This window comes from Bufo bufo, chromosome 2, assembly GCF_905171765.1.
Source record: "Bufo bufo chromosome 2, aBufBuf1.1, whole genome shotgun sequence".
In the NCBI taxonomy this organism is placed as follows: Eukaryota; Metazoa; Chordata; class Amphibia; order Anura; family Bufonidae; genus Bufo; species Bufo bufo.
In genome coordinates, this window is record NC_053390.1 from 174,368,400 (window position 1) to 174,440,488 (window position 72,089).

Consider the following 72,089-nt stretch of genomic DNA (forward strand, 5'->3'; position numbering starts at 1 on the left):
TTTCTGTATGTTGAATGAATAATTTTTGGGGCCTGTACTCCACTGGCCTGAAGTAAAATTGTTGTCCAATGACCGTCTAATATACCTCCAGCCACATAATCACTTGATGTTATCTATACGTTGAATGCCTAATGTTTGAGGCCTATACTCCACTGGCCTGAAGTAAAATTGATATCCAATGACTGTATTATACCTAAGCCACATAATCACTTGATTTTTTCTGTCCGGTGAATGAATAATTTTTGGGGCCTGTAATCTAACTGGCCAACAGTAAAATTGTTATACGGTGACCTCCTAATGTATCTCCTGCCACATTATCAAATGTTCTTTCCGGTACAGTGCATGAATAATTTCTGGGGCCTGTAGTCCACTGGCCTGCAGTAAAATTGATATCTAATGACCGTCTAATATTCCTCCAGCCACATAAATACTTGATGTTTTTTGTCCGGTGAATGGCTAATGTTTGGGGCAGTACTCCACTGGCCTGAAGTAAAATTGATATCCAATGACCATCTAATATACCTCCAGCCACATAATCACTTGATCTTTTCTGTCTCACCTCTATAATACAATATAAAATGTGGGCTACAGTATGCAGACACTGAAGAAGAGGTTCGTAACCTCAAAGCGCGTATGGCAATTCAACAATACAAGACTCTGTGGATATACACCATTTAAAAGAAACAACGCGCTGGAATATCTAGAAAGGTGACGTATTCAATCATGTGGGACGCCACGTAAGATGCCACCAAACACGTGACCCATAGTGATGAGCGGGGGGTGCCATATTCAATTTCGCGATATTTCGATTGAATATTCGTCTTATATTCGTCGAAATCGAATATTCGTCATTATGCTATTTATCGCGAATAATATGCGATTTAATTAATCGCGCTTTGCGATTTTGTGTATTTTACAAATATTCGCCATATTGCTATATATTCTTGTTTTAGAATATGACGAATATGACGAATATTCTAAAAAACAAAGTTATAGCAATATAGCGAATATTCGCAAAATACAATACACATACAGACTGCAATTTCACTAATGTAGTGCTATAATCTTTTTTTTTTTTGTCTAATTCTTTTTGTCTCTTTCTGAATCAAAAAGAAAAAAAAGATTATAGCACTACATTAGTGAAATTTCAGTCTATATGTGTAATTTATGAATATTAGCTATGATTGCTAAATATTCTTGTCTTACAATATGATGAATATTCTAAAAAACGAATATATAGCATTATATATCATATATTCGTTTTTTTTTTTTTTTCCCCCAATTAGTACAGTTATTGCCCTTCGGCATACTCCTCCCCGACAAGCGTCCCTGTCACCATGGGAATGCCTGGTGGTTAGAATATAGCATTGGACCTGGGTTTTCACGATCTAACTCAGATCCGATGGTATATTCTAACCACCAGGCATTCCGATGGTGATGGGGACGCTTAAAGTTAGAATATACCGCCAGGCGCTGTGATCCGCGCAATTAACCCCTCAGGTGTGGGTTAATTGTGCGGATCACAGTGCCCTGTGCGCCCACCTCCCCAGTATTAAAATAATTGGTGGCCAGTGCACCCCCCCTCCCCAGTATTAAAATAATTGGTGGCCAGTGCGCCCTAACCCCCCCTCCCCTCCAGTATTAAAATCATTGGTGGCAGTGGCCACAGGGTCCCCCTCCCCCCCTGGCAGTGGCCACAGGGTCCCCCTTCCCCCCGTCATTGGTGGCTGCAGGCAGTTCTGATCGAGTCCCAGCGTAATGGCCGGGCTTCGATCGGTTACCATGGCAGCCAGAACGCTACTGAAGTCCTGGCTGCCATGGTTAGCTAATCACTCAGCAGCATTTACTTACCTGCGGGGCTCTCCTCCTTCTGAGAACTCACAGGTCTATGCGGCGCATTGCTGAAGGCATATGCGGCACATAGACCTGTGAGTTCTCAGAAGGAGGAGAGCCCCGCAGGTAAGTAAATGCTGCTGAGTAAAACTGCCTGGTGCCACCAATGACGGGGGGAGGAAGGAGGACCCTGTGGCCACTGCCAGGGGGGGAGGGGGACCCTGTGGCCACTGCCACCAATGATTTTAATACTGGGGGGGAGGGGGGGTTAGGGCGCACTGGCCACCAATGATTTTAATACTGGGGAGAGGGGGCACTGGCCACCAATTATTTTAATACTGGGGAGGTGAGGGGGAGGGCGCACAGGGTGCTGTGATCAGCGCAATTAACCTGCACCTGAGGGGTTAATTGCGTGGATCACAGCGCCCTGGCGGTATATTCTAACTTAGATCGTGAAAACTCAGATCCGATGGTATATTCTAACCACCAGGCGTTCCCATGGTGACAGGGACGCTTGTCGGGGAGGAGTATGCCGAAGGGCAATAACTGCACTAATTGGAGGGGGGGGGGAGAATATTCTATAAAACAATTATATGTGATATAGTGCTATATATTTGTTTTTTTTAGAATATTCGTCAATGCCGAATATTCTAAAAAACTAATATATTCGATATAGTGCTATATATTAGTTTTTTTGAATATAAAATATTCGTAATTTTTGGCCCACAAGCATTTTAAGCAAGAAGGAATCATGTGTTCAGATGGAGAAAATGACGAATATTCGATATAACGAATATATAGCACTATATTCGCAAATTATCGAAGTTGTGATATTCGCGATTAATATTCGCTATGCGAATATTCGCGCTCAACACTAGTGACCCATACCCGAAGTTTTCCGACCAAGACGATACACGCTAATCCAGCGTGTGTCTACACCTGTTGATTGGCACCTTTGCCGCAGAGGGAAGTTACGCTGCCTCAGCGCGCTGTCTGTATACACAACAAAACAGCCACTTTTGGGTGGTGAAGATACGGTAAAAAGACTGCTTACCTACATATATACTTGCCTGCTATTTCTCCCCTCCAGATGCCATATAAATGGTTATTTTCTGGAACAAGTAAAGTGGTCACATTTACATCTGCAAAAACTTTGACATATATGAGATTATATATTTGGAGGACTAAGTCACTCTGCTCTCAAAAACAATATTAATTATTTATTAATTATTTTGGACTATCCATTGATCACCATCCGGTCACAATACTACTATATGAAAGTTATATGACTACATACTGTGTATATTTTTATGATATTTATTTATATTTTTTATGCTATTGTTTTTATACTTTTTATCATTAAATTTAGACCTATTTGATACAGCCCCCTATGGTCTGAGTGCCCGTCTTAATACTTTCATTTAACGTACTCTGGTTATTGGGGTAAACCTATGTACGTGAGCACCTGACTTCATTTAGTCTGGAGGTGAGCCGCCTGATTATTTATTCTACATGTTTTTAATCCAATTTAATATTTTTAGTTCTTTTAAATATATGTATTTGACATGTATTTGTACTGGCCTGAAGTAAAATTGATATCCAAGGACCGTCTAATATACCTCCAGCCACATAATTAATTGTCCTTTTCTGTACATTGAATTAATAATTTTTGGGGCCTGTACTCCAGTGGTCTAAAATAAAAAAAATTCTAGGCTCCAGCAGGGCACATTTTTGGCAGTTTCCCTTTAAGACGCATTACATTGGCCCCTGATTAACCCCTTAAGGACCCAGGACGTACCGGTACGTCCTGTGTAGTTTTCATCACTGCCGCACGGCCGGCAGTGATCGGAACAGGGTGCCTGTTGAAATTATTCAGCAGGCACCCTGTGACAATGCCTAGGGGGGTCCTGTGACCCCCCGCATTGCCGATCAATTCAGACCTGCGGTTTTTAGCGCTTATGCAAGTTTCGGATCCCTGCGGTCCGTGACCGCAGGGATCAGAAACCTCAAAGTGCCCATATTTTTGAAAGTTAACCCCCCCTGCAGCCCTCTGTGTTTTTGTTCCTGCGGGCGCAGCGGGGGGGAGGATTGCGGGTGGTTCGGGAGGCGGGCGGGAGGCGTGCGGCAGTGTGGGGGCAGGTGCGCGATCTTCCGTCCGCCCCCCCGTTTATTTTCAGGATGGCCGAGCGGTTGAATCAGAGTGTCAGCTCATTGCTGACACTCCGATTCAAACAGCTGACATCTGTGCAGATGTCCACCGTTTTAACCCCTTCCATGCCTCGGTCCGTAGGGACAGATGTATGGAAGAGGTGAAGAGGGAGGGAGCTCCCTCCCTCTCCCATCGGGGGGCTGCTGTGCCTTTGCAGCCCCCGGACAGGAAGGGGTGACAGAGGGAGGGAGCCCTCCTCCCTCCCCTTCCCCGTCTGCTCAGTTGTGGCAGACGGGGAAGGTTCCCATGGCAACATGATGCCTTCTCAGGCATCCTGCTGTCCATGGTGCTGAACAGATCTGTGCTAAAGGCAGAGATCTGTTCAGACAAAGTGTGAGTAAAATACAGTAGAGTACACTATATAGTAGGGGTGCACCGAAATTTCGGCAGCCGAAAATATCGGCCGAAAATGCACCTAATCCACTTCGGCCGATATTGTTACATATCGGCCGAAAATATGGGGTGTGGGATTTGTCACCCACCATCTGCGGGCGGGCGCCGGGCGGGCGGTTTACTTTGTCACTGCATCTTTATTTTACCTTACAATCGTGAGGCTCCAGTAACTAACAACTCTGCAGGCAGAGCGGAGGGCGGCGTAACGTCACTTACTCACGTGACGCGCCTGCTCCGCCTCCTTCATTCATAAAGTGGGCGGAGCAGGTGCGTCACGTGAGTAAGTGACGTTACGCCGCCCTCCGCTCTGCCTGCAGAGTTGTTAGTTACTGGAGCCTCACGATTGTAAGGTAAAATAAAGATGCAGTGAGTGATGCTGTGAGCAGCAGGGCCGGGGCTGTTATGGGTAGGGGGATCGGTCTATGGCACTGCTATGGGGAGGGGGGATCTGTGCACTGTTATGGGGAAAGGGATCTGTGCACTGTTATGGGGAGGGGGGATCTGTGCACTGCTATGGGGAGGGGGGATCTGTGCACTGCTATGGGGAGGGGGGATCTGTGCACTGTTATGGGGAAAGGGATCTGTGCACTGTTATGGGGAAAGGGATCTGTGCACTGTTATGCCCATAACAGTGCACAGATCCCCCTCTCCATAACAGCGCCACCCACAGATCCCCCTCTCCATAACAGCGCCACCCACAGATCCCCCTCTCCATAACAGCGCCACCCACAGATCCCCCTCTCCATAACAGCGCCACCCACAGATCCCCCTCTCCATAACAGCGCCACCCACAGATTACCCTCTCTATAACAGCGCCACCCACAGATCCCCCTCTCCATAACAGCGCCACCCACAGATCCCCCTCTCCATAACAGCGCCACCCACAGATCCCCTCTTCATAACAGCGCCACCCACAGATCCCCCTCTCCATAACAGCGCCACCCACAGATCCCCCTCTCCATAACAGCGCCACCCACAGATCCCCCTCTCCATAACAGCGCCACCCACAGATCCCCCTCTCCATAACAGCGCCACCCACAGATCCCCCTCTCCATAACAGCGCCACCCACAGATCCCCCTCTCCATAACAGCGCCACCCACAGATCCCCCTCTCCATAACAGCGCCACCCACAGATCCCCCTCTCCATAACAGCGCCACCCACAGATCCCCCTCTCCATAACAGCGCCACCCACAGATCCCCCTCTCCATAACAGCGCCACCCACAGATCCCCCTCTCCATAACGGCGCCACCCACAGATCCCCCTCTCCATAACGGCGCCACCCACAGATCCCCCTCTCCATAACAGCGCCACCCACAGATCCCCCTCTCCATAACAGCGCCACCCACAGATCCCCCTCTCCATAACAGCGCCACCCACAGATCCCCCTCTCCATAACAGCGCCACCCACAGATCCCCCTCTCCATAACAGCGCCACCCACAGATCCCCCTCTCCATAACAGCGCCACCCACAGATCCCCCTCTCCATAACAGCGCCACCCACAGATCCCCCTCTCCATAACAGCGCCACCCACAGATCCCCCTCTCCATAACAGCGCCACCCACAGATGAATTTCATTCATGAAAAAGAATTATTAATAAAATCATAAAAAAAAAAGTATTTTAAAAGTATTTGGGCAAAAAGGCAGTTTCGGTTTCGGTTTTCGGTCAAGGGCATCCTGAATTTTCGGTTTCGGTTTCGGACCAGAATTTTCATTTCGGTGCACCCCTACTATATAGTATACTGTACTGTATTATACAGACATCAAACCCACTGGATCTTCAAGAACCAAGTGGGTCTGGGTAAAAAAAAAAAAAAAAAAACATTTATCCCTGATTAAAAAAATAAAAAATAAAATTCCCTACACATGTTATATATCACCGTGTCCGTAACGACCCGATATATAAAACAGTCATGTTACATTGCCCGCACGGTGAACGCCATAAAAAATAAAAATAAGATGAAATTGAAATTTTGCTCACCTTACTTCCAAAAAAAGGTAATAAAAGTGATCAAAAAAGTCGTATGTTCGCCAAAATAGTACCATTCAAACCGTCGTCTCATCCCGCAAAAAAACTATGGCTCTCAGACTATGGAGAGACACTAAAACAAGTTTTTTTGGTTTAAAAAATGATATTATTGTGTAAAACCTTAATAAATAAAAAAAGGTACAGATATTAGGTATTGCCGTGTCTGTAAGAACCTGCTCCATAAAAATATCACATGATCTAACCCCTCAGGTGAACAACGTAAAAATAAAAAATTCAAATGGTGTAAAAAAAGCCATCATTTTGTCACCTTACTGCCAAAAAAAGGTAATAAAAGTGATCAAAAAAGTCGTATGTACCCCAACATCATACCATTAAAACAGTCATCTCATCCTGCAAAAAATGAGACCCTAACTAAGACAATCACCCAAAAAATTCAAAAACTATGGCTCTCAGACTATGGAGACACTATTTTTTGTGTTTCAAAAATGATATTATTGTGTAAAACTTAAATAAATTTAAAAAAGTAAACATATTAGGTATCCCTGCATCCATAACAACCTGCTCTATAAAAATAGTACATGATCTAGTCTGTCAGATGAACGTTGTAAATAATAAAATATAAAAACTGTGCCAAAACAGGTATTTTTTGGCAAATTTTCCATTTTAATCCATTTTTTCCCATAACAAAGCAAGGGTTAACAGCCAAACAAAACTCAATATTTATTGCCCTGATTCTTTAGTTTACAGAAACACCCCATATGTGGTCGTAAACCTCTGTACGGGCACACAGCAGGGCGCAGAAGGAAAGGAATGCAATATGGATTTTGGAAGGCAGTTTTTGCTGGACTTGTTTTTTTACACCATGTCCCATTTGAAGCCCCCCTGATGCACCCCTAGAGTAGAAACTCCAAAAAGTTACCCATTAAGAAACTACACCCCTCAAGGTATTCAAAACTGATTTTACAAACTTTGTTAACCCTTTAAGTGTTCCACAAGTGTCAATGGCAAATGGAGATGTTTTGTTACTTTGCTTCACAAAAAGTGTAATATAGAGCAACCAAAAGTCATATGTACCCTAAAATAGTACCAAAAAAACTGCCACCTTATCCTGTAGTTTCCAAAATGGGGTCACGTTTTTGGAGTTTCTACTCTAGGGGTGCATCAGGGGGCTTCAAATGGGACATGGTGTATATAAACCAGTCCAGCGAAATCTGCCTTCCAAAAACCACACGGCGTTCCATTCCCTCTACGCCCTGACGTGGGGCAGTAGAGTGGTGTATGACCACATATCGGGTGTTTCTGTAAACCGAAGAGTCAGGGCAATAAATATAGAGTTTTGTTTGGCTGTTAACCCTTGCTTTGTTAGTGGAATTTTTTTTTATTAAAATGGAAAATTTGGCAAAAAATTTAAATTCGGAAATTTCATCTCCATTTGCCATCAACTCTTGGGGAACACCTAAAGGGTTAATACTGTTTGTAAAATCAGTTTTGAATACCTTGAGGGGTGTAGTTTCTAGAATGGGGTCACTTTTGGGTGGTTACTATTATGTAAGCCTCACAAAGTGACTTCAGACCTGAACTTCTAAGCCTTGTAACATCCCCAAAAAATAAAATGGCATTCCCAAAATGATGCAAACATGAAGTAGACATATGGGAAATGTAAACTAATGGCTATTTTTGGAGGTATTACTATGTATTATAGAAGTAGAGAAATTGAAACTTGGAAATTTGCAAATTTTTCCAAAATTTGGGTAAATTTGGTATTTTTTCATAAATAAAAATGATTTTTTTTTTACTCCATTTTACCAGTGTTATGAAGTACAATATGTGACAAAAAAACAGTCTCAGAATGGCTTGGATAAGTAAAAGCGTTTTAAAGTTATCACCACATAAAGTGACACTGTTCAGATTTGCAAAAAATGGCCAAGTCCTTAAGGTGAAATAAGGTTAAGGGGTTAAAATACATATTTTTTGTGTGAATTTTTGCCATTGATCCCCCTCTGGTATATCACTGTTGTGGGACGATTTGTGCACTTCTAGTAAATATTTGGTGGCTGCAAATATGACCTGATAGTTTTTTAGGTTCGCCTGCCTTTAAAGTGAATGGGGCCCTCCGCGAACTTGTGCATCGTCCCGGCCAATGTTCTTCCATTGCTATTTCAGAACAGCTGGAGTGCCAGAAATTGCTGACCCATGTTGTAGGCCATCAATACTGATCATAGGCTCTAATCTCCAGGTCCCCCACCAATCATCACAGTAAAAGAAGATCCAGGTTCTTGCAAGTCCTGCACCCATTTCTTGTTTACTCAGACACAATGGCTCCTCCATAAGACGGCTGTACCAAACACTGCAACTTGTCCTGTTTAAGTGAAAGAGATACAGCCATATGTACATGGAGAAAGTGGAAGAAGAACTTATAAGGGAGCCATGGCTTCCTCAGTGTGATGATCAGTTGGTGCACTGGATCCCCACTAATCAGACATTTGTGGCTGAAGTTCCAGCTGAATTTGATATGTTAGGGCTGTATTAGACCTGCAGATGAGGCTGATGATTGTCGGGAAGGAAGCTATTACATGCAGTGATCTCCTTCACTGGGAGGAGTGATTGCTAATGCCATAGCTCGTCCCCATACAAAATTATTATTTGCCGCCAGCAAAGCATGATTAGATGGCACAATCTGACGCCGGCAAATAATTCTTTTTTTTTGCCTCCATGAAAAAGCCTTTATGGAGGCAGGAAGATGATAAGTTGAAGGACACAGCAATGTAGAAGAAGCAGGAGAAGCTGGAGATGTTGTTTGTAGTCCAATGTAACACCAAGGATAACACAGTGATAACTCTCTTAGTACAGAAAGTAGATGTTAGCTGCAGTCCTATGTAACACCATAGATAACACAGTGATAACTCTCTGAGTACAGACAATGTAGTAGATGTCACCAGCAGTCCTACAAAACACCACAGATAACACAGTGATAACTCTCTGAGTACAGATAGTAGATTTTATCTGCAGTACTATGTAACACCACAGATAACACAGTGATAACTCTCCGACTACAGATAATGTAATACATGTTAACTGCAGTACATAGCTTAGAATCATGACAAGGTCCTTCTGAGTTCGGACGCTTACTAGCGCAGCATTGGACACTGGAGTCTGCTCTGTATACTAATGCTACTTTTCTAGGGACCAATGGTATAAGTGCTGGCCGGGCCTGGTTCCCCTACTGCAGCTGGTGGCGGGCCATAAAAGTAAATAAATCAATTAGTCCTCCTCCTGCTCTAGTGGCCCCTGCCCCCTGCTATTACAGGTCCCGTAGCAGCCTTTATGGCAGTAGTTTTGCTTTGGTAGTGATGAGCAGCAGGGGCAATATTCGAATTCGCAATATTTCGCGAATATTTTGTAGAATATTCGTCATATATTCAAGAATTTGAGAATTCAAGATTATATTCTTGATTATGAAAATCAGCAATGTATTATTTGCGTAATGCGGGCAAAATACCAGCGTGGGTCACTTATGCTACATTTTTCAAGCTGGTATAAGTTTCCTGAGACTGGAGAAAATGGTTGACACATCAGAACAATACAATAGCTTTATATGCAGATAGAGTGCTCCAATATATTTGCGCTTGCGAATTTACGGCAATTAATGATGCTCATATTTTTTTGCAATACCTGCAACTTGTATAGTAAGGGGCAGGCAACTTTTCTATTGGTTGCTAGGGATGTTGCTAAGCTGTGACAAAGCCTTCTCATTGGCCCACAAGCTATAAGAAGGGAGGGATAATCACCTGATGTGTACTGTGTTAAAAAAAAAATATATATTCGTCATTACAAATATATAGCACTATATTCTAAATATTCACGAATTCTCGAAGTTCCGATATTCGCGATAAAAATTTGCTTTTCATATATTCGCGCTCAACACTATGCTTTGGATTTCATATTATGGAGTGTAAGCTATGATTCATTAATAACTACATGCAATGAAACCCAATGCAACCTATTGTGCACAGTGACTCATTTAGTGGAAACTGAAAATCTGTGCTCCACCTAGTGGTTATCCTTTGTACTTTTACTTACATTTCAAATTTTTTCTGTGCTGAAAGCTTTGGAGTGCGGGTCAATCTACACAGGCAGTGACTAATCAGTAAACAATGTCTAATGCTTGTACCATTGTATATTAAATAAATGATACAGTACTCATCTCGTTCATAATGTCACATACTTCAGAGCTGAAATCGTCCATGTCTCTAAAACAGTTTTTTTTCAACAAAGGATTACTGAACTCATCAAAGTAAGCATGCTAGTAGAAACTTCAATGCAATTTGGGTTTCAAAGGGAAAGATGTGTAATATATTGATTTATTCTCCTCATTCAAGGTCGAACCATGGGAACATGCCAGTATGCCTCCAGCTGAAAATACATTTCGAAGTGCGAGAGTCAGTAAATGTAATCATATACAGTATGTTATTCTACAAACAAGAAAAATATTTGGAATTACATCTTTGACCTGAGAAAGAAGTAAGACATTCAAACAATTTGGTTACGGCTGAATAACCGCCTCTGCATGTTTCATCCTTAAATTCTGGGGAATTCAGAGTGTCCTTCAAACATACCTGACCCAAGACACATCAGATATCTTCTGAGTAGATTCCTCTTAGGAAAGCTTAGAGAAAGATGTAAAATTATATTTATCTATGTTTTCATGATCATTGTGTAAAAAAAACAAGTTTTTGTGTTCATATTTGTCATTAGAATGGCACGTGCATTATTTTCTTATATCTAACTACTTAACGTATAGCATGGTAACAGTTTTACTTAACCCTATTTGTTAGTGAAGACCAAATACATTGCTAGGGTCTCAAAAGATCCGGGGCCCAAGCCCCAATGAATATGGCCCAATTCTCTAAGTCGACCTTCCCCCCACACATCGCATTTTGCTGTACTTGCTATAGAGCAGCACATAACTCTCACATCCAGGGCCTTCCAGGTGATATCTCCTCCGATGTAAATCTTCTCTGTCATCATCTTCTCCATTCGGTCTGGACAACTTCTTTCAGCCGTGCCTCATCCCTGCAGAGTTTGACATACAGACATCTTAGCTTCCTCACAACTTGTGTAGGAAGGAGGGGTTTGGGTTCCTGGAGAACTGGGCCAACTTCTCTGTCAGCTACAGGCTCTATCGTAGGGATGGGCTGCACCTCAATGGGGAAGGGGCAGCTGTGTTGGGGGGAAAGATGGCTAGAAAGTTGGAGGAGTGTTTAAACTAGGGACGGGTAATTACATTATAGGATGGGAAGATAGTGCAGATAGAGACCGGGGGCAAGGTAGTTGGACTGAGGGAGGAATGGAGGGACTAGAACAGTTCAGAAGGAAAGGTGTAGGGTAAAAAATATACATAAACCTCTTAATTGTATGTATACTAATGCTAGAAGCCTGACTAATAAAACTGGGGAACTGGAATTAGTGATGTTTGAAGAGGACTATGACATAGTGGAATAACTGAGACATGGCTGGATGATAGCTATGACTGGGCAGTTAATGTACAAGGTTACAGTCTGTTTAGAAAGGATCGTCAAAACCAGAGAGGACGAGGGGTCTGCCTTTATGTAAAGTCCTGTCTAAAGCCTACAGTCCGAGAAGATATAAGTGAGGGACATGAACATGTGGAGTTACGGTGGGTAGAAATACATGGAGGCAAAAATAATAATAAATTACTAATAGGAGTTTATTATAAACCACCTAATATACCAGAGTCCACAAAAAATCTACTACTAAACGAGATAGACAAGGCAGCAAATCATAATGAGGTGGTTATTATGAGGGATTTCAACTACCCAGATATAGACTGGGAAACTGAAAACTGTACATCTCATAAAGGAAACAGGTTCTTGGCAATAACCAAAGACAATTACATTTTCCAACTGGTTCAGAACCCGACTAGCGGGACGGCCATACTGGACCTGACAGAACAATAGACCCGACAGAACAACAGATGTGCAGGTTGTGGGACACCTGTGAAATAGTGACCATAAAGTAATAATCTTCCAATTATCCTTCAAACGAGCGTTTCTACAGGGAGGAACAAAAATGCCAAAAAAGCAAAATGTTGCCAACTAAGAGAGGCCATAAGCGTAACTAATAGCGAAGAGCGAGCATGCTCGGCCGAATACTTGTTCGGCTCAACTATCGCTATGCTCGGCACATGGCGGTACTCAGCCGACTACAACATGTGCTCGAGAGCCATGCTCGAGTCTCCTTCCCACACGTTTCGCGGCTGCTAAGCAGCCAATAAATGTGCAGGTAAGTACTGCCATCACTGTAATGCCAGTAGCCATGTTGGCTACTGGCATTACAGTGATTGGCTGACCGGAACGCATCATCGGGTGCTATATAGCATGATGACGCGGGTTCGGCTCATTGCGAGTCAGGGAGAGCTGCTCTTAAGAAGGGACAGATAGTGTAGGGAGTTTGTGATCGCAATTTATTCAATTTTAAAAAGTTTAAAAGACCCAAAAGTCCTTTTAAGGACTATTGTGTGTGGTGGCAGCAATTTAATTGTTCAAAGTTGTACTCAAATATATATTTTTTATACTTTTCGAAAAAGCGATTATTTTGCTATATAGAAGGTGTCTGCAGTGACTTGTGACATCTGTGCAGCAATACATTCTGTGTGTCAGGGGCAGAGATAGGAAGAATATTAGTGAAGATAATATATATTTTTCCCATAATCCACATTTTTGCTGTCAAGGGTGTCAAGGGTCAAGTGTAATCCGTGAATTGTCTGATCTGCGCTTCAATAAATGTTGTGGTTGTCAGGCCCAGATATAGGGAAAAAATTATAATACAGAAAACACAATTTTTTTCCCCATCATCTATCCACATTTTTGCTGTCAACGGTGCAATCTGTGAATTGTGTGATCTGCTCTTCAATACATTGTGTGGTTGTCAGGCCCAGATATAGGGAAAAAATTATAATACAGAAAATACTATTTTTTTTCCCATAATCTATCAACATTTTTGCTGTCAACGGTGTAATCTGTAAATAGCGTGATCTGCGCTTCAATAAATCTAGTGTCTATATTCTGTGTGTTTCTGTGACATATACTGTCCTGCATCCAAAAACTGACCTGCATCCAAAAACTCTTTCTTTAGGGTAAATTCCAATAATCTGGGACTAATCTAGTGTCCATATTCTGTGTATTTCTGTGACATACCGTACAATTACCATCCTGCATCCAAAACTGTTTCTTTAGGGTAAATTAAAAAAATCTGGGCCTAATCTAGTGTCCATATTCTGTGTGTTTCTGTGACATACACTGTCCTATATCCGAAAACTGAGTTTATATTGCAAATTCCAAATATCTGGGCCAAATCTAGTGTCCATATTCTGTGTGTTTCTGTGACATATACTGTCCTGCATCCAAAAACTGTTTCTTTAGGGCAAATTCCAAAAAACTGGGTCTAATCTAGTGTCCATATTCTGTGTGATTCTGTGACATATACTGTCCTACATCCGAAAACTGAGTTTTTATTGCTAATTCCAAAAATCTGGGCCTAATCTAGTGTCCATATTCTGTGTGTTTCTGTGACATATACTGTCCTGCATCCAAAAACTGTTTCTTTAGGGCAAATTACAAAAATCTGGGCCTAATCTAGTGTCCATATTCTGTGTGTTTCTGTGACATATACTGTCCTGCATCCGAAAACTGAGTTTGTATAGCAAATTCCAAAAATCTGGGATTAATCTAGTGTCCATGTTCTGTGTGATTCTGTGACATATACTGTCCTGCATCCGAAAACTGAGTTTGTATTGCAAATTCCAAAAATCTGGGGTTAATCTAGTGTCCATGTTCTGTGTTTTTCTGTGACATATACTGTCCTGCATCCAAAAAATGTTTCTTTAGGGCAAATTTAAAAAATCTGGGCCTAATCTAGTGTCCATATACTGTCCTGCACCCGAAAACGGAGTTTCTATTGCAAATTCCAAAAATCTGGGCCTAATCTAGTGTCCGTATTCTGTGTGTTTCTGTGACATATAGGCCTCTTTCACATGGGCGTTGCGGGAAAATGTGCGGATGCGTTACGGGAACACCCGCGATTTTTCCGCGCGAGTGAAAAACATTGTAATGCGTTTTGCACTTGCGTGAGAAAAATCACGCATGTTTGGTACCCAAACCTGATCTTCTTCACAGAAGTTCGGGCTTGGGATCGGTGTTCTGTAGATTGTATTATTTTTCCTAATAACATAGTTATAAGGGAAAATAATAGCATTCTGAATACAGAATGCTTAGTAAAACAGCACTGGAGGGGTTTAAAAAAAAATAAAAATAATTTAACTCACCTTAGTCCACTTGATCGCGATGCCGGCATTTCCTTCTGTCTCCTTTGCTGAACAGGACCTGTGGTGAGCGTCCATTACAGGTCAAGGACCTTTGATGACGTCACTCCGGTCATCACATGATCCATCACCATGGTAAAAGATCATGTGATGGATCATGTGATGACCGGAGTGACATCATCAAAGGTCCTGTTCCTGTATTTAATGCTCACCACAGGTCCTATTCAACAAAGGAGACAGAAGGAGATGCCGGGCTACGCGATCAAGTGGACTAAGGTGAGTTAAATTATTTTATTTTTTTTAACCCCTCCAGCGCTGTTTTACTATGCATTCTGTATTCAGAATGCTATTATTTTCCCTTATAACCATGTTATAAGGGAAAATAATAATGATCGGGTCTCCATCCCGATCGTCTCCTAGCAACCGTGCGTGAAAATCGCACCGCATCCGCACTTGCTTGCGGATGCTTGCGATTTTCACGCAACCCCATTCACTTCTATGGGGCCTGCGTTGCGTGAAAAACGCAGAATATAGAGTATGCTGCGATTTTCAATCACCGCTCATGTGAACAGCCCCATAGAAATGAATGGGTCTGTATTCAGTGCGGGTGCAATGCGTTCACCTCACGCATCGCATCCGCGCGGAATACTCGCCCGTGTGAAAGGGCCCATACTGTCCTGCATCCTAAAACAGTTTTTCAAACCATCACCTGAAAAAGTTTTTAAAAGCTTTACAATACATTAAGTATAATTCCAAACTGATGCTATTAAAAACACAACTTGTCTGGCATATATCAAGCTCTCCTATTACTATGTCGAATAAAAAGTTAAAGGGTTAAATAATGATACCATGTGTTTAATTGCACTTTAAAAATGTACAAGAGAAATGTTTAGAATGACAGCAGTTGACTGTCAAGAAGTATTGAACAAACAGAAAATCTATTTTGTTACATACAAGGAAATGACAATCACCAAAGCTGTGTTGGTCAGCTTTTATTACAGGATTAGAAAACAAGCTTCAAAACCAACACAATCAGCAGTGCCAGCAGCTCCATTACTGCAACTAGATCAATTGAAGTGCAAAATGCTTCATGTTCCAGGGGCATTTTAAATTTCCTGAAAACATCTTGTTATATAAATAAAATAAGGCAAAAAAGGTCTTATTTTGATTCTGATAAGTTGAAATATTGTACACTGCGTGCAGAATTATTAGGCAAATGAGTATTTTGACCACATCATCCTCTTTATGCATGTTGTCTTACTCCAAGCTGTATAGGCTCGAAAGCTTACTACCAATTAAGCATATTAGGTGATGTGCATCTCTGTAATGAGAAGGGGTGTGGTCTAATGACATCAACACCCTATATTAGGTGTGCATAATTATTAGGCAACTTCCTTTCCTTTGGCAAAATGGGTCAAAAGAAGGACTTGACAGGCTCAGAAAAGTCAAAAATAGTGAGATATCTTGCAGAGGGATGCAGCACTCTTAAAATTGCAAAGCTTCTGAAGCGTGATCATCGAACAATCAAGCGTTTCATTCAAAATAGTCAACAGGGTCGCAAGAAGCGTGTGGAAAAACCAAGGCGCAAAATAACTGCCCATGAACTGAGAAAAGTCAAGCGTGCAGCTGCCAAGATGCCACTTGCCACCAATTTGGCCATATTTCAGTGCTGCAACATCACTGGAGTGCCCAAAAGCACAAGGTGTGCAATACTCAGAGACATGGCCAAGGTAAGAAAGGCTGAAAGACTACCACCACTGAACAAGACACACAAGCTGAAACGTCAAGACTGGGCCAAGAAATATCTCAAGACTGATTTTTCTAAGGTTTTATGGACTGATGAAATGAGAGTGAGTCTTGATGGGCCAGATGGATGGGCCCGTGGCTGGATTGGTAAAGGGAAGAGAGCTCCAGTCCGACTCAGACGCCAGCAAGGTGGAGGTGGAGTACTGGTTTGGGCTAGTATCATCAAAGATGAGCTTGTGGGGCCTTTTCGGGTTGAGGATGGAGTCAAGCTCAACTCCCAGTCCTACTGCCAGTTTCTGGAAGACACCTTCTTCAAGCAGTGGTACAGGAAGAAGTCTGCATCCTTCAAGAAAAACATGATTTTCATGCAGGACAATGCTCCATCACACGCGTCCAAGTACTCCACAGCGTGGCTGGCAAGAAAGGGTATAAAAGAAGAAAATCTAATGACATGGCCTCCTTGTTCACCTGATCTGAACCCCATTGAGAACCTGTGGTCCATCATCAAATGTGAGATTTACAAGGAGGGAAAACAGTACACCTCTCTGAACAGTGTCTGGGAGGCTGTGGTTGCTGCTGCACGCAATGTTGATGGTGAACAGATCAAAACACTGACAGAATCCATGGATGGCAGGCTTTTGAGTGTCCTTGCAAAGAAAGGTGGCTATATTGGTCACTGATTTGTTTTTGTTTTGTTTTTGAATGTCAGAAATGTATATTTGTGAATGTTGAGATGTTATATTGGTTTCACTGGTAAAAATAAATAATTGAAATGGGTATATATTTGTTTTTTGTTAAGTTGCCTAATAATTATGCACAGTAATAGTCACCTGCACACACAGATATCCCCCTAAAATAGCTAAAACTAAAAACTACTTCCAAAAATATTCAGCTTTGATATTAATGAGTTTTTTGGGTTCATTGAGAACATGGTTGTTGTTCAATAATAAAATTAATCCTCAAAAATACAACTTGCCTAATAATTCTGCACTCCCTGTATATTACTAGGGATGAGCGAATTTCATGTTATGAAATTTGTTTGTGCTTCGTTTGGTGGTAAAAGCAGAATTGCTTTATGGATTCCGTTACCACGGACCATAACACAATTCTATAACGGAATGCATAACGGAAGGCTTTTAGAGGCATTCCGTTATGCATTCTGTCATAATAGAAGTCTATGGCCAGCATAATGGTAATATAAATTTAGTGTACAGTTTATAGGTCACATTAAAGGTGGATACATTTCTGAATTTATTTATCTTTGTCTCATTTTTTTACAGCACAGAAACCTGACATTTTAACAGGGGTGGGTAGACTTAAATCCACTGTATGTATGTGTATATATATATATATATATATATATATATATATATATATATATATACCGTCTTTCCCCGAAAATAAGACATCCCCCGAAAATAAGACCTACCTCTAGTTTTGCCTATCCCTGTAATATAAGGCATCCCCCCGAAAATAAGGCCTCCCTGATAATAAGGCCCCGCCAGAATATAAGGCCCCTGACGCTACCGTAGGGCGTCTGAATCCTCTGGACTGTAGCTGCGGCTGCCGCCGCGCAGCTCACTGATTGGCCGCAGCGCATCCAGAGCTGTTCAGGCGGTGCGAGGTCTCTTTAAATCAGAGAGCCTGCGCTGCCGCCAGGAGAAGCTGCCGCCTGCAGCTCGCTCTGCCCTGACGGAATCTGGCTGACTCGCGATTAGACAGTGAGTCGCACGGGGCAGGAGCTGGGCACATTGTGTGGAATCTGGCTGGCACAGACACACAGGGGTGACTGAGGTGGTGGGGGGGAAATGTTTGATAAAGTAGTGGGGGATGTCTGGTGAAGGTGGGAGGGGGGAGAGAGACTAAATAATCCACTGTCCACTGGCACAGCGGCGTGGGATCACTTAAAATGACACAGGGGGATCAGAGGTGGGAATCAAAATGACACAGGAGGATCAGAAGGGGGTACTACCGTAAAATAGTAATCCCCCTCCCCTCTGATTCTCTTGTGCCATTTTGATTCCCCCCTCTGATCCCCCTGTGTCATGGAAAATAAGACATCCCCTGAAAATAAGACCTAGTGCATTTTTGGGAGCAAAAATTAATATAAGACACTGTCTTATTTTCGGGGAAACAGGGTATATATATATACAGTACAGACCAAAAGTTTGGACACACCTTCTCATTCAAAGAGTTTTCTTTATTTTCATGACTATGAAAATTGTAGATTCACACTGAAGGCATCAAAACTATGAATTAACACATGTGGAATTATATACATAACAAACAAGTGTGAAACAACTGAAAATATGTCATATTCTAGGTTCTTCAAAGTAGCCACCTTTTGCTTTGATTACCGCTTTGCACACTCTTGGCATTCTCTTGATGAGCTTCAAGAGGTAGTCCCCTGAAATGGTTTTCACTTCACAGGTGTGCCCTGTCAGGTTTAATAAGTGGGATTTCTTGCCTTATAAATGGGGTTGGGACCATCAGTGGCGTTGAGGAGAAGTCAGGTGGATACACAGCTGATAGTCCTACTGAATAGACTGTTAGAATTTGTATTATGGCAAGAAAAAAGCAGCTAAGTAAAGAAAAACGAGTGGCCATCATTACTTTAAGAAATGAAGGTCAGTCAGTCAGCCGAAAAATTGGGAAAGCTTTGAAAGTAAGGGCTTTTGACCATGAAGGAGAGTGATGGGGTGCTGCGCCAGATGACCTGGCCTCCACAGTCACAGGACCTGAACCCAATCGAGATGGTTTGGGGTGAGCTGGACCGCAGAGTGAAGGCAATAGGGCCAACAAGTGCTAAGCACTCCTTCAAGACTGTTGGAAGACCATTTCAGGGGACTACCTCTTGAAGCTCATCAAGAGAATGCCAAGAGTGTGAAAAGCAGTAATCCAAGCAAAAGGTGGCTACTTTGAAGAACCTAGAATATGACATATTTTCAGTTGTTTCACACTTGCTTGTTATGTATATAATTCCACATGTGTTAATTCATACTTTTGATGCCTTCATAGTCATGAAAATAAAGAAAACTCTTTGAATGAGAAGGTGTGTCCAAACTTTTGGTCTGTACTGTATATATATATATATATATATATATAAACACAAAAAAAGTAGCAGAACACTACTAAATGCACTAAGACTGGGTGAACAGGTGAATGTGTGAACAGGGTCAAATACATGACTACCATACTTACTATTAAGCGGGGTTAGAAGCTCTTAGCGCATATAATTAATAAAAAATATGTCGGGCCCATCTACAGGACGTCAAGGTGGCTTCTAATCTGATGGGACCTACTCTAAAACGGCTTCATTGTTACTCTGACTAAAAGCACCAGGTGGTGGGCGGGGAGTGCTAAGTTCCACAGAGGATTCCTTATTCCTCTACTATATATACATATAACCAAAGAAAAGAACAGCACCTCCAGACAGAATCGCAGGTGCAAGCTACCAAGGCTGTATTTGACACTGTTCACACATTCACCTGTTCACCCAGTCTTAGTGCATTTAGTAGTGTGCTGCTACTTTTTTCGTGTTTTTCCACATTGTTGCCTTGGTAGCTTGCACCTGCGATTCTGTCTGGAGGTGCTTTTTCTTTTTTTGGTTATATGTATATATATATATATATATATATATATATATATATATATATATATATATTAATGCGATATTAGGTCCAATGGGTGAAATGTTCCCTAAATATTAGAATGAAGATTAAGATCAGGTTAGCATTAGCTGTCTTGAAGTCTGAATAAATTTCCTTAATTAAAGTGATGATAAAACGGCAAATACTTTATTACTTTTAATAAATATTTAATTTAATTAATTTAATAGTTAATAATATTAATCTAACTATAGTGCTAACCCAAATTGGATTGATGAAAATCTACTATAATTAATTGAGTTGCTCTGGGGTAGGAGATAGATTAGACTAAAATAGATCTTTCCATGTATTTTCAAAAGAAAAGAAGTGCTCCAAAATGTCATGTTTATTTTCTAGCCTTTGTAGGTTGTAGATTTTTAGAGATTCGTGTATTCGTTTTAAAAATGACTTTTTAATAAGAATTAGCAGTTTTCCACAAATTAAACCTAAAATAAGGATGAAAATCTCTTAAAAAACATGCTATAACATGTGTCGAGTAATAAACATTGCAAAAATTATTTTGGCAGTCAAACAAATAAAAAAGTTAGAGTCACTAAACCACCACGTGCACAAAATCATGAAAAATTGCCTGGATGTTCAGGCCTTTTTTAGACCCAGTCATGACAGGGTAAAACAAACATTTTAAAAATTGATGCCAACCATCAGACATCAGTCGACCATCACTTGGCAATTGGCTCCCACAAAAATACATACATTTATAAGAATATAAGGATTTTTACTGCATGACTGTGAAGAATGCAGGGTAGCCAACCAGAATTTTCCAACTTATCCTAAAATTACGGACAGTCAAATATTTTACGGACAAATTGTAAAACCATGATGAATTATAAAGATTGCAAGTAGAGTTGAGTGGACACCTGGATGTTCGGGTTCGACAGGTTCGGCCAAACTTCGGAAAAAAGTTCGAGTTCGGGACCCGGAACTTGACTCCGAACTTCATTGAAGTCAATGGGGACCCGAACTTTTGAGCACTAAAATGGCTGTAAAAATGTCATGGAAAGGGCTAAAGGGCTGCAAATGGCGTCAAAATGTGGTTAAGAGCATGGCAAGTGCTCTGCAAACAAATGTGGATAGGGAAATGACTTTAAATAACATAAAATACGTAAAAAGAAAAAATGCTAATATTTTTTTTTTTTTTTGGGGGGGTTTTAAAATTTTTATTGAATAAATCAGTACAATACAAAAATAGAGCAGAAGAGAAGTAAACAATCTCCTCTACTCTTACATATAAGAAAAACAGAATACAGGTCTGTCAAATATTAATTATACACTCACCTAAAGAATTATTAGGAACACCATACTAATACGGTGTTGGACCCCCTTTTGCCTTCAGAACTGCCTTAATTCTACGTGGCATTGATTCAACAAGGTGCTGATAGCATTCTTTAGAAATGTTGGCCCATATTGATAGGATAGCATCTTGCAGTTGATGGAGATTTGAGGGATGCACATCCAGGGCACAAAGCTCCCGTTCCACCACATCCCAAAGATGCTCTATTGGGTTGAGATCTGGTAACTGTGGGGGACATTTTAGTACAGTGAACTCATTGTCATGTTCAAGAAACCAGTTTGAAATAATTTGAGCTTTGTGACATGGTGCATTATCCTGCTGGAAGTAGCCATCAGAGGATGGATACATGTTCTCATTCTGTTTACGCCAAATTCGGACTCTACCATTTGAATGTCTCAACAGAAATCGAGACTCATCAGACCAGGCAACATTTTTCCAGTCTTCAACAGTCCAATTTTGGTGAGCTCGTGCAAATTGTAGCCTCTTTTTCCTATTTGTAGTGGAGATGAGTGGTACTTGGTGGGGTCTTCTGCTGTTGTAGCCCATCCGCCTCAAGGTTGTGCGTGTTGTGGCTTCACAAATGCTTTGCTGCATACCTCGGTTGTAACGAGTGGTTATTTCAGTCAATGTTGCTCTTCTATCAGCTTGAATCAGTCGGCCCATTCTCCTCTGACCTCTAGCATCCACAAGGCATTTTTGCCCACAGGACTGCCGCATACTAGATGTTTTTCCCTTTTCACACCATTCTTTGTAAACCCTAGAAATGGTTGTGCGTGAAAATCCCAGTAACTGAGCAGATTGTGAAATACTCAGACCAGCCCATCTGGCACCAACAACCATGCCACACTCAAAATTGCTTAAATCCCCTTTCTTTCCCATTCTGACATTCAGTTTGGAGTTCAGGAGATTGTCTTGACCAGGACCACACCCCTAAATGCATTGAAGCAACTGCCATGTGATTGGTTGACTAGATAATTGCATTAATGAGAAATAGAACAAGTGTTCCTAATAATTATTTAGGTGAGTGTACAATAAGTATGATAAGACGGCATCCAAGGGGTTAATTGGTATAGAACATCCCATGGAAAATATGGAAAATATACTTTAGAAAAAGCACATTTAAAAACCAGGTGGCAATTATTGATCTAAAATGTCTGTTAATTACCTTAAGTCTTAGTGATATGATCCATCCGAGATAATCCCAAGCGGGAGCAGTAGCACCATCTGAGCAATTCAATGTCCAACAATATGAGAAGGGTTAGGAAATAAGTAGATGGGAAGATAGATGGGGTGGGCCCTAAATGCTGTAAATCTAAGGATAATGTTGATTGTGCTAATCCCTGTCTAATAGCCTCTAAAGGAAATCCATTGACTCCAGTTCTTTAGAAACTTATTATGGGATCTCAGTTCCCATGAGGATAACTCCTCTAAATCGATAAATTTGATCTATTTTCTGATACCATTGATCCAAAGAGGGAACCTCGGAGGATAACCATAGTGTAGGGATCAGCAATTTTGCAGCATTCACTAGATGTTTGAAAAGAAGTAGATTAGGGGGGGAGGGGTTACGAGGATAAAGATTCAGGAGGGCAACTTCCGGAGACGGAGTAATATTGGAATTGCAAATCTTGTTACCGATTTGAAAAACCTTTTCCCACCAATTAAGTAAAATTGGGCAGGTCCACCATATGTGGATAAAAGCGCCCCATTCTTTTGAGCATCTCCAACATGTGTCAGATGCTGTAACTGAGTATAAGCATGTCTTGTCGGGGGTTTTATACCATCTTGTGATGATTTTATAGTTATTCTCCTGAATCCTGACACACCTTGAGGTTTTATGTGAAGAGTTATATATGATGCAGGTATCCTCCGGTGAGAGACTTATATTTAGGTCTTTTTCCCAAAGTCTTATGAAGGCAGGCGTTAGGGCTTCAGGAGGAGTTCTCAACCTGTTGTACCATTGTGAGATCATTTTATGTGGGGTAGAATCACGAGAGATAACATGTTCAAGCCAGTTAATAGGGCGTAACAGTGTATGTAATTGTACGTTTTGAGACATGTATGCTCTTAAGAAATGGAGCCCATTAAAACTTGAGAGTGGACTTTTTAAGAGATCACATATTTCTTTTATGGAGAGTAGTTTGCCTTCTTTGTATAGATCTATCAGTTTCAGACTAAAAAAAATTATAATCTTGATCTTGGAGGACCAGGTCCATATGGAGTAGAAGGTTGAGGAGGTGGTGGATGTGGCGGTGTCGGTGGAAGCGGCGGTGTCGGAGGAGGTAGCATACAATGGTTTTTGGTTTTACATTTTATTTTTAAAATTAGGGTACACCCCAAAACATTGGGAAATATAACCTGTGATAACCCCCTCCAGTCATGCTAAACACACGTTCAGACAATACACTGGCTGCAGAGCAGGCCAGCACCACCAAGGGGTAAAGGGAAAGCTCAGGCCATTCTGCCCAATTTGGAGACCCAGAAGTTGCAGGGGCTGACCCCTGTTAGTCAGTTTGTGTAGGCGTGTGCACACTTACTGCCCCACCATGTTGCACGTCCCCGTGATGTTCACGATCAAATTTGATATCTGCTCTATCAACTTTCGATGTTCTTTTATGCGCCTACCATGGTGATTACGGGTGGCGGGGAATAGGGGTTCCAGGCCGGAGAGGGAGCGTGAGAAAAAGAGATAAAATTTAAGGGAGGATCCATTTTTTCAAATTTATAATTAGAGTTGAAATATGGGAGAAATTATTAAAGCATAAAAGTGTGACAACTTTTCAAAGTTTAAGAATTGAATGTAAGGATATGGTGCGCATTAATTACAGAATAATTTATTACATTTTATTCCCAGTCACCTATGCATAGCAGGTGTTTATTCACGTCTAAAATTGTATAATGTCAACCCAAGAATGTAACAGATTGAAATTTATTAAGCTACTAGGTATAGCAGTGGTACTATACACCCAAAAATTTGTTAATTTAACCCGAAAAAGTAAATGCCAATTTTTTTTCTTTGTTTAACCTGTCTACTAGGTATAGCAGTGGTACTATACACCCAAAAATTTGTTAATTTCACCATAAAATGTAACTGACATTTTTTTTTTTTTACCGGTCCACTAGGTATAGCAGTGGTACTATACGCCCAAAAATTGGTGAATTTCACCAGTAAATGTAAATGACAATTTTTTTTTTTTTTTTACTGGTTTACTAGGTATAGCAGTGCTACTATACACCCAAAAATTGGTGAAAATAAAACACTTACAAAAAAAAATAATGGATTTATGAGGTGGAGTTCCATATGGAGTAGGAGTTTGAGGAGGCGGTGGAGGAGGACGAGATAGCCAACACAGGTTTTTGGTTTTAATTTAATTTTGTAAAATACAAACATGAGCAATTGCGCTGCAGTATAACAATGGCTGCTTAGTGCCGGTATACATGTCTATTCTGCACAAGGTACGGACAAGTCCTGAGGGATCCATGACTGGTTCATTTTAATGAACGTGAGCTTGTCCACATTGGCTGTGGACAGGCGGCTGCGCTTGTCTGTGATGACGCCCCCTGCCGTGCTAAACACATGTTCAGATAATACACTGGCTGCAGGGAAGGCCAGCACCTCCAAGGCATAAAGGGCAAGCTCAGGCCATGTGCCCAATTTGGAGACCCAGAAGTTGAAGGGGCAGATCCGTCATTCAGTACATGTAGGCGTGTTGGTGAAATGCTGCCTCCTGTTAAGACGCTCCATATCAGCTGGTGGTGCTGGTTGTTGTAGTGTGCTGACAAAGCATTTCCACATTTTGGCCATGCTAACCTTGCCTTCTGAGGTGCTGGCAGGGCCCCAGCTGCATTGGCGACCGGAGGCAAACTGAAGCACCCTGCAATCCTCGGTGGTGGAAGGACATACGCCAAACTGCTATCCGCCACAGGCACAGCCGCCACTGCATTTACCCAGTGTGCTGTTATGGAGATATAACGGCCCTGACCGTGCTTACTGGTCCACGTATCCGTAGTCAGGTGCACCTTGCCACAGATAGCGTTGCGCAGTGCACAACTGATTTTGTCCTCTACTTGGTTGTGAAGGGAAGGGATGGCTCGCCTTGAAAAGTAGTGGCGGCTGGGCACGACGTACTGTGGGACAGCCACCGCCATAAGGCCTTTAAAACTATCCGTCTCCACCAGACGGAATGACAACATTTCAAAGGCAAGTAATTTAGAAATGCTGGCATTCAGGGCTAGGTATCGCAGGTGGGTAGGGGGGTACTTCCTATTCCTCTCCAGCGTTTGGGATATGGAGAGCTGAACGCTTCTGTGGGACATTGTGGAGATGCTTGGGGACCCAGGTGGTGGTGTTGCTGGCAGATCCTCTGTTTGTGGGGTGCCAGGTGGCACTGTCACTCCAGAGGTGGATGAAGAGGCCGCGACTGCAGCAGAAGAGGAAGCAGGAGGAGCCAGAGACCTTTCTTGGTTTTTGAGGTGTCTACTCCACTGCAGCTCGTGCTTTGCACTTAAATGCCTGGACATTCAGGTTGTGCTCAGGTTGAGAACGTTTATTCCTCGCTTCAGGCTCTGATTGCACAGCGTGCAAACCACTTGTGTCTTGTCGTCAGCACATTGTCTGAAGAACTGCCTCTACAGGGAACTCCTTGGAGCTGGCTTTGGTGTGCTCGGTCCCTTGCTTTGGTGGGCAGTAGGAGGCGTACTGTCTAGAGGACGGCCGCTCTGCTTTTGCACCCTTCTCCCTCTTCTGCTGTGCTGGTGGCTCTGTTCGACCACCGCCTCTTCCTCTGAACTACATCGGTCACTCGCATGACCTTGATTCCATGTGGGGTCGAGAACCTCATCGTCCTCCACTTCATCTTCCACCCATCCTTCACCACTTTCGAAAGCCCCAGCAGTTGGCACCTGTGTTTGGTCATCATCCGAGACGTGCTGCGTTTGTCCTCCCATGTACTCATCTTGAAACATAAGTGGTTGGGCATCGGTGCACTCAATCTATTCCACTTCTGGGGTAGGGCTATGTGGATGGCCCTGGGAAACCCTGCTAGCAGAGTCATCAAAAAGCAGAAGAGACTGCTACATGACTTGGGGCTCAGACTGCTTGGCTAATTTGCAAGGGGGTGAGGTGAAAGACTAATGGACATCGGCTGCAGGTGCTATCTCTGATCTTTCAGCAGGGGACTTGGTGGGAGACAATGTGAAGGAACTGGATCCACTGTCAGCAACCAAATCTACTATCGCCTGTACTTGTTCAGGCCTCACCATTCGTAGAGCTGCATTAGGCCCGACCAAATACCGCTGCAGGTTTTGTTGCCTACTCGCACCTGAGGAAGGGGTTTCACTTGTGCATGTAGCTGGCACAGATCGACCACTTCTTCTCCCTGCAACAGGAGCTCCACCCGCAGCACCACGACCTGGGCCACGTCCATTATTTGATGCTCTCCTCATATTTATCAAATTTAGGATCTTGCCCTAAATGGGTGTTAAATTAGTAGTAGAATAGAGCGACAGTATGTAAGAGGGTGTATCTCACATGGTCTGAACCAGTGTAGGCCTACATTAAATATTTCTTTGCCCAAAATGGCTGTATTTCAAATGGCTCTATTTCAAATGCATGATTCAAACCCCTGTATGTAGAGGGGGTATCTCACACGGACTGAACCACTAAAGGCCTTAAGTAAATATTTATTTGCACAAAATGGCTGTATTTCAAATGGCTGTATTTCAAATGCCTGATTCAAACCCCTGTATGTAGGGGGTATCTCACATGATCTGAACCAGTGTAGGCCTGAAGTAAATATTTCTTTGCCCAAAATGGCTGTATTTTAAATGGCTGTATTTCAAATGCCTGATTCAAACCCCTGTATGTAAGGGGGATAACTCACACGGTCTGAACCAGTGTAGGCCTGATGTAAATATACACTCACCTAAAGAATTATTAGGAACACCTGTTTGATTTCTCATTAATGCAATTATCTAGTCAACCAATCACATGGCAGTTGCTTCAATGCATTTAGTGGTGTGGTCCTGGTCAAGACAATCTCCTGAACTCCAAACTGAATGTCAGAATGGGAAAGAAAGGTGATTTAAGCAATTTTGAGTGTGGCATGGTTGTTGGTGCCAGACGGGCCGGTCTGAGTATTTCACAATCTGCTCAGTTACTGGGATTTTCACGCACAACCATTTCTAGGGTTTACAAAGAATGGTGTGAAAAGGGAAAAACATCCAGTATGCGGCAGTCCTGTGGGCAAAAATGCCTTGTGGATGCTAGAGGTCAGAGGAGAATGGGCCGACTGATTCAAGCTGATAGAAGAGCAACGTTGACTGAAATAACCACTCGTTACAACCGAGGTATGCAGCAAAGCATTTGTGAAGCCACAACACGCACAACCTTGAGGCGGATGGGCTACAACAGCAGAAGACCCCACCGGGTACCACTCATCTCCACTACAAATAGGAAAAAGAGGCTAAAATTTGTACGAGCTCACCAAAATTGGACTGTTGAAGACTGGAAAAATGTTGCCTGGTCTGATGAGTCTCGATGTCTGTTGAGACATTCAAATGGTAGAGTCCGAATTTGGCGTAAACAGAATGAGAACATGTATCCATCATGCCTTGTTACCACTGTGCAGGCTGGTGGTGGTGTAATGGTGTGGGGGATGTTTTCTGGGCACACTTTAGGCCCCTTAGTGCCAATTGGGCATCGTTTAAATGCCACGGGCTACCTGAGCATTGTTTCTGACCATGTCCATCCCTTCATGACCACCATGTACCCATTCTCTGATGGCTACTTCCAGCAGAATAATGCACCAGGTCACAAAGCTCGAATCGTTTCAAATTGGTTTCTTGAACATGACAATGAGTTCACTGTACTAAAATGGCCCCCACAGTCACCAGATCTCAACCCAATAGAGCATCTTTGGGATGTGGTGGAACGGGAGCTTCGTGCCCTGGATGTGCATCCCTCAACCCCATCAACTGCAAGATGCTATCCTATCAATATGGGCCAACATTTCTAAAGAATGCTATCAGCACCTTGTTGAATCAATGCCACGTAGAATTAAGGCAGTTCTGAAGGCAAAAGGGGGTCCAACATCGTATTAGTATGGTGTTCCTAATAATTCTTTAGGTGAGTGTATATTTGCACAAAATGGCTGTATTTCAAATGGCTGTATTTCAAATGCCTGATTCAAACCCCTGTATGTAGGGGGGTATCTCACACGGTCTGAAACAGTGTAGGCCTGAAGTAAATATATCTTTGCACAAAATAGCTGTATTTCAAATGCCTGATTCAAATCCCTGTATGTAGAGGTGGTATCTCACACGGCCTGAACCACTGTAGGCCTAAAGTAAATATATCTTTGCACAAAATTGTTGTATTTCAAATGGCTGTATTTCAAATGCCTGATTCAAACCCCTGTATGTAGGGGGGTATCTCACACGGTCTGAACAACTGTAGGCCTGAAGTAAATATATCTTTGCACAAAATGGCTGTATTTCAAATGGCTGTATTTCAAATCCCTGATTCAAACCCCTGTATGTAGGGGGGTATCTCACATGGTCTGAACCAGTGTAGGCCTGAAGTAAATATATCTTTGCACAAAATGGCTGTATTTCAAATGCCTGATTCAAATCCCTGTATGTAGAGGTGGTATCTCACACGGCCTGAACCACTGTAGGCCTAAAGTAAATATATCTTTGCACAAAATTGTTGTATTTCAAATGGCTGTATTTCAAATGCCTGATTCAAACCCCTGTATGTAGGGGGGTATCTCACACGGTCTGAACAACTGTAGGCCTGAAGTAAATATATCTTTGCACAAAATGGCTGTATTTCAAATGGCTGTATTTCAAATCCCTGATTCAAACTCCTGTATGTAGAGACTGTATCTCACAGGGCCTGAACCAGTGTGGGCCTGAATTCAATATTGGTGCACCAAATGGCGGTATTTAAAATCTCTGAATGTAACCCAAATGTATTAAGGGTGTATCTCACAATGACTGCATCAAAGGCTGCCAAATACATTTTTTGTGCCCAAACGAGTTTGTTTAACAACTGAATTTGACAGCAGTATATAAGCCTGTCATTTCACATGTGCTGATGCTGCAAGTCCTGAAAATAGTGTTTTTTTGTCAAAAAAGTGTGTTTTTCAAACCCCAGAAAATGATGGGTGTATTTCTACCTTAAATTGCACACTGACTAATCCAGATGTTGTAGATTGCCCAAAAAATATTTTTTGGGTAACAGAATATGAAAACTGTATATATTAAACTTGAATTTAACACTTGCAGATCTGGAAAATACAGTTTTTTTTTTTTTTAATGTGTGTTTTTCAAACCCCAGAAAATGATGGGTGTATTTCTACCTTAAATTGCACACTGACTAATCCAGATGTTGTAGTTTGCCCCAAAAAAAATTGTGATTTGCAATATCCTAAAAGCTCAGATGCAGTGCTGGTGCACTGAGCATGCATAAAATGTCCGCCGCCTCCACCCACCTAACTAACAGAATTATAAAAGTTTTTTTTTTTTTTGATCAATGGCCTCAGGGCTGGGTAAAACGATTGTGTCCTGCACCCACACAACTATTTCTAGGTAGATCGCCGAGTTAGATTCTCTCCTATTCTCTCCCTGAAATCATAAGTCCAGCAGCTTCCTTTCCCTACACTTGTAACAGCAGAGTGACGTGCAGCGCTACGTGACTCAAGCTTATATAGAGCCTGGGTCACATGCTGCTCTGGCCAATCACAACCATGCCATTAGTAGGCATGGCTGTGATGGCCTCTTGGGGCAAGTAGTATGACGCTTGTTGATTGGCTGCTGTGCAGCCTTTCAAAAAGCGCCAAGAAAGCGCCGAACACCAAACCCGAACTTTTACGGAAATGTTCGGGTTCGGGTCCGGGGTCCAAAAATCCTAAAGTTCAGTACGAACCCGAACTTTACAGTTCCGGTTCACTCAACCCTAATTCCAAGTAATCCATGTTTATAGCTCAAATTTCTCAATTTCGGACTTCACTTAAATGTTTCCAACTTCAATAAAATTAGATGTGCACAGAAATGTAGGATGGAATAAGTTTGATTACCTGAACCAAGTATAGAGGGAGCCTTATGAGAAAAAAAGCTAAATGGAAAGAAATTATTAAAAATGCTAATGAATTTAAAAAAAATATCTAAAGAGTAATGCTATGCCTGTTTGTGAAATTTTAACCCCTTAAGGACACAGCCTTATTTCACCTCAGGACCTGGCCATTTTTTGCAAATCTGACCAGTGTCACTTTAAGTGGTGATAACTTTAAAATGCTTTGACATATCCAGGCCATTCTGAGATTGTTTTTTCGTCACATATTGTACTTCTTGACACTGGTAAAATGAAGTAAAACAAATTAATTTTTATTTATAAAAAAAGACCAAATTTACCAAAAACTTATAAAAAAATTGCAAATTTCCAAGTTTCAATTTCTCTACTTCTATAATAAATAGTAATACCTCCAAAAATAATTATTACTTTACATTCCCCATATTTCTACTTCATGTTTGGATCATTTTGGGAATGATATTTTATTTTTTAGGGACGTTACAAGGCTTAGAAGTTTAGAAGCAAATCTTGAAATGTTTCAGAAATTTTCAAAAACCAAATTTTTAGGGACCAGTTCAGGTCTGAAGTCACTTTGTGAGGCTTATATAAAAGAAACCACCCAAAAAATGACCCTATTCTAGAAACTACACCCCTCAAGGTATTCAAAACTGATTTTACAAACTTTGTTTTTGGAAGGCAGGTTTTGCTGGACTGTTCTTTTTTACACCATGTCCCATTTGAAGCCCCCTGATGCAACCCTAGAGTAGAAACTCCATAAAAGTGATTTCATCTAAGAAACTACACCCCTTAAGGTATTCAAATCAGATTTTACAAACGTTGTTAACTCTTTAGGAGTTCCCCAAGAGTTATTGGCAAATGGAGATGAAATTTCAGAATTTCAATTGTTTGGCAAATTTTCCATTTTAATCCATTTTTTCCAGTAACAAAGCAAGGGTTAACAGCAAAACAAAATGCTATATTTATTTCCCCGATTCTGTAGTTAGCAGAAACACCCCATATGTGGCCATAAACTACTGTACGGGCACACAGTAGGGCGTAGAGGGAAAGGTGCGCTGTGTGGTTTTTGGAAGGCAGATATTGCTGGACTGGCTTATTTACACCATGTCCCATTTGAAGCCCTCTGATGCACCCCTATAGTAGAAACTCCATAAAAGTTACCCCATTTTGGAAACTACGGGATAAGGTGGCAGTTTTGTTGGGACTATTTTTAGGGTACATATGATTTTTGGTTTATCTATATTACATTTTTGTGAGGCAAGGTTACCAGAAATAGAAATTCTGAAATTTCATCTCCATTTGCCAAAAACTCTTGTGGAACACCTAAAGGGTTAACGACGTGTGTAAAATCAGTTTTGGATACTTTAAGGGGTGTAGTTTCTTAGATGTCTGTCTCTTTTATGGAGTTTTTACTCTAGGTTTGCATCAGGGGGGCTTCAAATGGGACATGGTGCCCAAAAAAAAAATCTGCCTTCCAGAAACCATACGGTGTTCCTTTCCTTCTGCGCCCTGCAGTTTGGTCATACAGCAGTTTGCGACCATATATGGAGTGTTTCTGTAAACTGCAGTATGAGGGTAATAAAAATTAAGTTTTGTTTGGCTGTTAACCCTTACTTTGTTATTGGAAAAAAACGGATTAAAATGGAAATTTTGCCCAAAAAAAGCTTTTTTGGCACCATTTTTATTTTTATTTTTTACCGTGTTTATCTGAGGGGTTAAGGGGGGTATTTTTATAGAGCTGATTTTTACGGATGCGGCGATACCTAATATGTCTATGTTTTTTAAATTTATTTATGTTTTACATTATATTATCTTTAAAAAAAACAAACATTTTAGTCTAAGAGTCATTTGTAGAGTTGAGCGAACACCTGGATGTTCGGGTTCGAGAAGTTCGGCTGAACTTCCCGGAAATGTTCGGGTTCGGGATCTGAACCCGACCCGAACTTCGTCCCGAACCCGAACCCCATTGAAGTCAATGGGGACCTGAACTTTTCGGCACTAAAAAGGCTGTAAAATAGCCCAGGAAAGAGCTAGAGGGCTGCAAAAGGCAGCAACATGTAGGTAAATCCCCTGCAAACAAATGTGGATAGGGAAATGAATAAAATAAAAATAAAATAAAATAAAATTAACCAATATCAATTGGACAGAGGTCCCATAGCAGAGAATCGGGCTTCACGTCAGCAGAGAATCAGTCTCTTCATGCCATAGCAGAGAATCTGGCTTCATGTCAGCAGAGAATCAGTCTTCATGTCATAGCAGAGAATCAGGCTTCACGTCACCCACCACTGGAACAGGCCACTGTCACATATTTAGGCCCAAGCAACCAGGCAGAGGAGAGAGGTCCCATAACAGAGATTCAGGCTTCAAGTCAGCAGAGAATCAGTCTCTTCATGCCATAGCAGAGAATCTGGCTTCATGTCAGCAGAGAATCAGTCTCTTCATGCCATAGCAGAGAATCTGGCTTCATGTCAGCAGAGAATCAGTCTTCATGTCAAAACAGAGAATCAGGCTTCACGTCACCCACCACTGGAACAGGCCACTGTCACATATTTAGGCCCAGGCACCCAGGCAGAGGAGAGAGGTCCCATAACAGAGATTCAGGCTTTATGTCAGCAGAGAATCAGTCTTCATGTCATAGCAGAGAATCAGGCTTCACGTCACCCACCACTGGAACAGGCCACTGTCACATATTTAGGCCCAGGCACCCAGGCAGAGGAGAGAGGTCCCATAACAGAGATTCAGGCTTCATGTCAGCAGAGAATCAGTCTTCATGTCATAGCAAAGAATCAGGCTTCACGTCACCCACCACTGGAACAGGCCACTGTCACATATTTAGGCCCAGGCACCCAGGCAGAGGAGAGAGGTCCCATAACAGAGATTCAGGCTTCATGTCAGCAGAGAATCAGTCTTCATGTCATAGCAGAGAATCAGGCTTCACATCACCCACCACTGGAACAGGCCACTGTCACATATTTAGGCCCAGGCACCCAGGCAGGGGAGAGAGGTCCCATAACAGAGATTCAGGCTTCATCTCAGCAGAGAATCAGTCTTCATGTCATAACAGAGAATCAGGCTTCACGTCACCCACCACTGGAACAGGCCACTGTCACATATTTAGGCCCAGGCACCCAGGCAGAGGAGAGAGGTCCCATAACAGAGATTCAGGCTTCATGTCAGCAGAGAATCAGTCTTCATGTCATAGCAGAGAATCAGGCTTCACGTCACCCACAACTGGAACAGGCCACTGTCACATATTTAGGCCCAGGCACCCAGGCAGAGGAGAGAGGTCCCGTAACAGAGATTCAGGCTTCATGTCAGCAGAGAATCAGTCTTCATGTCATAGCAGAGAATCAGGCTTCACGTCACCCACCACTGGAACAGGCCACTGTCACATATTTAGGCCCAGGCACCCAGGCAGAGGAGAGAGGTCCCGTAACAGAGATTCAGGCTTCATGTCAGCAGAGAATCAGTCTTCATGTCATAGCAGAGAATCAGGCTTCACGTCACCCACCACTGGAACAGGCCACTGTCACATATTTAGGCCCCGGCACCCAGACAGAGGAGAGAAGTCCCGTAACAGAGAATCTGGCTTCATGTCAGCACAGAATCAGTCTTCATGTCATAGCAGAGTTTCAGGCTTCACGTCACCCACCACTGGAACAGGCCACTGTCACATATTTAGGCCCAGGGACCCAGGCAGAGGAGAGAGGTCCCATAACAGAGAATCTGGCTTCATGTCAGCACAGAATCAGTCTTCATGTCATAGCAGAGAATCAGGCTTCACGTCACCCACCACTGGAACAGGCCACTGTCACACATTTAGGCCCCGGCACCCAGACAGAGGAGAGGTTCATTTAACTTTGGGTTGCCCCGCAATATAATGGTAAAATGAAAATAAAAATAGGATTGAATGAGGAAGTGCCCTGGAGTACAATAATATATTGTTAAGGGGAGGTAGTTAATGTCTAATCTGCACAAGGGATGGACAGGTCCTGTGGGATCCATGCCTGGTTCATTTTTATGAACGTCAGCTTGTCCACATTGGCTGTAGACAGGCGGCTGCGTTTTGTCTGTAATGACGCCCCCTGCCATGCTGAATACACGTTCAGACAAAACGCTGGCCGCTGGGCAGGCCAGTACCTCCAAGGCATAAAAGGCTAGCTCTGGCCACGTGGACAATTTGGAGACCCAGAAGTTGAATGGGGCCGAACCATCAGTCAGTACGTGGAGGGGTGTGCACAGGTACTGTTCCACCATGTTAGTGAAATGTTGCCTCCTGCTAACACGTTCCGTATCAGGTGGTGGTGCAGTTAGCTGTGGCGTGGTGACAAAACTTTTTCACATCTCTGCCATGCTAACCCTGCCCTCAGAGGAGCTGGCCGTGACACAGCTGCGTTGGCGACCTCTTGCTCCTCCTCTGCCTTCGCCTTGGGCTTCCACTGGTTCCCCTGTGACATTTGGGAATGCTATCTGTAGCGCGTCTACCAACGTGCGCTTGTACTCGCGCATCTTCCTATCACGCTCCAATGTAGGAAGTAAGGTGGGAACATTGTCTTTGTACTGGGGATCCAGCAGGGTGGCAACCCAGTAGTCCGCACACGTTAAAATGTGGGCAACTCTGCTGTCGTTGCGCAGGCACTGCAGCATGTAGTCGCTCATGTGTGCCAGGCTGCCCAGAGGTAAGGACAAGCTGTCCTCTGTGGGAGGCGTATCGTCATCGTCCTGTGTTTCCCCCCAGCCACGCACCAGTGATGGGCCCGAGCTGCTTTGGGTGCCACCCCGCTGTGAACATGCTTCATCCTCATCCTCCTCCACCTCCTCCTCATCCTCGTCCTCCAGTAGTGGGCCCTGTCTGGCCAGATTTGTACCTGGCCCTCTGGTGTTGCAAAAAACCTCCCTCTGAGTCACTTCGAAGAGACTGGCCTGAAAGTGCTAAAAATGACCCCTCTTCCTCCTCTTCCTCCTGGGCCACCTCCTCTTCCATCATCGCCCTAAGTGTTTTCTCAAGGAGACATAGAAGTGGTATTGTAACGCTGATAACGGCGTCATCGCCACTGGCCATGTTGGTGGAGTACTCGAAACAGCGCAACAGGGCACACAGGTCTCGCATGGAGGCCCAGTCATTTCTGGTGAAGTGGTGCTGTTCCGTAGTGCGACTGACCCGTGCGTGCTGCAGCTGAAACTCCACTATGGCCTGCTGCTGCTCGCACAGTCTGTCCAGCATGTGCAAGGTGGAGTTCCACCTGGTGGGCACATCGCATATGAGGTGGTGAGCGGGAAGGCCGAAGTTACGCTGTAGCGCAGACAGGCGTGCAGCAGCAGGGTGTAAACGCTGGAAGCGCGAACAGACGGCCTGCACTTTATGCAGCAGCTCTGACATGTCGGGGTAGTTGCGAATGAACTTCTGCACCACCAAATTCAGAACATGCGCCAGGCAAGGGATGTGCGTCAAACCGGCTAGTCCTAGAGCTGCAATGAGATTTCGCCCATTATCGCACACCACCAGGCCGGGCTTGAGGCTCACCGGCAGCAACCACTCGTCGGTCTGTTGTTCTATACCCCGCCACAACTCCTGTGCGGTTTGGGGCCTGTCCCCCAAACATATGAGTTTCAGAACGGCCTGCTGACGTTTACCCAGGGCTGTGCTGAAGTTGGTGGTGAAGGTGTGTGGCTGACTGGATGAGCAGGTGGAAGAAGAGGAGGAGGAAGCTGAGTAGGAGGAGGAGGAGACAGGAGGCAAAGAATGTTGCCCTGCGGTCCTTGGCGGCAGAAGGACGTGCGCCAAACAGCTCTCCGCCTGGGGCCCAGCCGCCACTACATTTACCCAGTGTGCAGTTAGGGAGATATAGCGTCCCTGGCCGTGCTTACTGGTCCACGTATCTGTGGTTAGGTGGACCTTGCCAAAGATGGCGTTGCGCAGTGCACACTTGATTTTATTGGATACTTGGTTGTGCAGGGAAGGCACGGCTCTCTTGGAGTAGTAGTGGCGGCTGGGAACAACATACTGTGGGACAGCAAGCGACATGAGCTGTTTGAAGCTGTGTGTGTCCACCAGCCTAAATGACAGCATTTCATAGGCCAGTAGTTTAGAAATGCTGGCATTCAGGGCCAGGGATCGAGGGTGGCTAGGTGGGAATTTACGCTTTCTCTCAAATGTTTGTGAGATGGAGAGCTGAACGCTGCCGTGTGACATGGTTAAGATGCTTGGTGACGCAGGTGGTGGTGTTGGTGGTACATCCCATGTTTGCTGGGCGGCAGGTGCCAACGTTCCTCCAGAGGCGGAGGAAGAGGCCGAGGCGGCGGCAGCAGCAGAAGAGGCCGAGGCGGCAGCAGCAGAAGAGGTAGCAGGGGGAGCCTGAGAGACTTCTTTGTTTTTAAGGTGTTTACTCCACTGCAGTTCATGCTTTGCGTGCAGGTGCCTGGTCATGCAGGTTGTGCTAAGGTTCAGAACGTTAATGCCTCGCTTCAGGCTCTGATGGCACAGCGTGCAAACCACTCGGATCTTGGCGTCAGCACATTGTTTAAAGAAGTGCCATGCCAGGGAACTCCTTGAAGCTGCCTTTGGGGTGCTCGGTCCCAGATGGCGGTGGTCAGTAGCAGGCGGAGTCTCTTGGCGGCGGGTGTTCTGATTTTGCCCACTGCTCCCTCTTTTGCTACGCTGTTGGCTCGGTCTCACCACTGCCTCTTCCTCCGAACTGTGAAAGTCAGTGGCACGACCTTCATTCCATGTGGGGTCTAGGACCTCATCGTCCCCTGCATCGTCTTCCACCCAGTCTTGATCCCTGACCTCCTGTTCAGTCTGCACACTGCAGAAAGACGCAGCAGTTGGCACCTGTGTTTCGTCATCATCAGAGACGTGCTGAGGTGGTATTCCCATGTCCTCATCATCAGGAAACATAAGTGGTTGTGCGTTAGTGCATTCTATCTCTTCCACCCCTGGGGAAGGGCTAGGTGGATGCCCTTGGGAAACCCTGGCAGCAGAGTCTTCAAACAGAATAAGAGACTGCTGCATAACTTGAGGCTCAGACAGTTTCCCTGATATGCATGGGGGTGATGTGACAGACTGATGGGTTTGGTTTTCATGGGCCATCTGTGCGCTTTCTGCAGAAGACTTGGTGGGAGATAATGTGAACGTGCTGGATGCACTGTCGGCCACCCAATTGACTAATGCCTGTACCTGCTCAGGCCTTACCATCCTTAGAACGGCATTGGGCCCCACCAAATATCGCTGTAAATTCTGCTGGCTACTGGGACCTGAGGTAGTTGGTTCACTAGGACGTGTGGCTGTGGCAGAACGGCCACGTCCTCTCCCAGCACCAGAGGGTCCACTAACACCACCACAACCATGTCCACGTCCGCGTCCCTTATTAGATGTTTTCCTCATTGTTCCCGTTCACCACAATTTTGAAAATGGCAAATTTGGGAATAGTTTTTCAACCCAGAACAAAAACTGTGCTTTTACGGTCACTACAAATAATTTGACCAGCTAAAACAGTACAGATTTGGTTGAATAGAAATGTGGGGCCTATTTTTTTCGCGCTGTGTGACAGATATACCTTTAATCACAGAATTAGACTTGTATCTGCACTGTAGCGTGTGTGTGAAGTTTTTCAGAATGACACTATCAGCACCTTGAATCTAAGATATCCTTTTTGGGATAGATTTAAAGTAGGCCTGATATAGCAGAAACTACTTATTTTGAAAATGGCAAATTTGCGAATAGTTTTTCAACCCAGAACAAAAACTGTGCTTTTACGGTCACTACAAATAATTTGACCAGCTAAAACAGTACAGATTTGGTTGAATAGAAATGTGGGGCCTATTTTTTTCGCGCTGTGTGACAGATATACCTTTAATCACAGAATTAGACTTGTATCTGCACTGTAGCGTGTGTGTGAAGTTTTTCAGAATGACACTATCAGCACCTTGAATCTAAGATATCCTTTTTGGGATAGATTTAAAGTAGGCCTGATATAGCAGAAACTACTAATTTTGAGAATGGCAAATTTGGGAATAGTTTTTCAACCCAGAACAAAAACTGTGCTTTTACGGTCACTACAAATAACTTGACCAGCTAAAACAGTACTGATTTGGAGGAATATAAATGTCAGGTCTATTTTTTAGGCGCTGGGTGACAGGCTCAACTTGCCCCTGATGTAGTATATGGCCAAAAAATAACCACACTATTGATGGTTAAATGCACTTGGGTGACAGAGGCTCAGCCTGCACCTGATGTAGTATATGGCCAAAAAATAACCACACTGTTGATGGTTAAATGCACTTGGGTGACACAGGCTCAGCCTGCACCTGATGTAGTATATGGCCAAAAAATAACCACACTGTTGATGGTTAAATGCACTTCGGTGACACAGGCTCAGCCTGCAGCTGATGTAGGATATAGCAAAAAATAACCACACTATTGATGGTTAAATGCACTTGGTGGTAGCTTGTGCTGGCGCACCTCAAGCCACAAAATGGCCGCCGATCACCCCAGAAAAAAGTGATATAAAAACGCTTTGGGCAGCCTAAAAAAAGTGAGCAATTCAATATTAGCACTTCAATGATCCACAGCTGGAGATCGATCACTGAATTAAGTCTTTTGGAGGAGTTAATCTGCCTAATCTCGCCCTAACGTCGCAGCAGCAACCTCTCCCTATGCTTGAATCAGCAGAGTGACGTGCAGCGCTACGTGACCCAAGCTTATATAGAGGCTGGGTCACATGCTGCACTGGCCAATCACAGCCATGCCAATAGTAGGCAAGCTTTGCAGCTTTTCAAAAAGCACCAAGAAAGCGCCGAACACCGAACCCGAACCCGGACTTTTACGAAAATGTTCGGGTTCGGGTCCGTGTCACGGACACCCCAAAATTCGGTACGAACCCGAACTATACAGTTCGGGTTCGCTCATCCCTAGTCATTTGTTCTTTAGTTTTTAGCCGATTATCTTAGGTAGGGGCTAATTTTTTGCGGGATGAGAGGACGGTTTTATTGGCACTATTTTGGGTGGCATATGACTTTTTGATTGCTTGTTATTACAATTTTTGTTTTGTAAGGTGACAAAAAAAACAACTTTTTTTTTTTTCATCTGAGTGGTTGGTGGGGTATTTTTATAGAGCAGATTATTACGGATGCGGCGATGCCTAATATGTCTACTTTTTTATTTTTATTTTAGTTTTACCAAATAATATTTTTGAAAAAGAAAATTGGGGCTTTTAGTGTCTCAAGTCTGAGAACCAGTTTTTTATCCGATTGTCAGTGGCTAAATTGGGATATAAATTTAGTACTCCATGGAAGTGTGGTACTCCCTGAAGCAACCAATAATGCAGAGGCCCGAATGATCGGGGCACGTGTTACACTGAGTTGTGGTGTCCTTCCGTATCCCCCTCCTGTGACACACTCTGCACTTTTTTGGGGTCCGTCCCTTCTCTCCAGTATGGGGGACCACACCTGGAAAGTGTTGGAAAAGACGATCCGGGCGCCTACAGTTCCCGAGGTACTCCGGCCTGCTCTTAACCGGTCAGAAAATATCAGGGCCTTGAGGACTGCCTCATAGAACTGAAGGAATGTCCCTGTGTTGCCAGCGCTCAGGGACAGCACAAAAGAGTTGTACAAGGCAACCTGTACCAAGTAGACAGCAAATTTTTTGTACCATGCCCGGGTTTTGCGCATGGCGTTATATGGCTTGAGGAAATGATCAGAGAGATCAACTCCTCCCATTTACCGATTGTATTTAACGATACAATCGGACTTGAGGACCGTTGCCGCTGTACCTCGCACAGTTACCATGAATTGTGGACAGTACAAGGACATCCCTCTTGTCCTTATATCTGACCAGCAACAGGTTTTCAGTGGTAAGGGCACGGGTCTCACCCCTGGGGATAGGTACCTGGAGGTGGTTGGTAGGAAGGCCGCGTGGATTTTTCCGCACGGTCCCATAAGCGGACGTGGATCTGGCGGCGAGGGACTGGAACAAGGGGATACTAGTATAAAAGTTATCCATGTACAGGTGGTAACCCTTATCTAGCAGTGGGTGCATAAGGTCCCACACAAGTTTCCCGCTAACACCCAGAGTGGGGGGACATTCTGGGGGTTGAATACGGGAATCTCGCCCCTCGTACACACCAAACTTGTAAGTGTACCCTGAGGTACTCTCACAAAGTTTGTACAGCTTCACGCCATACCTCGCCCGCTTTGAGGGAACATACTGGCGGAAAATGAGTCTCCCCTTGAACCAATGAGAGACTCATCAACCGCGACCTCCCTTCCAGGTACATAGGCCTGTACAAATTTGGCCCCAAAGTGATCGATGACCGGCCTGATTTTGTACAGGCGGTCATAGGCAGGATCACCTTGGGGGGACATGCTGCATTATCTGAATAATGCAGGCATTTCCGGATGGCCTCAACCCGGGAGTGTGTCATGGCCGTAGTGTAAAGTGGGGCCTGGTAGAGGACGTCCCCACTCCAGTAATGCCTGACACTAGGTTTCTTAACTAGGCCCATATGCAGCACGAGGCCCCAAAATGTCCTCATCTCGGCTGCACTGACCGGGGTCCAGCCACCGGGCCTAGCCAAAAAGGAGCCAAGGTGTTGAGCAACAAACTGTTGGGCGTACAGGTTTGTTTGCTCCACCATTAGATTTACAAAGTGGTCACTGAAAAAAAGACTAAAAAAGTCGTATTCAGTGAAGCCCACTGTGGAAATCTGGATTCCTGATTGGCCTTCAAAATCAGGAATCACGGGCTTCTAATGCTCTGGGGTACACCAGACAAGTTCGCCGGCAGGGGGCTCCGGTGGAATTAACTGGTGGGCCGTAAAACTAGTACGAGCCCCAAAGGTGCTCGTACTAGGGTGGGCCACAGGGTCCCTAGCATGGCGGTCCCCTTGCTCCGCCTGGAAGCGTCTCCGCTAGATAATGAGGAGGACGCGGATGACAAAAGGAAAGTGGGGTGATCCTCGTCCTCACTGGGACTCTCCGACTCGGAGGCAAGCTGGGCGTATGCCTCCTCGGCTGAGAACATCCGGCAGGCCATAGGGGAGTGTGTGTCTGCATGTGTGCTTGCGTGTAAATCTTTATTTGGTGTGCGTGTGTGTAAGGGCACGGGTGTTCGTGAACTCGCCCTAAACCTAACAGACAAAAAAAAAAAAAAGACTAACAAAAAAAAGGGGATAAAATGTGAAAAAATAAAAAAATTCAAAATCGCTGATCAACCGCCCGAAGTTGATCAGCGGTGGGGTGTGCGATGCGCTAACAGTGGCCGGACGCTAAGAGTGCCGGCCACAGTCAGCGTACGCACAAAAACAAAAAGAAAAACCTGCCTGTGCCCCAAAAAAGTTGTGGGGGGGAGGAGGGGCAGGGGGGCAAGCAGTAGCACCCCTGGGGGGTCTAGGGTCACACAGATGTGCTGTGGACCCCAGACACCCAAAACTTTTTTTTTTTTCTTCAACTAACTTTCCCTAAATATCCCTGCCTAATCTAACTTGTCCCTAGGCTTTCCCTAAATACCTGGTGGTGCTGTGGCACAGGTGGGGTGCTGGCTGAATCCTGGGCTCTGAACAGATGGGGGGTGCTAACTCTTAGACAGATTTGAACCTCCCGCCCGCCCAGCCGACCAATGAGAGCGATCCTGAGAGGTGATGTCACCATCACCTCTCAGGATCTAAGGATGGTGATTGGTGGTGTATTATCACACCACCGATCACCATCCTGTTCCGGGTTATCGGTAGTGATGAGCGGGAGGTGCCATATTCGATTTCGTGATATTTCGCGAATATTCGCATGAATATTCGTGTTATATTCGTCGAAATCGAATATTCGCAATTTATTCCAATTATCGCGAAATTATTTTTTCGCATATTGCGAAAATTTATCTTAATAGTATAAGGCAACGTTCCTATGCTAATGACTATGGCTAGGCTGATATGTGTATTTTACGAAATTTCGTAATATTGCTCTAACTTTGTCTCTTAGAATATTACAAATATTCTAAAAGACGAAGTTAGAGCAATATTAAGAACATTTGCAAAAGTCGAAATTGCGATGCGAGTAATATAACACGAAATAGTCGCATGAAGATTTAAACTTAGCACTGCTATATTCCATATTCTAGCCTAATATGGAATATAGCTGTGCTAATTTAGCACTGCTATATTCCATATTAGGCTAGAATATGGAATATAGCTGTGCTAAGTTGAAATCTTCATGCGACTATTTCGTGTTATATTACTCGCATCGCAATTTCGACTTTTGCAAATGTTCTTAATATTGCTCTAACTTCGTCTTTTAGAATATTCGTAATATTCTAAAAGACGAAGTTAGAGCAATATTACGAAATTTCGTAAAATACACATAGATTGTATTTAAGCTAATATACTGCTATAGTAATAATTTTTAATAGTGTACATATTTTACAAAACTTAAGTTCAGAAGAGGCAAAAAAAAATTACAGGAAAAAAAAGGGATTATAGCACTATATTAGCTAAATTACAATCTATATGTGTATTTTACGAAATTTCGTAATATTGCTCTAACTTCGTCTTTTAGAATATTCGTAATATTCTAAGAGACGAAGTTAGAGCAATATTACGAAATTTCTAAAAGACGAAGTTAGAGCAATATTAAGAACATTTGAAAAAGTCGAAATTGCGATGCGACTAATATAACACGAAATATTCGCATGAAGATTTCAACTTAGCACTGCTATACTCCATATTCTAGCCTAATATGGAATATAGCAGTGCTAACTTAGCACAGCTATATTCCATATTAGGCTAGAATATGGAGTATAGCAGTGCTAAGTTGAAATCTTCATGCGAATATTTCGTGTTATATTACTCGCATCGCAATTGCGACTATTGCGAAATTTCGTAAAATACACATATAGATTAGATTGTAATTAAGCTAATATGGAATATAGCAGTAAGTTGAAAACGCCACTGACTGGAGCAGCCAGGAAGCCAGGAATCCAAAGGACAGGTAAGAACAACTTTAGGGAAGTGGGAAAGAAAAAAATATAATAAAAAAAAAAAGAAAAAAAAAGAATATTCGATTTCGCGAATATATAGAACGATATTCTAAATATTCGCGAAATCTCGAAATTGTGATATTCGAGAAAAAAATTCGCAATTCGAATATTCGCGCTTAACACTAGTTATCGGGTCCCCAGAGACTGAATTGACCTGCGGTTTGCTGCGATTGCCTACACGGGGGGTTACAGGACCCCCTGGCGCATTGTCCCCAGGTGCCTGCTCAATGATTTATTGTCCTGTGTCCTTAAGGATCGGGAAATCAGGGCGTACCGGTACGCCCTATTTCCGGAACAGGTTAAAGGGGTTGTGCCACTAATAATAAGTATCTCTTATCCTCAGGTTGAAGATGTATTTAAATGCTAGGGATCCAGCCACTGGGACCCCCAGCAATCATGAGAACTGGGTCCAGACATGCAGCCAAACCGCTCCATGAGAATGCAGGGGTAGTGCGACTTTGTGTCCTGCACTCCTTTAATTTCAGTCAGCGGTCAGACTCTGTGTTTAAACACTTACCTTCATCCTGTGGAGTTCGACAGGCTAATTTTCAACAGGTGTGCATACCTTTTTATGACCGTGTTTTCATTTACTTCTAGGCTCTACCATTATGCTATCTACAACATTAGTTTTAGCACCCTATAGGAGTAAATTGGCAGGGGGTGGTCCCTAGTATTAAGGGTCAATGGCTGAAGTGGCATGGCATTGACATTTAGTGCCAGGGATCATGCATCTAACAATTCACTACTATTGGGCACCAAAACTATTGCAGTAGCATGAGAGATTTATAAAAGAAAAACACCACCAGAGTCGGCCATGATTCAGCTGTAAAGGTATAACTAGAGTTGAGCGAACACCTGGATGTTCGGGTTCGAGAAGTTCGGACCAACTTCCCGAAAATGTTCGGGTTCAGGATCCGAACTCGACCCGAACTTCGCCCCGAACCCCATTGAAGTCAATGGGGACCCGAACTTTTTGGCACTAAAAAGGTTGTAAAATAGCCCAAGAAAGGGCTAGAGGGCTGCAAAAGTCAGCAACATGTAGGTAAATCCCTTGCAAACAAATGTGGATAGGGAAATGAATTAAAATAAAAAATAAAAAATTAACCAATATCAATTGGAGAGAGGTTCCATAGCAGAGAATCAGGCTTCATGTCACCCACCACTGGAACAGGCCACTGTCAGATATTTAGGCCCCGGCACCCAGACAGAGGAGAGAGGTCCCAAAGCAGAGAATCAGGCTTCATGTCATAGCAGAGAATCAGGCTTCATGTCACCCACCACTGGAACAGGCCACTGTCAGATATTTAGGCCCCGGCACCCAGAGAGAGGAGAGAGGTCCCATAGCAGAGAATCAGTTTCATGTCACCCCCCACTGGAACAGGCCACTGTCAGATATATAGGCCCCGGCACCCAGACAGAGGAGAGAGGTCCCATAACAGAGAATCAGCCTTCATGTCACCCAACACTGGAACAGGCCACTGTCAGAAATTTAGGCCCTGGCACCCAGACAGAGGAGAGAGGTCCCATAGCAGAGAATCAAGCTTCATGTCACCCACCACTGGAACAGGCCACTGTCAGATATTTAGGCCCCGGCACCCAGACAGAAGAGAGAGGTCCCATAGCAGAGAATCAGGCTTCATGTCATAGCAGAGAATCAGGCTTCATGTCACCCACCACTGGAACAGGCCACTGTTAGATATTTAGGCCCTGTCACACAGACAGAGAAGAGAGGTCTTATAGCAGAGAATCAGGCTTCATGTCACCCACCACTGGAACAGGCCACTGGCAGATATTTAGGCCCCGGCACCCAGACAGAGGAGAGAGGTCCCATAGCAGAGAATCAGGCTACATGTCATAGCAGAGAATCAGGCTTCATGTCACCCACCACTGGAACAGGCCACTGTCAGATATTTAGGCCCCAGCACCCAGACAGAGGAGAGAGGTCCCATAGCAGAGAATCAGGCTTTATGTCATAGCAGAGAATCAGGCTTCATGTCACTCACCACTGGAACAGGCCACTGTCAGATATTTAGGCCCCGGCACCCAGACAGAGGAGAGAGGTCCCATAGCAGAGAATCAGGCTTCATGTCATAGCAGAGAAACAGGCTTCATGTCACCCACCACTGGAACAGGCCACTGTCAGATATTTAGGCCCCAGCACCCAAACAGAGGAGAGAGGTCCCATAGCAGAGAATCAAGCTTCATGTAACCCACCACTGGAACAGGCCACTGTCAGATATTTAGGCCCTGGCACCCAGACAGAAGAGAGAGGTCCCATAGCAGAGAATCAGGCTTCATGTCATAGCAGAGAATCAGGCTTCATGTCACCCACCATTGGAACAGGCCAGTTTACGATATTTAGGCCCCTGGCACCCCGACGGAGGAGTGGTTCATTCAAATTTGGGTTGCCCCGCAATATAATGGTAAAATTAAAAAAAGAGGATTGAATGAAGAAGTGCCCTGGAGTACAAGAATATATTGTTAAGGGGAGGTAGTTATAAATGTCTAATCTGCACAAGGGATGGACAGGTCCTGTGGGATCCATGCCTGGTTCATTTTTATGAACGTCAGCTTGTCCACATTGGCTGTTGACAGGCGGCTGCGTTTGTCTGTAATTACGCCCCCTGCTGTGCTGAATACACGTTCAGACAAAACACTGGCCGCCGGGCAGGCCAGCACCTCCAAGGCATAAAAGGCTAGCTCTGGCCACGTGGACAATTTGGAGACCCAGAAGTTGAATGGGGCCGAACCATCAGTCAGTACGTGGAGGGGTGTGCACACGTACTGTTCCACCATGTTAGTGAAATGCTGCCTCCTGCTAACACGTTCCGTATCAGGTGGTGGTGCAGTTAGTTGTGGCGTGGTGACAAAACTTTTCCACATCTCAGCCATGCTAACCCTACCCTCAGAGGAGCTGGCCGTGACACAGCTGCGTTGGCGACCTCTTGCTCCTCCTCTGCATTTGCCTTGGGCTTCCACTTGTTCCCCTGTGACATTTGGGAATGCTCTCAGTAGCGCGTCTACAAACGTGCACTTGTACTCGCGCATCTTCCTATCACGCTCCAGTGCAGGAAGTAAGGTGGGCACATTGTCTTTGTACCGGGGATCCAGCAGGGTTGCAACCCAGTAGTCCGCACACGTTAAAATGTGGGCAACTCTGCTGTCGTTGCGCAGGCACTGCAGCATGTAGTTGCTCATGTGTGCCAGGCTGCCCAGAGGTAAGAACAAGCTGTCCTCTGTGGGAGGTGTATCATCATCGTCCTCCATTTCCCCCCAGCCACGCACCAGTGATGGGCCCGAGCTGCGTTGGGTGCCACCCAGCTGTGAACATGCTTCCTCCTCATCCTCCTCCACCTCCTCCTCATCCTCCAGTAGTGGCCCCTGTCTGGCCACATTTGTACCTGGCCTCTGCGGTTGCAAAAAAACTCCCTCTGAGTCACTTCTAAGAGACTGGCCTGAAAGTGCTAAAAATGACCCCCCTTCTTCCTCCTCCTCCTCCTGGGCCACCTCCTCTTCCATCATCGCCCTAAGTGTTTTCTCAAGGAGACATAGAAGTGGTATTGTAACGCTGATAACGGCGTCATCGCCACTGGCGATGTTGGTGGAGTACTCGAAACAGCGCAACAGGGCACACAGGTCTCGCATGGAGGCCCAGTCATTTGTGGTGAAGTGGTGCTGTTTCGCAGTGCGACTCACCCGTGCGTGCTGCAGCTGAAACTCCACTATGGCCTGCTGCTGCTCGCACAGTCTGTCCAGCATGTGCAAGGTGGAGTTCCACCTGGTGAGCACGTTGCATATAAGGCGCTGAGCGGGAAGGCCGAAGTTACGCTGTAGCGCAGACAGGCGAGCAGCGGCAGGATGTGAACGCCGCAAGCGCGCACAGACGGCCTGTGCTTTATGCAGCAGCTCTGACATGTCGGAGTAGTTGTGAATGAACTTCTGCACCACCAAATTCAGCACATGGGCCAGGCAAGGGATGTGCGTCAAACCGGCTAGACCCAGAGCTGCGATGAGATTTCGCCCATTATCGCACACCACCAGGCCGGGCTTGAGGCACACCGGCAGCAACCACTCGTCTGTCTGTTGTTCAATATCCTGCCACTACATTTACCCAGTGTGCAGTTAGGGAGATATAGCGTCCCTGGCCATGCTTACTGGTCCACATATCTGTGGTTAGGTGGACCTTGCCACCGATGGCGTTGCGCAATGCACACTTGATTTTATCGGATACTTGGTTGTGCAGGGAAGGCACGGCTCTCTTGGAGAAGTAGTGGCGGCTGGGAACAACATACTGTGGAACAGCAAGCGACATGAGCTGTTTGAAGCTGTCTGTGTCCACCAGCCTGAATGACAGCATTTCATAGGCCAGTAGTTTAGAAATGCTGGCATTCAGGGCCAGGGATTGAGGGTGGCTAGGTAGGAATTTATGCTTTCTCTTAAATGTTTGTGAGATGGAGAGCTGAACGCTGCCGTGTGACATGGTGGAGATGCTTGGTGACGGAGGTGGTGGTGTTGGTGGTACATCCTCTGTTTGCTGGGCGGCAGGTGCCAACGTTCCTCCAGAGGCAGAGGAAGAGGCCGAGGCAGCAGCAGAATGAATGAGTTCCATATTTTTAAGGTGTTTACTCCACTGCAGTTCATGCTTTGCATGTAGATGCCTGGTCATGCAGGTTGTGCTAAGGTTCAGAACGTTAATGCCTCGCTTCAGGCTCTGATGGCACAGCGTGCAAACCACTAAGGTCTTGTCGTCAGCACATTGTTTGAATAACTGCCACGCCAGGGAACTCCTTGAAGCTGCCTTTGGGGTGCTCGGTCCCAGGTGGCGGTGGCCAGTAGCAGGCGAACTCTCTTGGCGGCCGGTGTTCTGCTTTTGCCCACTGCTCCCTCTTTTGCTACGCTGTTGGCTTGGTCTCACCACTGCCTCTTCCACTGAACTCTGAAAGTCAGTGGCATGACCTTCTTTCCATGTGGGGTCTAGGACCTCATCGTCCCCTGCATCGTCTTCCACCCAGTCTTCCTCCCTGACCTCCTGTTCAGTCTGCACACTGCAGAAAGACGCAGTAGTTGGCACCTGGGTTTCATCATCATCAGAGACGTGCTGAGGTGGTATTCCCATGTCCTCATCATCAGGAAACATAAGTGGTTGTGCGTCAGTGCATTCTATGTCTTCCACCGCTGGGGAAGGGCTAGGTGGATGCCCTTGGGAAACCCTGCCAGTAGAGTCTTCAAACAGCATAAGAGACTGCTGCATAACTTGAGGCTCAGACAGTTTCCCTGATATGCATGGGGGTGATGTGACAGACTGATGGGCTTGGTTTTCAGGCGCCATCTGTGCGCTTTCTGCAGAAGACTGGGTGGGAGATAATGTGAACTTGCTGGATCCACTGTCGGCCACCCAATTGACTAATGCCTGTACCTGCTCAGGCCTTACCATCCTTAGAACGGCATTGGGCCCCACCAAATATCGCTGTAAATTCTGGCAGCTACTGGGACCTGAGGTAGTTGGTACACTAGGACGTGTTGCTGTGGCAGAACGGCCATGTCCTCTCCCAGCACCAGAGGGTCCACTAACACCACCACGACCATGTCCGCGTCCCTTACTAGATGTTTTCCTCATTGTTACCGTTCACCACAATAAGAAAAAAATTATTTGGCCCAATGTATTGAATTCAAATTCAGGCCTTTTTTTTTACAGGCACCTAACACTATCTGGCTATCTATTTTTTATTACACTAATACAGGCACAGCAGTAACTACAGATTTAGCTGAATATAAATTGTAAGCCTAGTATTTAGGCCCTGGATGAAAGGTTTCCTTTTACGGACAGAATTACACTTGGAGATGCACGGTGGCGTGTGAAGTTATTGAGGATGACCCGGATGACCCTATCAGCACTTGAATTTGCACCTTGAATGTAATATACCCTTTTACGGACAGAAATACACTATGTGAGATGCACAATAGTGCGTGCAAATTTAAAGGCTTATGCTTTCAGCAATTGTAATTTAACAGTTTGTGTAATATACCCTTTTACGGACAGATTTAAACTTGGCCTGCAACAGCAGAAACCACTGATTTAGGGTATTGCTAGGGAATTGAATTTCAACCCAGAATAAAAACTATGCTTTGACGGACACTAAAAAACTTGTCCAGCCACAGCTGAAACACCAGATTTAGGGGATTGCTATTTTGGCAATTGAATTTCACCCCAGAAAAAAATATATCCTTTGCCAGACAGCAGACAGTATTACACTTGGCTAGCCACAGCTGGAACACCAGATTTAGGGGATTGCTATTTCTGCAAGTGAATTTCACCCCTCAATAAAATATTGAAAATTCTATCCTGAGTTTCTAGGGGTGACAATAAGCACAGCCAAGCCCCTGATGTAGGATATAGCAAAAAAAAATAAAACCCTACTATTGATGGTTAAATGGACTTGGTGGCAGCTTGTGCTGGCGCACCACAAGACACAAAATGGCCGCGAACACCACAGAAAAAAGTGACAGAAAAACGCTCTGGGCAGCCTAAAAACAGTGAGCAATTAACTAGCAGAAGTTGAATGATTCACAGCTGTAAATCGATCACTTCATTAAGTGTTTTTGCTGAGTTAATCCCTGCCTAATCTCGCCCTAACAGCAGCTGCATCCTCTCCCTACACTGATCAGAGCAGAGTGACGTTCGGCTCTACGTGACTCCAGCTTAAATTGAGGCTGGGTCACATGCTGCACTGGCCAATCACAGCCATGCCAATAGTAGGCATGGCTGTGATGGCCTCTTGGGGCAAGTAGTATGACGCTTGTTGATTGGCTACTTTGCAGCCTTTTAAAAAGCGGCAAGAAAGCGCCGAACCCGAACTTTTACGTAAATGTTCGGGTTCGGGTCCGTGTCACGAACACCCCAAAATTCGGTACGAACCCGAACTATACAATTCGGGTTCGCTCATCCCTAGGTATAACGTCTGTTAAACTTCTGTAAGGACATAACAAGTCCTCTTTAGAGACACAATGAAAACTTTGACAGAAAAGCCTACATTTAGTAGTCAGGTAAAATGGAAAAAAATATATACTAGTAAAAAACTTTTTTTGAAGCAGCAGCAGAATGATCTGTCTCTGTTTCTCTGTCATTGTGTAGTCATTAGTCAACATTTGATTTGGGATAGCTCCTACATACAGGTTCTTCTCAAAAAATTAGCATATTGTGCTAAAGTTCATTATTTTCTGTAATGTACTGATAAACATTAGACTTTCATATATTTTAGATTCATTACACACAACTGAAGTAGTTCAAGCCTTTTCTTGTTTTAATATTGATGATTTTGACATACAGCTCATGAAAACCCAAAATTCCTATCTCAAAAAATTAGCACATCATGAAAAGGTTCTCTAAACGAGCTATTAACCTAATCATCTGAATCAACTAATTAACTCTAAACACCTGCAAAAGATTCCTGAGGCTTTTAAAAACTCCCAGCCTGGTTCATTACTCAAAAACACAATCATGGGTAAGACTGCCGACCTGACTGCTGTCCAGAAGGCCATCATTGACACCCTCAAGCAAGAGGGTAAGACACAGAAAGAAATTTCTGAACAAATAGGCTGTTCCCAGAGTGCTGTATCAAGGCACCTCAGTAGAAAGTCTGTGGGAAGGAAAAAGTGTGGCAGAAAACGCTGCACAACGAGAAGAGGTGACCGGACCCTGAGGAAGATTGTGGAGAAGGACCGATTCCAGACCTTGGGGGACCTGCAGAAGCAGTGGACTGAGTCTGGAGTAGAAACATCCAGAGCCACCGTGTACAGGCGTGAGCAGGAAATGGGCTACAGGTGCCGCATTCAACAGGTCAAGCCACTTTTGAACCAGAAACAGCGGCAGAAGCGCCTGACCTGGGCTACAGAGAAGCAGCACTGGACTGTTGCTCAGTGGTCCAAAGTACTTTTTTTCGGATGAAAGCAAATTTTGCATGTCATTCGGAAATCAAGGTGCCAGAGTCTGGAGGAAGACTGGGGAGAGGGAAATGCCAAAATGCCTGAAGTCCAGTGTCAAGTACCCACAGTCAGTGATGGTCTGGGGTGCCATGTCAGCTGCTGGTGTTGGTCCACTGTGTTTTATCAAGGGCAGGGTCAATGCAGCTAGCTATCAGGAGATTTTGGAGCACTTCATGCTTCCATATGCTGAAAAGCTTTATGGAGATGAAGATTTCATTTTTCAGCACGACCTGGCACCTGCTCAGTGCCAAAACCACTGGTAAATGGTTTACTGACCATGGTATTACTGTGGTCAATTGGCCTGCCAACTCTCCTGACCTGAACCCCATAGAGAATCTGTGGGATATTGGGAAGAGAAAGTTGAGAGACGCAAGACCCAACACTCTGGATGAGCTTAAGGCCGCTATCGAAGCATCCTGGGCCTCCATAACACCTTAGCAGTGCCACAGGCTGATTGCCTCCATGCCACGCAGCATTGAAGCAGTCATTTCTGCAAAAGGATTCCCGACCAAGTTTCGAGTGCATAACTGAACTTAATTATTTGAAGGTTGACTTTTTTTGTATTAAAAACACTTTTGCTTTTATTGGTCGGATGAAATATGCAAATTTTTTGAGATAGGAATTTTGGGTTTTCATGAGCTGTATGCCAAAATCATCAATATTAAAACAAGAAAAGGCTTGAACTACTTCAGTTGTGTGTAATGAATCTAAAATATATGAAAGTCTAATGTTTATCAGTACATTACAAAAAATAATGAACTTTATCACAATATGCTAATTTTTTTAGAAGAACCTGTACAGATTTTCTGTAAGAAACTATACAATCGAAAATATCCACAATAAGAAAAAACAAACTCCGCTACAAGCTCGCTCAAACTCCTGTTTTCCGTCGCTGAATAATACAAGGGCCCCTGCACTTCCTATGCAAAATGCAAGTCCAATAAAACTCTTGCTAAGCAAAACTCATCCTAACACACATAAAACAAAACAATAATCTCACTGCCCCTGTTAGTGGGCAGTGGGTGACTGTGGAGATAAAGTCTTGTATCTGAGTGTAGGGAATACAGGCTCTGTAATACACATTCCCAGATCACTGATCCAGTCTTGAAAGTTAAATGCCTTATGTTCAGTATCACTCGCAAGCGCAATTAACCAGCTGGTGGCAAAAGCACTCAGGTAAACAATCTGTGGGTAGTATCCACAGAACCTCTGTTTGACGTCATATGCTTGGACAGATGCCACAATAGTGTATGGGAGAAGCAATATAATGACTGTACATTCAGGTGCCCTAGAGGGGGTGGGATTGGGGAGGGTGTCTTAAAAAGGGTAAAAAAATTAAAATAAAAAGTTTTTAAAAATATTTAAAAATTTCAAAATCAAATCATCCCCTTTCCAGATAATAAAAATAATATAAATAAACAAAAATAAATATTATACACACCACCGTGCACTGAAATGCCTGTCAGTATTTATCCCAAAAATAATCAAAATGGCCGATATGCAATTTTTTTGTCCCAAAAAATGTATTAAAAGTGATCAAAAAGTCAACACACTCCAAAATGGTATCAACAAAACCTAAAAATACAAGAAAAACTACATAAATGTGGTATCTCATACTGACGTGGAGAATAAAGTGAACAGCTCAGTTTTACCACATAGGGAATGCTGTAAAAAACAAAACCTATAAAACTTTGGTGCAATTGCATTTTTTTCCAATTCCACCCCATGGAATTTTCCACTACACTATATGCAATATTAAATGGTAACATTAGAAAGTGCAATTTGTCCAGCAAAAAACAAGCCCTCATACACGGCAGAAAATAGGGAGTGAAAAATTAAAACACAAAACGGAAAATGTGCAATATCCTCAAAGGATCCATTGTTTTCTTTCTCCCTGTGCCCTGAACTTGGGAAATTGGGTATATTGGGCTGAGGGATAAAGTGCTGTAAAAAATAAAAATGTATTGGTTATTTTGTTATGACATTTCTTTGGAATAAAATTTTATTTTAAAATACTTATAGTACCTATGTAGTCAGTAGGGGCTATCTGACACATATACATAAATATTCAGCAAACAATTATTTAAGTCTTATGTACCCAGCAGACCTTTAAATGTAGTAGTAGTTATCCGTTTTCACTGTATTTGCTCACATTCGTGCTTGTATTTTGTATTCTTTTCACATAACTGAAATCATAAATAATAAATTCATAAAGAAAAAGGTGTTAAAATAAAACCCAAAAGCAACTTATGATGTCTAAAAACATAATGATGCAAAGTACATGGGGAGAGTTGTTACATTTAATGCCTTTTGTCACCCCAGGACACAGCCCTTTACTGTACCAAATTATAAACTTGAATAGAAATTTCTCTGCAGACGCATAATTCACCACTGAGAAGTTATTTCTTTCAGCCTTCTACCATGAGTTATAGCTCCACATCTACTGCCTGTATATGAGCATCTAAAAGGATTGAGTGCTGTGTTCCATTAACTGAAACTTCAGATGGTGATAATAACTTCTCTATGGGAAAGTGTCTTCCTCTATTTCTGTTTGTTCAGAAGTTTAAAAAAACTGCAAATTACAGAACTGAAATTATCAAGTATATTTTTATGTTGTGCACTTTCTCTGAGGAATAATGGTCATGTCCTCTACAGTGCTGGGAAAGCAAAGCCTCTGATATTTTGTTACTATTTTTCATAGTTTGGAATAATACTTCAGCTTCAACTAAATGGACATTTCATCTTGTTAAATATCAAAAACATTTTGTAAAATATTGAAAGAGGTAGAGTTGTTGGTCTTTTGACTGGTATTTGACCATCATGCAGTTCTCATAGCCATAGCTCATGTTCTTCCACTTGCTGAATTGGTCATAAGTTATAAACCTTCTGTCACACATAGAATATGGGTTATTATAAAGAAATGCCTCTTATATTTTTACCAATAGCATAAATATTAACAATGTAGCGCAGCTATTTAGCATAGGCTACTGATCGAGTAAATGAGTAAGATAAATAATAAATGATAGAGATAATTTATACCATTATCAGTATCACTATAATACAAAATCTTTTAATGGGTTGGCTTATGAAAAATATTCTACACTTTTCAAACCAGCACCTAAATCTGAATACTTTTGAATCTGAAAGTAATTACAAAATATACGATAGCCACTGAGTTATTCAATAAAATTTATTTGTTTAGTGCCACCTGCTGTTTGTTATTTTCCTAAATTCTCTGTCCACCTCGATAACATTGTTGAGATTGACACACATGATCAGTTCTATCTAGAGTTGAGCGAACACCTGGATGTTCGGGTTCAAGAAGTTCGGCCGAACTTCCCGGAAATGTTCGGGTTCGGGATCCGAATCCGACCCGAACTTCGTCCCGAACCCGAACCCCATTGAAGTCAATGGGGACCCAAACTTTTCGGCACTAAAAAGGCTGTAAAACAGCCCAGGAAAGAGCTAGAGGGCTGCAAAAGGCAGCAACATGTAGGTAAATCCCCTGCAAACAAATGTGGATAGGGAAATGAATTAAGATAAAAATAAAATATATAAAAATAAACCAATATCAATTGGAGAGAGGTCCCATAGCAGAGAATCTGGCTTCACGTCACCCACCACTGTAACAGTCCATTGTCATATATTTAGGCCCCGGCACCCAGGCAGAGGAGAGAGGTCCCGTAACAGAGAATCTTGCTTCATGTCAGCAGAGAATCAGTCTGCATGTCATAGCAGAGAATCAGGCTTCACGTCACCCACCACTGGAACAGGCCACTGTCACATATTTAGGCCCAGGCACCCAGACAGAGGAGAGAGGTCCCGTAACAGAGAATCTGGCTTCATGTCAGCACAGAATCAGTCTTCATGTCATAGCAGAGAATCAGGCTTCACGTCACCCACCACTGGAACAGGCCACTGTCACATATTTAGGCCCCGGCACCCAGGCAGAGGAGAGAGGTCCCATAACAGAGATTCAGGCTTCATGTAAGCAGAGAATCAGTCTTCATGTCATAGCAGAGAATCAGGCTTCACGTCACCCACCACTGGAACAGGCCACTGTCACATATTTAGGCCCCGGCACCCAGACAGAGGAGAGAGGTCCCGTAACAGAGAATCTGGCTTCATGTCAGCACAGAATCAGTCTTCATGTCATAGCAGAGAATCAGGCTTCACGTCACCCACCACTGGAACAGGCCACTGTCACACATTTAGGCCCTGGCACACAGACAGAGGAGAGAGGTCCCGTAACAGAGAATCTGGCTTCATGTCAGCACAGAATCAGTCTTCATGTCATAGCAGAGAATCAGGCTTCACGTCACCCACCACTGGAACAGGCCACTGTCACATATTTAGGCCCAGGCACCCAGGCAGAGGAGAGAGGTCCCATAACAGAGATTCAGGTTTCATGTCAGCAGAGAATCAGTCTTCATGTCATAGCAGAGAATCAGGCTTCACGTCACCCACCACTGGAACAGGTCACTGTTACACATTCAGGCCCCGGCACCCAGACAGAGGAGAGGTTCATTCAACTTTGGGTTGCCCCGCAATATAATGGTAAAATGAAAATAAAAATAGGATTGAATGAGGAAGTGCCCTGGAGTACAATAATATATTGTTAAGGGGAGGTAGTTAATGTCTAATATGCACAAGGGATGGACAGGTCCTGTGGGATCCATGCCTGGTTCATTTTTATGAACATCAGCTTGTCCACATTGGCTGTAGACAGGCGGCTGCGTTTGTCTGTAATGACGCCCCTCTGCCGTGCTGAATACACGTTCAGACAAAACGCTGGCCGCCGGGCAGGCCAGTACCTCCAAGGCATAAAAGGCTAGCTCTGGCCACGTGGACAATTTGGAGACCCAGAAGTTGAATGGGGCCGAACCATCAGTCAGTACGTGGAGGGGTGTGCACAGGTACTGTTCCACCATGTTAGTGAAATGTTGCCTCCTGCTAACACGTTCCGTATCAGGTGGTGGTGCAGTTAGCTGTGGCGTGGTGACAAAACTTTTCCACATCTCTGCCATGCTAACCTTGCCCTCAGAGGAGCTGGCCGTGACACAGCTGCGTTGGCGACCTCTTGCTCCTCCTCTGCCTTCGCTTTGGGCTTCCACTGGTTCCCCTGTGACATTTGGGAATGCTCTCAGTAGCGCGTCTACCAACGTGCGCTTGTACTCGCGCATCTTCCTATCACGCTCCAGTGTAGGAAGTAAGGTGGGCACATTGTCTTTGTACCGGGGATCCAGCAGGGTGGCAACCCAGTAGTCCGCACACGTTAAAATGTGGGCAACTCTGCTGTCGTTGCGCAGGCACTGCAGCATGTAGTCGCTCATGTGTGCCAGGCTGCCCAGAGGTAAGGACAAGCTGTCCTCTGTGGGAGGCGTATCGTCATCGTCCTGTGTTTCCCCCCAGCCACGCACCAGTGATGGGCCCGAGCTGCTTTGGGTGCCACCCCGCTGTGAACATGCTTCATCCTCATCCTCCTCCACCTCCTCCTCATCCTCGTCCTCCTCGTCCTCCAGTAGTGGGCCCTGTCTGGCCACATTTGTACCTGGCCTCTGGTGATGCAAAAAACCTCCCTCTGAGCCACTTCGAAGAGACTGGCCTGAAAGTGCTAAAAATGACCCCTCTTCCTCCTCTTCCTCCTGGGCCACCTCCTCTTCCATCATCGCCCTAAGTGTTTTCTCAAGGAGACATAGAAGTGGTATTGTAACGCTGATAACGGTGTCATCGCCACTGGCCATGTTGGTGGAGTATTCGAAACAGCGCAACAGGGCACACAGGGCTCGCATGAAGGCCCAGTCATTGGTGGTGAAGGCCCAGTCATTGGTGACCCGTGCGTGCTGCAGCTAAAACACCACTATGGCCTGCTGCTGCTCGCACAGTCTGTCCAGCATGTGCAAGGTGGAGTTCAACCTGGTGGGCACATCGCATATGAGGCGGTGAGCGGGAAGGCCGAAGTTACGCTGTAGCGCAGACAGGCGTGCAGCAGCAGGGTGTGAACGCCGGAAGCGCGAACAGACGGCCCGCGCTTTATGCAGCAGCTCTGACATGTCGGGGTAGTTGCGAATGAACTTCTGCACCACCAAATTCAGCACATGCGCCAGTCAAGGGATGTGCGTCAAACCGGCTAGTCCCAGAGCTGCAACGAGATTTCGCCCATTATCGCACACCACCAGGCCGGGCTTGAGGCTCACCGGCAGCAACCACTCGTCGATCTGTTGTTCTATACCCCGCCACAACTCCTGTGCGGTGTGGGGCCTGTCCCCCAAACATATGAGTTTCAGAACGGCCTGCTGAAGTTTACCCCGGGCTGTGCTGAAGTTGGTGGTGAAGGTGTGTGGCTGACTGGATGAGCAGGTGGAAGAAGAGGAGGAGGAAGATGAGTAGGAGGAGGAGGAGACAGGAGGCAAAGAATGTTGCCCTGCGATCCTTGGCGGCGGAAGGACGTGCGCCAAACAGCTCTCCGCCTGGGGCCCAGCCGCCACTACATTTACCCAGTGTGCAGTTAGGGAGATATAGCGTCCCTGGCCGTGCTTACTGGTCCACGTATCTGTGGTTAGGTGGACCTTGTCACAGATGGCGTTGCGCAGTGCACACTTGATTTTATCGGACACTTGGTTGTGCAGGGAAGGCACGGCTCTCATGGAGAAGTAGTGCCGGCTGGGAACAACATACTGTGGGACAGCAAGCGACATGAGTTGTTTGAAGCTGTCTGTGTACACCAGCCTAAGTGACAGCATTTCATAGGCCAGTAGTTTAGAAATGCTGGCATTCAGGGCCAGGGATCGGGGGTGGCTAGGTGGGAATTTACGCTTTCTCTCAAATGTTTGTGAGATGGAGAGCTGAACGCTGCCATGTGACATGGTTGAGATGCTTGGTGACGGAGGTGGTGGTGTTGGTGGTACATCCCATGTTTGCTGGGCGGCAGGTGCCAACATTCCTCCAGAGGCGAAGGAAGAGGCCGAGGCGGCGGCAGCAGCAGAAGAGGCCAAGGCGGCAGCAGCAGAAGAGGTAGCAGGGGGAGCCTGAGTGACTTCTTTGTTTTTAAGGTGTTTACTCCACTGCAGTTCATGCTTTGCATGCAGGTGCCTGGTCATGCAGGTTGTGCTAAGGTTCAGAACGTTAATGCCTCGCTTCAGGCTCTGATGGCACAGCATGCAAACCACTCGGGTCTTGTCGTCAGCACATTGTTTAAAGAAGTGCCATGCCAGGGAACTCCTTGAAGCTGCCTTTGGGGTGCTCGGTCCCAGATGGCGGCGGTCAGTAGCAGGCGGAGTCTCTTGGCGGCGGGTGTTCTGATTTTGCCCACTGCTTCCTCATTTGCTACGCTGTTGGCTCGGTCTCACCACTGCCTCTTCCTCCGAACTGTGAAAGTCAGTGGCACGACCTTCATTCCATGTGGGGTCTAGGACCTCATCGTCCCCTGCATCGTCTTCCACCCAGTCTTGATCCCTGACCTCCTGTTCAGTCTGCACACTGCAGAAAGACGCAGCAGTTGGCACCTGTGTTTCGTCATCATCAGAGACGTGCTGAGGTGGTATTCCCATGTCCTCATCATCAGGAAACATAAGTGGTTGTGCGTTAGTGCATTCTATCTCTTCCACCCCTGGGGAAGGGCTAGGTGGATGTCCTTGGGAAACCCTGGCAGCAGAGTCTTCAAACAGAATAAGAGACTGCTGCATAACTTGAGGCTCAGACAGTTTCCCTGATATGCATGGGGGTGATGTGACAGACTGATGGGCTTGGTTTTCATGCGCCATCTGTGCGCTTTCTGCAGAAGATTGGGTGGGAGATAATGTGAACATGCTGGATGCACTGTCGGCCACCCAATTGACTAATGCCTGTACCTGCTCAGGCCTTACCATCCTTAGAACGGCATTGGGCCCCACCAAATATCCCTGTAAATTCTGGCGGCTACTGGGACCTGAGGTAGTTGGTACACTAGGACGTGTGGCTGTGGCAGAACGGCCACGTCCTCTCCCAGCACCAGAGGGTCCACTAACACCACCACGACCATGTCCACGTCCGCGTCCCTTACTAGTTTTTTTCCTCATTGTTACCGTTCACCACAATAAGAAAAATATTATTCGGGCAAATGTATTGAATTTAAATTAAGGCCTTTTTTTACAGACACCTAACACTGTCTGGCTATCTATTTAGGTACCGTATTACACTAATACAGGCACACAAGTAATGACAGATTTGGTTGAATATAAATGTGAGGCCTATTTTTTACGCGCTGTGTGACAGATATACCTTTAATCACAGAATTAGACTTGTATCTGCACTGTAGCGTGTGTGTTAAGTTTTTCAGAATGAAACTATCAGCACCTTGAATCTAAGATATCCTTTTTGGGATAGATTTAAAGTAGGCCTGATATAGCAGAAACTACTAATTTTGAGAATGGCAAATTTGGGAATAGTTTTTCAACCCAGAACAAAAACTGTGCTTTTACGGTCACTACAAATAATTTGACCAGCTAAAACAGTACAGATTTGGTTGAATAGAAGTGTCAGGCCTATTTTTTTACGCGCTGTGTGACAGATATACCTTTAATCACAGAATTAGACTTGTATCTGCACTGTAGCGTGTGTGTTAAGTTTTTCAGAATGACACTATCAGCACCTTCAATCTAAGATATCCTTTTTGGGATAGATTTAAAGTAGGCCTGATATACACTGCGTGCAGAATTATTAGGCAAATGAGTATTTTGACCACATCATCCTCTTTATGCATGTTGTCTTACTCCAAGCTGTATAGGCTCGAAAGCCTACTACCAATTAAGCATATTAGGTGATGTGCATCTCTGTAATAAGAAGGGGTGTGGTCTAATGACATCAACACCCTATATTAGGTGTGCATAATTATTAGGCAACTTCCTTTCCTTTGGCAAAATGGGTCAAAAGAAGGACTTGACAGGCTCAAAAAAAAGTCAAAAATAGTGAGATATCTTGCAGAGGGATGCAGCACTCTTAAAATTGCAAAGCTTCTGAAGCGTGATCATCGAACAATCAAGCGTTTCATTCAAAATAGTCAACAGGGTCGCAAGAAGCGTGTGGAAAAACCAAGGCGCAAAATAACTGCCCATGAACTGAGAAAAGTCAAGCGTGCAGCTGCCAAGATGCCACTTGCCACCAGTTTGGCCATATTTCAGAACTGCAACATCACTGGAGTGCCCAAAAGCACAAGGTGTGCAATACTCAGACATGGCCAAGGTAAGAAAGGCTGAAAGACGACCACCACTGAACAAGACACACAAGCTGAAACGTCAAGACTGGGCCAAGAAATATCTCAAGACTGATTTTTCTAAGGTTTTATGGACTGATAAAATGAGAGTGAGTCTTGATGGGCCAGATGGATGGGCCCGTGGCTGGATTGGTAAAGGGCAGAGAGCTCCAGTCCGACTCAGACACCAGCAAGGTGGAGGTGGAGTACTGGTTTGGGCTGGTATCATCAAAGATGAGCTTGTGGGGCCTTTTCGGGTTGAGGATGGAGTCAAGCTCAACTCCCAGTCCTACTGCCAGTTTCTGGAAGACACCTTCTTCAAGCAGTGGTACAGGAAGAAGTCTGCATCCTTCAAGAAAAACATGATTTTCATGCAGGACAATGCTCCATCACACGCGTCCAAGTACTCCACAGCGTGGCTGGCAAGAAAGGGTATAAAAGAAGAAAATCTAATGACATGGCCTCCTTGTTCACCTGATCTGAACCCCATTGAGAACCTGTGGTCCATCATCAAATGTGAGATTTACAAGGAGGGAAAACAGTACACCTCTCTGAACAGTGTCTGGGAGGCTGTGGTTGCTGCTGCACGCAATGTTGATGGTGAACAGATCAAAACACTGACAGAATCCATGGATGGCAGGCTTTTGAGTGTCCTTGCAAAGAAAGGTGGCTATATTGGTCACTGATTTGTTTTTGTTTTGTTTTTGAATGTCAGAAATGTATATTTGTGAATGTTGAGATGTTATATTGGTTTCACTGGTAAAAATAAATAATTGAAATGGGTATATATTTGTTTTTTGTTAAGTTGCCTAATAATTATGCACAGTAATAGTCACCTGAACACACAGATATCCCCCTAAAATAGCTATAACTAAAAACAAACTAAAAACTACTTCCAAAAATATTCAGCTTTGATATTAATGAGTTTTTTGGGTTCATTGAGAACATGGTTGTTGTTCAATAATAAAATTAATCCTCAAAAATACAACTTGCCTAATATTTCTGCACTCCCTGTAGCAGAAACTACTAATTTTGAGAATGGCAAATTTGGGAATAGTTTTTCAACCCAGAACAAAAACTGCTGTGCGGCTGCTGGATCCCATTGCCTGCTGGAGCGGTGTGGAGGCGTGTCGGTCGCCGCACGGCTCTGCGTCATGGTTAGAGTAGGTTCCCACTTAAACAAGAGGCATCCTTGTCGCGGTAAGTGGGCCTATGCGCTTTGATCAAACTGTATACTAATTGCCTCTTTATAGTGCACAGCAAATGATTGATAGCATCGCTGTATAGCCATGTTTTATCATAAGAAATGCTGATAATTGAAAACAGTTGTATATCAGAAGCATAGGTATGAGGATGTGCGATTTAGAGATTCTCTCCACATATCCATACAATTTATGCTATAAACTTCTTTTCCCTCCTCCCCATGTGGCTCAGGTGCTTTTTAAATTAGCAGAAGTCTGCAAAGGGTTTATATATTCCTACCACATCTCAGTTGGAGTTCCTGAGAGGCTGTGAACAGGTGAGCCATTTGCACCAGTTCACATGCGGCGCTGGACGGCGGCCGTCTCTGCTTCTGTGCCGTGCTGGTGGAGTGATGGGACCCGGGGCCCATGTGGCCTCACTGTACAGTGGGGCCGCTGTGCGGCTGCTGGATCCCATTGCCTGCTGGAGCGGTGTGGAGGCGTGTCGGTCGCCGCACGGCTCTGCGCCATGGTTAGAGTAGGTTCCCACTTAAACAAGAGGCATCCTTGTCGCGGTAAGTGGGCCTATGCGCTTTGATCAAACTGTATACTAATTGCCTCTTTATAGTGCACAGCAAATGATTGATAGCATCGCTGTATAGCCATGTTTTATCATAAGAAATGCTGATAATTGAAAACAGTTGTATATCAGAAGCATAGGTATGAGGATGTGCGATTTAGAGATTCTCTCCACATATCCATACAATTTATGCTATAAACTTCTTTTCCCCCCTCCCCTGAATCAGCACTCCTCCCCATGTGGCTCAGGTGCTTTTTAAATTAGCAGAAGTCTGCAAAGGGTTTATATATTCCTACCACATCTCAGTTGGAGTTCCTGAGAGGCTGTGAACAGGTGAGCCATTTGCACCAGTTCACATGCGGCGCTGGACGGCGGCCGTCTCTGCTTCTGTGCCGTGCTGGTGGAGTGATGGGACCCGGGGCCCATGTGGCCTCACTGTACAGTGGGGCCGCTGTGCGGCTGCTGGATCCCATTGCCTGCTGGAGCGGTGTGGAGGCGTGTCGGTCGCCGCACGGCTCTGCGCCATGGTTAGAGTAGGTTCCCACTTAAACAAGAGGCATCCTTGTCGCGGTAAGTGGGCCTATGCGCTTTGATCAAACTGTATACTAATTGCCTCTTTATAGTGCACAGCAAATGATTGATAGCATCGCTGTATAGCCATGTTTTATCATAAGAAATGCTGATAATTGAAAACAGTTGTATATCAGAAGCATAGGTATGAGGATGTGCGATTTAGAGATTCTCTCCACATATCCAGAACAAAAACTGTGCTTTTACGGTCACTAAATATAACTAGACCAGCTAAAACTGTACTGATTTGGAGGAATAGAAATGTCAGGCCTATTTTTTAGGCGCTGGGTGACAGGCTCAACTTGCCCCTGATGTAGTATATGGCCAAAAAATAACCACACTATTGATGGTTAAATGCACTTGGGTGACACAGGCTCAGCCTGCACCTGATGTAGGATATAGCAAAAAATAACCACACTATTGATGGTTAAATGCACTTGGTGGTAGCTTGTGCTGGCGCACCACAAGCCACAAAATGGCCGCAGATCACCCAGAAAAAAGTGATATAAAAACGCTCTGGGCAGCCTAAAAAAAGTGAGCAATTCAATATCAGCACTTCAATGATCCACAGCTGGAGATCGATCACTGAATTAAGTCTTTTGGAGGAGTTAATCACTGCCTAATCTCGCCCTAACGTCGCCGCAGCAACCTCTCCCTACGCTTGTATCAGCAGAGTGACGTGCAGCGCTACGTGACCCAAGCTTATATAGAGGCTGGGTAACATGCTGCACTGGCCAATCACAGCCATGCCAATAGTAGGCAAGGCTGTGATGGCCTCTTGGGGCAAGTAGTATGACGCTTGTTGATTGGCTGCTTTGCAGCCTTTCAAAAAGCGCCAAGAAAGCGCCGAACACCGAACCCGAACCTGGACTTTTACGAAAATGTTCGGGTTTGGGTCCGTGTCACGGACACCCCAAAATTCGGTACGAACCCGAACTATACAGTTCGGGTTCGCTCATCCCTATCCATCACTAACCAAAAGCACAGAAATATCACTTTGGAGACATACTATTAATGAAGGTATATTTTAAACATTTTCTGATGTGTAACTAGTGATGGACGAACATCTGATGGGACGGTTCACGAACGCGATCGCTCGAACTCGCTCAAATGTTCGCGAACCGCAGGTTCGTGGCTGGTCCCATTCATTTTAATGGCATGCGAACATGAGAAACCTTCAGGTCATATTTGCAGCCACAAAATACTTAGTAAATGCGCACACATATCCCACAACATGGACACTGACATACCAGAAGTATTAAGCGAATTTGCGATCTACTAGCATTATTTTTTCATCGGCGAAATTTCGGCAAAATATTAATCGCAAGAGCACATGCATTCTGAAGGCTTGGCCTACAGCAACTGGTTTACACCGACTAGCAATTAGATGGATGCGATGGTTTGAGCGAAGTTCAACGAGGAAGAGGAATAACTCCTGGGGACTGTAAGCAATCTTACATTAAAGTAGTGTATTTGATTACATTTCAACTGCATGTCTGAACAATCGCTTTACATGCATAAAGAGTGTTCTAAAAAAAAAAATTCGCCAGTGCGACCTTCTGCGATTCAAATTTTTCTTAAGTGTACCAAACTTCACATTTTATAAGGTCTCACTAGATATTTTTGACTTTTGCACTAAGTATTCCTGTGACATTACACCCACTATGTTAGGTTACCCTGCAGAGTGGCCGAGCGCACGGCATCATTGGTTGCTAATGCTAACTCGCTATGACGCTGTGCGCTTCTTGCCACCACCACTGGACAGTAATTCACTTGTATAGATCATACAAGTGTATCACAGTACAGCGGTGGTGACCTGGAAGCGCACGTCGTCATAGCAGCCAATGACGCCGTGCTCTTGTCCACTCTGCAGGACAGGTTTGTACGGTCCGTAATTTAGAAAAAACACGCCCGTATGCATGTGGCCTTACTGTTACGGTTAGAAGATGGGATTGAATTACGACTGTATGTGGGTGGGGTCTGAGCTATCAGATACTGTCCAGCTAAGCAGAGATGTACCTGTCTAGTGAAGTGACGGTACGGTATGGGGTGTACAGCTGGTTCGTCTCCCCGGGATGCACCCTGGGAAACTCTAAATGAACCAGCAAATACTGGCGGTGCAGGCACCTCAAAGCATTTTTATATACTTTTAGCAATTTACTTGAGCAAATTATTTTCAATACTATTATTGTTAAAAATTGGGATTATATGCTTGCATTTTTCTCTTACAGCGGATGTTAGGTCGGGGCTACGACCGCACCCGGTCCCACGCCGAGAAACAGAGGATAGTGCGGGAGTTGGCCTATGAAATGTGGCGCCAAATGGATCGCAAACACCGCCATCTGGCCATTATAAAGAAATGGTTACTCATGAAGCGAGGACAGCCACGTTTCATAAAAAGAATCCGGGACAAAAATGCCCAGGTACATGCGTAAATAACTTTTATATGTTTTGCCAACACTCTGTAATGTATACAGTGCTAAGCAAAAGTATTCACCCCCTTGACTTCATTCTTTTTTTTGTTGACCCACCCCCTAGAATTAACATAGATTGTTTGAGGATTTCCATCATGTAATTTGTATAACATGCCCACAACTTAGACCTTCTTTTAAATTGGTTAATTGTAAAGCATACAACTAATAGGACAAAATAACAGAAAAGGTTAATGTGCATAACTACTCACCCCTTTAAAGTCAATACTTAGTAGAGCCACCTTTTGCGGCAATCACAGCTCCAAGTCGCTTTGTATAAGTCTCTATGAGCAGTTGCCACATCTTACCACAGGCGTTTTTGCCCATTCCTCCTTGCAATACTGATTCTGCTCCCTCCAATTTGATGGTTTGTGCTTGTGAACAGTAATATTTAAGTCTGACCACAGATTTTCTATTGGATTGAGATCTGGGCTTTGACTAGGCCATTCCAACACATTTACATGTTTCCCCTTAAACCACTCAAGTGTTGCTGTAGCAGTGTGCTTGGGGTCATTGTCCTGCTGGAAGGTGAACCTCCGTCCTAGCCTCAGATCACGCACAGAGTGGTACAGGATTTCCTCAAGAATATCCCTGTCCATCTTTCCCTCATCTCTGACCAGTTTACCAGTCCCGGCTGCTGAAAAACATCTCCACAGCATTATGCTGCCACCACCATGTTTCACTGTGGGGATGGTGTTCTTTGGGTGATGTGATGTGTTGGCTTTGTGCCACACAAGTGACGGACTGAACCATCACTGTGTCTACAGTAGAAGCCTGAGGCCTAGCCTCCTTCTTACGGGATATGGACCCAGGACTATGGAGACCCCCACTCTGACCTATTTGGTTTAGAGGGAACTATGAACCATGAATTTTTGGCTGAGTTTATAGCCTACATCTTTCGTATTCCCCATTAAAGTAGCATGGTGTGAATCCATAAACGCAATAAGGGTTAACTCTGCTCTGAGACTCCCAATAAAGGTGTTGGTTTATTTTTCCCTTTGTTCTATTGTGTTAGTGATGGGATTAAGAAGTAGCCGACTCTGGTGTAGAGAAGTAGATCATCCTATGATACACTGAGGCGATAATCCCATTACATGGGTCTCCTCTCGCCCTATTGTTCCATCAAGACACTGTGGAGGGGATGTCTTTTTTCATACTGTTAATTTTTTATTGAGTTATGCGTCATAAACCTGGCAACCACTGCAATTATATATAGATCCCTCCATATTGGAATTTCTTTATATCAAATGTTCTTAAGATTTTGGAGTTGTTTATCTAAAATCTGAACATTCTGTGATCACAGAAGTCCCTATTCCCTCCATTCGGAGAAGGCGATTGGCAGAGGCCGTGGAGGTAGTGGAGGTAGTGGAGGTAGAGGCGGAAGAGGAGGAGGAGGCTGGACCCTCCCAGCCTATTGAGCAACCCTCACCAGATGTGGGAGAAGTGAAGTAGGTGGAAAGTGCTGTACCCTCCAGCACCACCACATCTCAGGACTCGGAGGAAGAGGAGGTGATCACTAGCCCCTGCCAGGAGGGTAAATATGCATACATAGCATTATGATTATGTATCCATAACATGTACATAAAGAATAAAAGGGCCAACAATGAGGCGACATCATACACTATAGCAATACAAAAAAAAACACTGGACAATAACTCTTTAATCTACATTAACACCATTAACTTAACATAATATTAAACTCAATAGAACTATCACTAACTAACAAATAAAATAAAGTTATACTGTCCTGAAATATCACAAACTAATAAACTATATAAAGATCATAAATATCACTAACGTATTGAGATTTAAATCGTTAATGTGTATAAAGACTATAAATTAAAAAAAATTAAAAAAGGTAAACAATAGACAAACAGACATATTTTGTACCGCCGTGTACATATCGACCGTCTCTACAAAAATATCCGATGATCTAACCCCTCCGGTGAACACTTTAAACATAAAAAAATATAAAAAATGTAAAGAAAATATTAATTTATTCAACATAACATCAATAAAAGTGCAACACCAAGCTATCCAAAAAGGCATATGCCCAAAATAGTAATAATTGGTCAATTCATTCTGCAAAAAAATGAGACCCTACCATTAGACAATAGTCAAATAAAAATAATAATATGGTTCTCAAAATATGGAGACAGTAAAACATGAATTGCTTTTGGTTCAACAATGCTTTTATTGTCTAAAATAGAAATAACAAAAAAATAAGGAAAAATATTCGGTCTGGCCACATCGGTAACAACCAGCTGTGTAAAAATATCATACCAAATAACCCCTCAGGTGGACACCTTTTTAAACTAAAATTTAAGTCTCCAAAAAGTCAATTTTTTGGACAACTTTTATCACAAAAAGGTGTAATAGCAAGCGATCATAAAGTCAGATGCACCACAAAATAAAGGTTTAAAGGTTTAATAAGAGTTGCAAATAATGTTCATATTTATTTTTTCAAACAGGAATGAAGACATTGAAGGCCAAATTGGCCAAAATGCGAAAGGGTTCACTTGCATTACTATACCACTGTTAATATCTTACCTCAGACGGGTACACGTCTGCTCTGTGAATTTTCAAAATGCAAAAGGAGCAGCGCAATGATATGCGGGCCATTCAAGAGCGCTTGAAGGCCAAAGAGTAGAGGCAACGCCAGGCCATGAAGGGGGTGGAGGAGATGATCATCCTTTTGGAAAAGTTGCCATCATTTTTTATTTTTTCTAATAAATTATATAAATCGTTTATACAGTTATAACGTGTATTTTGTTTTTTGTAATATTGCTCGGTTTTAGTGTAATAGATCAGCCTAAATCAGCCAGAACTGACAGCAGTCGTAAATACATGTCAAATACATATAGGGTCCATTCACACGTCTGTAAAATGTGTCAGCATCCGTTACACAATTGAGAGGAACGTTTACAGACCCATTGATTTTCAATTCCAGTCTGAAAAATTAGGCATTCACAGGATACAGAAGTAAAAAATTTGCCGACAGGCGTTCACCTGACAGCAAATACTGTTGTATTCTGTGGCTGGCGGAACATTAGGCATTCACAGGATACAAAAGTAAGTGTCGGCCTTTACATGCCTCAAAAATTAGCCGACAGGTGTTCACCTGAAAAGCAAATACAGTTGTATTCTGTGGCTGGTGGAACATTTGGCATTCACAGGATACAGAAGTAAGTGTGGCCCTTTACAGGCCCCAAAAATTAGCCGACAGGAGTTCACCTGACAGCAAATACAGTTGTATTCTGTGGCTGGTGGAAATTAGGCATTCACAGGATACAGAAGTAAGTGTGGGCCTTTACAGGCCCCAAAGATTAGCCGACAGGCGTTCACCTGACAGCAAATACAGTTGTATTCTGTGGCTGGTGGAACATAAGGCATTCACAGAATACTGAAGTAAGTGTGGGCATTTACAGGCCCCAAAGATTTGCCATTCAACGGACATAAAAGGCCTTTTATGCCGCTGTATTTACTGAAGACAGGGTCCATAAATTGCTATGGGTGGTGGTGTTTGGCGGATATGGGCTGTCATGAGGAATTTGAATCAAACATGGTCTACTGGTCACATGTGTTGAATTCCTCCGAGGTCCATGCCTCATTCATTTTTAGAAATATGAGGTAGTCAACACTGTCGTGAGCTAGGCGAGTGCGCTTACCAGTCACGATCCCCCCTGCTGCGCTAAACGTCCTTTCGGACAGGACACTTGACGAGGGGCAAGCCAACAGTTCCATTGCAAATTCTGCAAGCTCTGGCCAGAGGTCAAGCCTGCCCACCCAGTAGTCTAGGGGTTCATCACTTCTCAGAGCGTCCACATCGGCCGTTAACCCGATGTAGTCGGACACCTGCTGGTCTAGACGTTCCCTGAGGATGGATCCGGAGGACAGCTGTCGATGGGTCAGCTGAAAGAATGTTCTCATATCAGAAGTGACCAACACATCTTCAAACCGCCCTCTTCTTGCAGGCGCAGTTGGATTGGTAGCCGCAACTGTTTCTCTGTGTGTGGAAATTCCTCTGCCAGCTCCCAAAAAGCAGAATGCAGCATTTCTCTAAGCAAGGCCTGGAAGTGCTGCATTCTGACAGCCCTCTGTGATGGTGGTAACATTTCCGCCATTTTTTGTTTGTACCGTGGGTCTAAGTACGTTGCCACCCAGTACTGGTCCTTGCCCTTGATGCTTTTTATACGGGGGTCCCTCTTAAAACACTGGAGCATGAAGGTCCCCATTTGCACTAAACTGGAAGTGGTGCAGTGGCCTGGCTCCTGCTCATCATCCAGGATAACGTCGTCCTCGTTCTCCTCCCCCCATCCATGGACAACACCAGGGATCCCAGAAAGGTTTAAAGCATGCTCTTCTTGCTCCTCCTCCTCCCCGGCACCATCCTCCTCTGACTCCTCTTCAGACTCCTGTTGTTGACTTGTCTCAGATGGAGTAGTCCCCCCTGGGAAATCATCCAGCATTACGACTTCCTCATCTTCCTGCTCCTGCTCCTCGACAGCTTGATCAATGACACGACGCAATAAAGAAGGCAAAAGGTACGATGTCACTGATGGCGCCCTGGCTGCGACTGACCAGTTTGGTGATCTCATCAAATGGCCGCAAAAGTCTGCATGCGTCGTACATGAGCAGCAACTGGCGCGGTGAAAAAAAAACAAGCTCCCAGAACCTCTCCTGCCGCAGAGTTCGTACAGGTAGTCGTTAACTGCACATTTCTGCTGGAGCAGCCTATCGAGCATATACAAGGTGGAGTTCCATCGCGTCGGGCAGTCACAAATAAGACGTCTGACGGGCAGGTTGTGTCGCCGCTGAATGTCAGCAAGGCGAGCCATGGCCGTGTAAGATCTTCTGAAATGGACCGAGATTTTCCTGGCCTGCCGCAAGACGTCCTGGACCCAGGGTATTTGACAATGAATCGCTGGACAATCAAGTTCAGGACGTGTGCCATGCACGGCACGTGTGTCATTTTGCCCTGTTTCAGCGCGCTCAGCAGATTGGCACCGTTGTCGCACACCACTTTACCAACTGTCAAATTGAGCGGGGTTAGCCACTGATCGGCCTGTCACCGCAGACCTGAAAGGAGTGCAGGACAGGCACAACAGCCGCAGCACAGCATGGCAACGTCTCACCTGGCTCGTCGAATAGGTTCTGGGGAGCTTGGGGGTTGCAGCGGAAGAGGCGGTAGCTTTGGAAAAGGAGGAGTCAGCCGTGGAGGAGAGGGAGGATGGAGTAGGAGGAGAAGAAGAGGCAGACCTGCATGAAATCTGTGGCAGAAAACCAAATCTACACGGGTGCCACGGGTTACATGCTTGATGGCCATCAGAAGATTCACCCAGTGGGCAGTGAAAGTTATATACCTTCCCTGCCCGTGTTTGCTAGACCACGTGTCTGTGGTCAGATGTATCTTGGCACTGACATTGTGTGCCAGAGAAACATTCACTTGCCGCTGAATGTGGCCATATAGCTCTGGGATGCCCTTCTGCGAGAAATATTTCCTTCCTGGGACCTTCCATTGTGGTGTTCCAATGGCCACAAATTTATATGGCAGTAGTTGGCGTGCTATCAGTTCCGACAAGCCAGCGGTTATCCAGCGTCATAATTTTTTTTACACTCGAACATTTGGGCCACGGAAGCCTGCCTTTTTCCTGACAAATGTAAGGATGGCATGATGGAAGGTGGAGTGGAGGACAATTGTGAGGAGAGAGGAGAAGGAGAAGAGGCTGGACGGTGAGAGCCTGGAGTGTGGCTTTGTGGGTTCTGACGGTGTTGTTCCCGCTGGGCTCACTGATGTGAGGCCAGGTGCCTTCTTAAGGCGGTCGTCCCTAGGTGGGTGTTGGGCTTACCGCGACTTATGAGTTGACTGCAAAGGCTGCAGGTGGCTACACTATTGTCAGCAGTTGACACATTAAAAAAAGCCCACTGCGGAGTCATGTGCCGCCGTCCTGGGAGTGCAAGATGTGACCGTACATGGCTGATGGCTCGCTCCTGATACATTAGCAGTCTGGTTTGTGCAATGTTAGTTAGGCCTGCTTTTCCTCCCTATCTGCTGGTCCATCTCTCCCTCTGAACTCCCCTCCTCTTCCTCTCTTGTGGGCACCCACATTATGTCCATAGACACGTCATCATCGACGTCACCTTCCCCACCACTAACGTTAGAGATCTCGGAGTAGGCAGCAACAGCGGGGACCAACCTCCTTGGGCTGATCTGGGTACTGTCGTCAGACTGCTGAGTGGTGGCCGTTGCTACCTCCTCTTCCTGATCCAATGCCAAGAATGGCTGCGCATCGGAAATGTCTTGTGATGGATCAGAAAATAATTCCTTCAGTAGTGTATTCTTAGATAACACCCTGCTTCAATATGTCGTTTTGGTGGCAACTGGTCTATAATCACACCAGTTAAAAAAATATATATAATCGTAAAATTTTTATCACTGTGTGTAGCAGAGGTAACGCAGTGAAAGAGGCTACATTTCTTCAGTAGT